This window comes from Papaver somniferum, chromosome 1, assembly GCF_003573695.1.
Source record: "Papaver somniferum cultivar HN1 chromosome 1, ASM357369v1, whole genome shotgun sequence".
Classification (NCBI taxonomy): Eukaryota; Viridiplantae; Streptophyta; class Magnoliopsida; order Ranunculales; family Papaveraceae; genus Papaver; species Papaver somniferum.
The window spans coordinates 196,448,824-196,516,941 of record NC_039358.1 but is presented as its reverse complement, the minus strand read 5'-3'; the positions used below and the strand labels follow the sequence as shown (position 1 = coordinate 196,516,941).

Genomic DNA, 68,118 nt, shown 5'->3' with positions numbered 1-68,118 from the left:
TCTTTCTGCTAAGGTACAATTATCGAGCTCACTAGTCCACCGTTGATTTAGATTTTGCATCTTCCCGGTGGTCTGTTTCTATACCAAGAAATGTTACAAAAAGGGCCATCATAATTGAGGAGAAAATGAGGACATGCACTGCGTGATTAAAATATACAACTCACTTTTTTCTTATTTTAATCAGACCAAAAAGACCGGAATGGAATCACCATAGCGTATGAATAATTTATGGGAGGATGTAATTACATTTATTGCTCATCGGATGAAGATTCCGCATAATGGTCTCACTAAAACCACCAATCTTTGGGGATCGTAAAAAAAAATTATTTAAAGCCAAAATAAGACAATTTACCTGTATTTTTATCAGAAACTATTATTTTAATCAGTTGGAAGTGTAACCAAATTTATAATTATTTGGATGAAAAATATCTAAGATACTCATAGCTACAAAATCTCATGAGTCAAATTAAATCTTATGATAGTGTGTAGTAGTAATTATTATGATCAAAAATTATCTCGGCTTAACGGCACGGGTTATTTCTAGTCTTCTAATAAAGGAAAATCCATAGAACCCAAAAACAAACACACACACACAAACTAGCTAGTGATAGATTTACAGCAAGAACAAAATCAAACCCCAAACTGGAAAAAAAGAAAAAAAAAGCATAAATCCAGTACTAAATTTCAAACATGAGATCTGGAAAAAAAAAAAGAAGTAAAATCTAGATATAAAAGAGTAAGAGAGTCAAAAACAGAAAATTAAATAGCATATCAGCTCAGAAAGGAGCAAATTTGAGTAGAAGGGTTCAAACAGCTATTAGGGTTTTCGTATTGTTTCATTTTTTCGTTTCTTTTTTTTTTCTTTTAGAAAAGAGAAAAGAGGTTTTGTTTCTTTATCTTCAAAGGAGAGAGGTTTCGTTTATTAACTCCTCCTCCTATAGCCTATTCTCATTATGCCTGGTGGGCCCCAAATTCAAATTCTTATAATGAATCAAATACATAAACATCGATAAAGAATTTGGTACTGACGAGTTTCAAACTCACATCACTAGTATCATCATCCAATGATTTATAATTTTTCTACGATGACATTGCAAAAAAAAAATACCCTTGAAATTGAATGCAAAAATTGGATGATAAAATGTTATTGATCCAAATCTCCTCTGATAAATGCAAAAGTGGTCATGTTTTTTTTCGAGGATCTACCTCATGTATTAGAACCGGTTATGACTCACCAAGTTATGTATATATAGGTATTACAATTTTTAAAGTTGAACAAATATAAGAGTTTTCCTCGTGTTTTTCCTTTCTTGGTACTCTTAATAGAGAATCTATTACAAACTATCAATATCTTTGCAACCAGATTATTTTTAGCTCATGTGGAACCATAGAAGGAATTCAATCACTACTAATTGGTCACTTTATTCATGCATCAATGACCATAAATGCATTCGTTATAGTTCCATCATTACGGCAAACCCGTGTCAAATATATAGCGGATTTGGGCGTTCTAGCCAAAACGAATCATATTTTGGCTATTACCTTTTCCATTACTATGTTCGCATACGCAGGAATACCCACTTTAGCAGGCTTTTTTAGCAACTTCTATTTGTTTTTCGCCGCTTTGGGTTGTGGGGCTTACTTCCTAGCCTAAGTGGGAATAGTAACCAGCGATATAGGTTGTTTTTATTATATACGCATAGTTAAAAGAATGTTTTTTGATGCACCTAGGACATGGATTCTAAATGAACCAATGGATTGTAAAAATTCCTTACTAGCAACAACTTCTTCTTTCGTTACTTCATCCTTTCTATACCCCTCTCTCTTGTTCTCAGTGACTCATCAAATGACACTGAGTTCATATCTTTAAGTTTGATCATTGAGACAAGGTTCAAAGAAAGGGTTTGATATTTGTTAGAGTGTAGTTAGTTCTAGTATCAAATTGACCTAAGGGACATTTATTCAATAATAAATAAAACACCAGGGGATACAGACTTATCCGGAGCCCAACAACTGGCCTCCCTGAACAAGATCTCTGAACAATATCAGTCCTTCTATACTATAGTGCGGGGTAATAGGGAAGTGCACTCCAGTAATTCATTCGCCAACCAATCCCAAGCTCTTTTCCTGCTATTGAAGAGTTTGTTAATTAAAGTGGGACTTCAAAGTTATTAAAAGTTTGAGTTGCATTTCCAAAATCATTGATAATGGTATATCATTGTTCTTTTGCTTTATTGTTATGATAGGGAAAACAAAACATTGAATTTTGTTGGAATCAATGCCCTTAGTAACGGCAAGGGCTTCCTCCTAAACCAAACTGTTTATCGTATTTATTGTGGAACCTTTGTTGAAAGCCTTTATCCCATGCAACAATAGAAGGAAAACCATGATGAGATGAAGAAAAAACAGATATCATAACAGTGACTCAAAACTGCAAACAGGTTTTTGTTCGACTAATTAATATGTTAGCAGAAACTTCGTCCTATTTAATATTACTAGTTCTTTTTTCTTCTTTTGATGACTGCATGAAACTATTGAAGTTTGATTTTTCTTACTGTTTTCTGGTAGCCAAGTTGCATTATGAGAGGTTAAGTAGACACTGTATCATTTGTGTATTTATTTAATTTTTACTACACATTGTTGTTTCTAGCATGTTTATTCTAACTTGAAGATCAAATAGATATTTGGTTCAGGAACTACATTAAAATGTGAAATAAGTGGATACAAGTAGTTAGATGTAAACTTGTGCATCAGTGAGATGGCAGAGTTTTGGGTAAAGTGTTGGCAATGTCAATGACAAGTCTGTACTTAACATCAGTCTTAAGAAGATGTTGGGGTATAGACATAGTCTGTTGAAATTAATAACAAATAACTAGTTGACACTCTCTTTACACTTCCGTGAACTGTCATTGTGAGTTGTATTTCTTATGTGCTGTCAGTATTCTATTGGCTATCATCTCCTCTTCATTCATTGGTCTTGTATAAATATCTGAGTCGGTTTCTTTATTGTGTAAGAATTGTTCTTCTCTTTTCAAGATAAACTGTAATAATATTTCTTGGTCCTGTATAAATATCTGAGTCGGTTTCTTTATTGTGTAAGAATTGTTCTTCTCTTTTCAAGACAAACTGTAATAATATTTCCACTATTAATGAGATTTCTCTGGCTCTACTATGGTATCAGAGCGAAAATCTGATACATTCTCAGGGTTTGATCCTATTTTCCGCTGCTTCTCTTTTTCATCTTCAATCAATTTTCAAAATCTTAAATTGTTTCTTTCAGATTTTTCCATTTCAGATCTACTTTCTTGCTAATTTTTCTTCGTTTCTTCTCTGATTAATGATTCAAGAATTTTCAGAATCTTCAACAAATATGGAAAATCCAACTTCGAATTCGATCACCAAAGTTCCTTTAAATCAACTAACATGATTTGTTCATCTGAAGTTGAAGGATGACAACTTCATTACATGGAAAAATCTGATGCTTTTTGTTATTCGCAAGTTCAAGATCATGAAATTTCTTGATGGCTCTCATCCTTGTCCACCTCAATACACAAATCAGCGAAATCAGGCGAACGGTGTTGAGAATCAACTATACACTGACTGTATTGATGAGGATGCTACAATCACAATGTGGATTTATTCAACAATTTCTGATTATGTCATTGCATACTTCTCAAATTCAGTTACCTCTCATCAACTTTGGACTAGTATCGATGAACGCTTCTTCAGAGCCTCTGCTACACATTCAATTCAACTCAGAACAAAGATATTGTCAATCAATCAAGGTACAAAATCAATTCCATCTTTAATCAGTGAAATAAAAACTTTAACTAATCAACTTGCTACTGCTGGAGAATATATCCCAGATAATGAACTTGTTGTGGTAACTTTAGCTGCTCTCAATTCTGATTATATTTCATTTTCTACCTCTATGCATCATCGATTTCCACCTATTACTTGTATTGAACTGCATAACAATCTTCTTAGTGAAGAGGTTGTTTTTAGTGAAAGAAATCAATCTTTAATTACTGAGTCCAACAACAAGGCCTTTGCTGCTCATATGAATGCCTTTCGATCTTTTGGAAGAGCTAATTATAATGGATATAATGATGGTTATACTGGTGGCAGATCTGGCTACTTTAATCCTTTAATTGGTCGTTCTAGTGGTAGATTTGGTTCTTCTGGTAGGGGTATACCTCAATTTTCTGGTCGTGGATCATCATTCATTGCATCAACATCTACTTCTCAACCTTTTGCTGCTCCACCACCATCAAATTTGTTGTCACCTGAGGATGAAATAATATGTCAAATCTGTGGAAAGTCTGGACATAGTGCTTTGGAATGCAGAAACAGATTAAACTTTTCATATCATAACATGCATACACCACATCATCTCACTACCATGCTTGCTTCAGCTAATATAATGGGTGAAAATCCTTGGTTTGCTGATACTGGATCTAACAATCACATAACTCCTGATCTTCATGAGCTGCAAGATTCATATGCTTATACAGGTTCTGAAGCTATTCAAGCTGCTAATGGAGAAGGTATGCACATCACTCATACTGGTTTCTCTTTAAAATCTACTCCAAATCATCAGTTCAATCTTACCAATGTACTATTAGTACCTCAAGCTTCTCAGAACTTACTCTCTGTACACAAACTCACCTCAGACAATCACTGCTCTATAACTTTGATGCTTATGGTTTTTCAGTGAAGGACTTATCCACTGTGAATATACTTTTACAAGGCCCTCACAATAATGGTCTCTATCCACTTCACTTCATTCACAACTCCCCCAATAAAGCTTTCTCTGGTGTTACAACTAACATATCTGCTGAAGTGTGGCACAAGAGACTGGCTCATCCATATTTTCAAACAATGAAGCATGTTTGCAGTTCTCTTAAACTTTTTCATGTAATCAGAAGTCCTTTATTTTGTACTGAATGTAAGTTAGGTCGACGTCACAAACTACCTTTCTCTCTGTCTTCACATTGTATTACTAAACCTCTAGAATTACTTCATCTTGATCTTTGGGGTCCTAGTCCTGTTATTTCCATTTCAGGATTTAGATACTATGTCGACATTGTGGATGACTATTCTAAATTATATTGGATATTCCCATTGTATGACAAGTCAGACTTCAAAAAGATCTTTTTTCAATTTAAACTTCAAGTTGAGAATGAGTTGACTCTAAAATTGTAGTTATTAGAACTGATGGTGGAGGTGAATTTGTCAACAAAGAAATTTCTTCCTTTCTTACTGGTTCATGTATTCTTTATGAATTTCTTATCCACATACACCTTAACATAATGGTGTTGCAGAATCCAAGCATAGACATCTTGTTGATGTTGTTAGAACATTTCTAATTCAGTCTGATATTTCTTCTTCTTTTTGGGTTGAAGCATTTATTACTGCTAATTACACTATAAATGGACTACCAATAAGATCCATTCAATTCAAATCTCCCTTTGAGATGCTTTATCACAGAAAACCTATCATGAACTCACAGAAACTATCATGAACTTCGAAGTATGCTCAAAAGAGTAACCAATATTTTTCGAACGACTTTCCTATTAAGCTCGTTACCCTATAGGTCTCGTTCTAGTCAAAATTTTAGGCTTAGGTTCGCGTTTGGTTTCGTTTTCCTAAGGTGAAAAAGAAGAGAACGGTGATGAAATCCTTATCTTGTATGGCCAGTCCTTGCCTTTTACTAGGAATTAAAGCAGCCGTTTTCAAGTCCTCAGCATATATGCAAACGAAGGAATACAGTAAACCCGCTGACAGGGGATTCGCGGGTGTTTCGAAAAACTTACCTCCCTTACCAGACGGGCGAAGAACCGCTGAAGTCGACTCGGGCCACGACTCCTATGTCATGTACGAACCCGAGGGGCCGAGGCGATATCGTAATCACCGTCCTTCTCTGCACACAGTTTATATTTAAACCAACCCTTTCTTAGGGTTTAAAAATAATAATGTCCAAAGTTTAATGTCCAAGTGTCCAAAAAGAAAAACAATTACAAAAATAACAAAGCCTAGTACAGTTCTCTCTTTTTTTTTTCTTTTTTTTTTAATAATAAAGAAAAATAAACAAAACGCTAAAAAAAATAACTAAAAAGAAATTGTCCTCTTTTCCGTTCTTTTCGCTTTAATCTTTCTCTCCAAGTCTTTATGATTTAAGAACCAATCTTTACGAAATCACCAAATTCCTTGGCTCAATTCTCTTTATGATCCAAAACCTGTAGACAAAAGATAAATACCCAAAAACGTAAAAAAGAACAAAAATAATAAAAACCTAAAAAAATAAAGAAAAATAAGTCTAAAACCCTAAATGCAAATCCGCGTCGGCGGCGCCAAAAATTAATGTGGTTTATAGATAGAGGTAAAAGTGGTTCGATTCTTAGACTTGCGAAGGATAAAATATAGACTTAAATTCTAAAACTAAAATAGAAAACTCACTAATAATTAAAGCAAACACTGACAAAGTTGATATCAATATTAAAAGACAACTGAGGCTAAGATTCCACTATTTTTTCACGTTCAAAGTGACTTAATCTAATATTCATATTTATGCAATTTCTCATTCAATTTGATTCTAAAACATTGCAACAAGTAGATTTTCAAAAGCAATAATTGTAAATATCAAGTATGAAGCATCAAAAGTCTATAAGCTAAGCATACTTCATCAAAATAAATCACAATCACTCAAGTAAAAATCATATTCAATTATAGCTCAAGGAAAATAGTCATAAGCATAATTGCAATAAATAGATGAAATAGAATATACCACTTCTTGTTGGAAAAATAGATTCCTCCATCGCCTCAGCAATGGGGTTTAGCTCCTCATGTTAATCACTTGCTCAAGATACATGTTTGTTGCTCAAAAGTTGATTAAATAGAATAGAAGGTATGAAGCAGCGTGTTTGTAACAGTTGTAATTGTTAAAAAACGCACTGTTACAGAAAGCAGTTTACAAAGAAATACTAACAGTAATAGTTGTTGGCAAATTGATACAGTTTGAAAGAAAAGGTGACGGTTCTCTGTTCTTCCTCTTCCTCTCGACTGAAACTCGACTATTCTTCTCTGTGAATTTTTCTTAGCTCTGTTCTATTTCTTAACTTCCCCAAAGTATGCGTAACCCTTCTATGACCTGCAACCAACCTATATATAGGCAACAAACCCAAAAATAACTCGATTTAATCCCTCTCTTTCCTTCACAGCAAGTCTCGGATATTTCCTTTTCTGAATCTTCTCTACGCGTCTTACAAATTATATATGACGTCCAAGAATCTCCCAATGATGGCATTAAATATATAAAGAAGATCTTCTACTCTTATCTGCACGTAATCCCCATGTATAGAACCAAGAAAATTCCCGATAATAAAGCTCCTCCTCTGTTTTGTTCAATCCAAGAATTCATCCCTATTCCTTCGTATTTGATAAACATACATCCCTTGTTATGCTCTAAGAAGTCCATCCCAACATGAATATGCAGTTGAATCACTCCAAATAAGATCCATAAAATCTCACAAGTCCCGTGAAACTCCAAGCCTTTGTTTTGTATAAACTCGATTTTTGACCCTGTTTTTTCGATTCTACAGCTCATACCTTCCCTGTTTGGCCAAAACAGGGTAATCCCAATCCACAACAAACACGAATTCAGCCTAAAACTCGATCAGAATCTCGCCAGAATGTTCCGCTGCAAAACTGAATTTGAATTCAGTTTTTCCCGCCAAAAATTTGGAGAAGAGAAAGGTTGCCCCCTATCCATAGTAGGGGTGCCGATAGCAGGTGCCTTTGGGGTGTCTTGAGGGTGCCCCTTAGTAATTAGGGTACCCCTTATCCATAGTGAGAGTCCGAATAGCAAGTGTCCTCTGGGTGCGCTTTTCGACAACTTTTCGAGCCGATTTTTCCAAAAATGTTTATTGGACAAAAATACTTACACACACATAAAACACCATAATAAGTACAAAAATGAGCACTATCAATATATAGAATCGAGACAAAATAGACACAAAAATGTGTCTATCAAATACCCCCAAACCTATTATTTGCTAGTCCTCGAGCAAAGATAAAATTGAAAAATAAAATCCTAACTCACTGACGCAGGCATCGTCGATTGCATTTAGCGTATGCAATAAGCCTTTAAACCCCTAGGTGGCCCTAGTGGCCGAGTTATAGTCTCGGGAGGGATTACCAGAGGTATACCCACAAAACCTTTTTACTCCATACCCTAGCTATCTACGCAGAACCTTGGAAAGCACTAAAGAATCTCCTTGGTTGTCATACTTATTGACTACAGGAAGAAATACCCTGATGCGAAATTCCAATTGCTGTACACGAGTTTGCACTCAAGCATATTAAAATTCATATAAAGTGACAGAGCTCTACTCAGATAGTTGCACTATGGACATCAATATTCGGAGTCAAACCAATCACATGGATAGATTAAGAGATGGATATAGAAAAACGTAGATGGTTTTGATGTTTACTAAGTGAACGGTGTTTCCCATATCTGTCTGAAGGCCTCCGCCAAAAATGAACCTATCCTTATGGACTGAGATACTAGTCTGACTAATATCAACACAACTGGCATATACAAGGGAACCAGTGATTGATAATCCTAACTCTAGGTCAACACAGCTGGCATATACAAGGGTACCAGTGGTCGACTTTATTGAATCACTTTTTTGGCATCTCTTTTTTTTGTCAAATGGTCCGGTCTCAATTTTTTTTTTGGCATCACTTTTTTTTCTTTTTCTTTTTCAACTTTTTTTTTTTTGGTATCTCAATCACTCTAATTCACCCTAGCATTGGTAACAACTTGAATCGTGAGCCACACCTAATCACTTAGAGTAACATAATTTAAAAACAAAATAAAAAAAAAGAAGTGAAAAGGACTCAACGAGATATGGTGAAACTATCATGTTATTTCTAACACCTGAGCTATGTGCTTTTATGAATAGACTCTTCTAGATGTTTCCATCTAATCATATTGGTTCCTCAACTCCTACAACCAAAATGCTTCCATCCACTTAGATTGGTTAGTGCTATCCTTAATATGCATAAATTTCTAGGCTCTGGAGTTTATTTATTAAAACAAAAAGTTTCTACCCCACCCCCAAACTTAAATCTAACATTGTCCTCAATGTTTCGAATGAAAGAACAATACCAAAAATATAAGTAACATGAGGAAATAGAGAGTTCGGAAAGATAGTACCTGGGGGAAGTGAAACCAAAAACTGACAAAAATAGTATACAACATACAAATCGCCTCGATGGTCAATCAAGGGTAAACAAGGTCCTCCAGAGGGAGCTCCTCAACATCACCTGTAGGAAAAGGCTCTAAAAAGGGCTTCAATCTCTGACCGTTAACCTTTGAAGAACTAGTACCATCTAATTCTCAATGTCAACAGCGCCATGAGGAAAAACAGTACGGACCACAAAAGGACCGGTCCACCGAGAGTGCAGTTTCCCGGGGAATAGATGCAAACGAGTGTCATACAGAAGAACTTTTTGACCTGGAGAAAATGACTTCCGTAAAATATTCTTATCATGCACAAGTTTCATTTTGTTCTTATACTCCTTAGCACTATCGTATGCATCTCTACGAATCTCGTCCAACTCATTGAGCTGGAGCTTTCTGTGAGCTCCTTCCTTGTCAAGTGAAAAGTTTAGCTGCTTAATAGCCCAATAGGCTCTATGCTCTAACTCAACAGGCAAGTGACATGCCTTGCCAAATACTAAACGGTAGGGTGACATTCCAATGGGTGTCTTAAACGCAGTACGGTAAGCCCATAAGGCATCAGTAAGCCTCGACGACCAGTCTTTCCTATTGGGATTAACTGTTTTCTCTAAAATACGCTTAATTTCCCTATTGGAAACCTCTACCTGACCACTAGTATGTGGGTGATACGGGGTAGCTAATTTGTGGGTAATACCATATTGTTTCATTAACAGAGAAAACGGTCTATTACAAAAGTGTGAACCCTCATTACTAATTATAGCTCGCGGTGTACCAAAACGTGTAAGTATATTCTCTTTCAAAAACTTAATTACGACCCTATGGTCATTTGTTTTACACGGAACCGCCTCAACCCATTTAGACACATAGTCTACAGCGACAAGTATGTAAAGATAACCCAAAGAATTAGGAAATGGACCCATAAAATCAATGCCCCACACATCAAAGACCTCAATCACTAAAATAGGGTTCAAAGGCATCATATTTCTACGGGAAATGGTCCCTAACCTCTAGCAACGATCACAAGACATACAGTGACTATGGGAGTCCTTAAACAACGAAGGCCAGTAAAAGCCACACTGCAATATCTTAGAAGAAGTCTTCTTAGCACTAAAATGACCCCCACAAGCATGTTCATGACAAAAGGAAAGAATACTGGAATGGTCACTCTCAGGTACACATCTCCTAATAATCTGGTCTGAACAATAGTTAAACAAATAAGGATCGTCCCAAAAGAAATGCTTAACCTCGGCTAAAAACCTAGAACGATCTTGTTTACCCCAATGTTGAGGGGTTCAACCAGTAACAAGAAAATTCACTATATTTGCATACCAAGGTGATCGGGAAACAGAGAACAATTGTTCATCAGGAAAGATATCTCTTATAGGAAGGGAATCACTAGGGGAACTAACAACTAGCCTAGATAAGTGGTCTGCTACTACATTTTCATCACCCTTTTTGTCTCTAATGTCTGGAGAAAATTCTTGTAACAATAGGATCCACCTAATCAATCTAGGTTTGGTATCCTTCTTTGACAAAAGGTATTTCAAAGCAGTATGATCAGTATAGATTACGATCTTAGAACCTAATAGGTAGGATATAAACTTATCCAAGGCAAACACGATGGCTAACAGTTCCTTCTCGGTAGTTGTATAGTTCAACTGGGCATCATTCAGAGTTTTCCTAGCATAGTAAATCACATGAAGTAATTTGTCAACACGTTGACCTAACACAATGCCTATAGCATAATCTGAAGCATCACACATAATCTCAAAGGGTAGGTTCCAGTTGGGTGCCTGGACTATGGGAGCGGTAGTGAGTAAATTTTTAAGCTTCTCAAAAGCCTCTAAACAAGCATCATCAAAGACAAACTTAACATCTTTTGCAAGCAAATTGCAAAGAGGCCTAGAAATCAAGCTAAAATCCTTAATGAATCGACGGTAAAAACCTGCATGCCTCAGGAATGACCTAATGTCTTTTACGGTTTTTGGGACCTGTATTAATAAGGTCAACTTTGGCTTTGTCTACCTCTATAACATTTGAAGAAATGATGTGCCCTAAAACAATTCATGATTTAACCATGAAATGGCATTTTTCCCAATTAAGCACTAAATTCTTTTCCTTACACCTAGTCAACACTAATGTCAAATGATGAAAGCACTCATCAAAAGATGAACCAGACACTGAAAAATCATCCATAAAGACCTCTAAAAGCCGTTCTACCATATCTGAAAATATGCTCATCATACAACGCTGAAAAGTCGCAGGGGTATTAACAGCCCGAAAGGCATGCGTCTATACGCGAAGTTACCAAAGGGACAGGTAAAAGTGGTTTTCTCTTGGTCTTCTGGGGCAATAACGATCTGATTATATCCGGAAAAGCCATCTAAAAAGCAATAGAAACTATATCCAGCTAATCTCTCTAGCATTTGGTCGATAAAAGGAAGGGGAAAGTGATCCTTCCTTGTTACCTTGTTCAATTTCTTATAGTCGATACAGACACGCCATCCCGTGGTCACTCGGGTTGGGATTAACTCATTATCCTTATTCTGGACTACAGTGATACCTGATTTCTTGGGAACAACCTGAATGGGGCTGACCCACTTACTGTCTGAAATTGGGTAGATAATACCCGCATCTAACAACTTAAGCACCTCTTTTCGAACTACTTCTTTCATGTTAGGGTTCAGTCGACGTTGCATCTCCCTAGAAGGTTTTGAGTCTTCCTCTAAATGAATCTGATGTATACAAACGGTAGGACTAATACCCTTAATGTCTGCTATAGACCACCCTAAAGCTTCCTTATTATCTTGAAGTACTTTTACTAGCCTACTTTCCTGATCACTATCCAAGTCGGCAGTAATAATCACAGGTAAAGTCTCAGATGGGCCTAAGAACACATACTTCAGGTTATCTGGTAGTGGTTTGAGGTCCAACTTAGGGGACTATTCTAAGGAAGGAACTGAGGTAGTCTCAGAAGCTGGTAATGGTTCGAACCTAGATTTCCATCTATCAGTGTCTAACACAGGGGTAGAATCTAATAGAGCATTCACTTGTTAAATGGTACTATCATCGTCAAAATCGAAACCAAAATGGGATAAAAAACTCTCTAATGGGTCTTCAGACAAAATGTTTGGTAATGACTCCTGAACTAAGGATTCTATCATATTCACCTCTTCAAAACATGTGTCATCTAGCTCATAAGGTAGCTTACTAACATTAAAAATGTTCATTTCGATAGTCATATTACCAAAGGATAAATTCATCACACCATTTCGACAGTTTATGATCGCATTAGACGTAGCTAAGAATGGGCGACCTAAAATCACAGGTATCTGGTTCTCTGGGTCAGGGACAAGTTGGGTATCTAGGACCACGAAATCCACTAGATAAATAAACTTGTCGACTTCAATAAGAACATCCTCGATAACACCTCGAGGAATTTTGACAGACCTATCAGCTAACTGCAGTGTTATCTGAGTAGGTTTCATTTCACCAAGTCCTAGCTGTAAGTACACATGGTACGGCAGTAAGTTCACACTGTCTCCTAAGTCAAGTAAAGATTTTTCTACCCGGTTTTTACCTATTGTACAAGCAATGGTAGGGGAACCTGGGTCTTTGTACTTTGGAGTTGTGGTGTTCTGAATGATTGAACTTACGTGACTAGCTAAAAAAGCTTTCTTATGGAAGCTAAGTTTTCGCTTTCGCGTACACATATCCTTGAGGAACTTCGCATAAGCAGGAATTTGCCTAATTGCATCTAATAAAGGAAGGTTTATGGTAACTTGCTTAAAAACCTCCAATATGTCATTAAAGTTAGATTCATTCTTTGTTGATGCTAATAGCTGGGGAAATGGGGCTCTAGGCACAAAATCATACCTCTCAGGAACCGAATTGGCATCATCGAAAATTTTATCAGTCCCCTCAGTTAGTGGTCCTGAGTGATGAGATCATGAGGGGTGAACTACAGTATGTTCACTATCGGGCATGGTTACCTGATTGTCTACTACTCTACCACTCCTAAGGGTTCTAATAGCATTCAATTGATTCGATGGTTTTGCACCTACTTCATGAACTCCTCTAGGGTTGGGGGTAGTCTGACTAGGGAGCCTTCCTTTATCTCTATCACTTAAGGTCTTAGCTATTTGGCCGACTTGAAGTTCTAGCTTAGCAAGGCTCTGAGCATTAGTTTGAAAGTTCTGCTTGGTTTCCTGTTGAAAACTAATTTGGCTCTGTGCTAACATATCCTGAGTTTTTGCTAACATCTTAATAGATTCCTCTAAGCTAGTCGTTTTGTTTTCTGGGCCTGATGAATTCTTGGTGTCACCAAAACCTGGGGGAGCATTAGAATTACTAAACTGACCTTGACTCTGGCCCTTAGACCATGAAAGGTTCGGATGGTTTCTCAAACCAGGATTATAGGTTTCTGAATATGGGTCAAACTTCTGACGGTTATCATATCTAGTGTTATTATAGAGAGCATTGGCTTGCTCTTCATTATTCTGGCCTTCCCAAAAAGGCTCCAATCTACCACTAGTGTGACCCACTTCGAAAGATTCTAACCTTTTCGCTATAACAACAATTTTGGCATCTGATTCAAAGCTTCCTTCTACCCTATTAACGTTTCCTCTGCCTAGAAGAATTGTTTTCTGGGGTACCCTATTGCTTTCCCATTGTTGGGTCTTTTCGGCGATTTCATGCAAATATGTCATCGCATCATCAACTGTTTGGTTTTCAAACCCACCTGTACACATCGACTCTACTGTAGTTGTAGTGGGATAATCTAAACCCTCATAAAGGATCTGAACTAACCTAGCCTTTTCTAAACCATGATGAGGACATTGGGCTAATAAATCATTGAACCTTTCCAAATACCTATACAAAGACTCTCCCTCTTGTTGCGAAAACGTGCAGATTTGCGTCCCAATAGACGATGTTTTGTGCCTAGGGAAAAACTTGTTCAAAAAGGAAGATGTAAGTTGGTCATATGTTTCAATTGATTCGGAAGCCAAACTATACATCCACGACTTGGCTTTATGTTTTAAGGAAAAGGGTAATAACCTGAGTTTCAAAGCATCATCATCAAGGTTTCTAATTTTCAGGGTACTACAAATTTCCTCAAAGTCCCTAACATGGAAATAGGGGTTTTCATTTTCTTTCCCTAAAAAGATTGGGAGCAACTGTAAGGTTCCAGGATTAAGTTCATAATTTGCTTCAGTTTCAGGGAACTTGACGCGAGGGACGATTAGTCCTAGTAGGGTTCAACAAAGCTTTCAAAGTTTCCATTTCTGGCGCTATTGGACTATCAAGGATTTTCTCCTCAAACGGACGTTCAAAAACGGAATTTTCAAGAATCGGACTTTCTAAATTGAGGTAATCGAGATGCTTAGAACTACTAGGTTTATCTTTAACAAATCTACCTAGGGCGTCTCTTTTACGTTCAGGCATGGAACAGAATAAGGTAGGGAATTCTACGCAATCACAAAACAAGGCTGACTCAACCAAATCAAACCTAAAATTCTAGCAAACAAAAAGCATGATGGCTCCACTTAGATTATTTCTATACCAGCTTCTATTATTTCGAAAAGGAACTCGTTACAATCTGAGCAAACCCCTCTGGAATCAATCCGAGACAAAGTAAGTTGAATCGAGGCGAGGGAAGCTCAGTGGAGCTTTGATACCCAAGGCCTCACCGGTTACAAGGCGGCACAGTAACGCATTAAACTCACAGAAACTATCATGAACTTCAAAGTATGCTCAAAAGAGTAACCAATATTTTTCGAACGACTTTCCAATTAAGCTCGTTACCCTATATGTCTCGTTCTAGTCAAAATTTTAGGCTCAGGTTCGCGTTTGATTTCGTTTTCCTAAGGCGGGCAAGAAGAGAACGGTGATGAAATCCGAACCCTTATCTTGTATGACAGTCCATTCCCTTTATTAGGAAATTAAAGCATCCGTTTTCAACTTCTCAACATATATGCAAACGAAGGAATACAGTAAACCCGCTGACAAGGGATTCGCGGGTGTTTCGAAAAACTTACCTCCCGTACCAGACGGGCGAAGAACCGCTGAAGTCGACTCGGGCCACGACTCCCATGTCATGTACGAACCCGAGGGGCCGAGGCGATATCGTAATCACCTTCCTTCTCTGCACACAGTTTATATTTAAACCAACCCTTCCTTAGGGTTTAAAAATAATAATGTCCAAAGTTTAATGTACAATTGTCCAAAAAGAAAAAAAATTACAAAAATAACAAAGCCTAATACAGTTCTCTCTTTTTTTTTCTTTTTCTTAATAATAAAGAAAAATAAACAAAACCCTAAAAAAAATAACTAAAAAGAAATTGTCTTCTTTTCCGTTCTTTTCATTTTAATCTTTCGCTCCAAGTCTTTATGCTTTAAGATCCAATCTTTACGAAATCACCAAACTCCTTGGCTCAATTCTCTTTATGATCCAAAACCTGTAGACAAAAGATAAATACCCAAAAACGTAAAAAAGAACAAAAATAATAAAAACCTAAAAAAATAAAAGAAAAATAAGTCTAAAACCCTAAAAGCAAATCCGCGTCGGCGGCGCCAAAAATTAATGTGGTTTATAGATAGTGGTAAAAGTGGTTCGATTCTCAGACTTGCGAAGGATAAAATATAGACTTAAATTCTAAAACTAAAATAGAAAACTCACTAATAATTAAAGCAAACATTGACAAAGTTGATATCAATATTAAAAGACAACTAAGGCTAAGATTCCACTATTTTTTCAAGTTCAAAGTGATTTAATCCAATCTTTATATTTATGCAATTTTCTCATTCAATTTGATTCTAAAACATTGCAACAAGTAGATTTTCAAAAGCAATAATTGTAAATATCAAGTATGAAGCATCAAAAGTCTATAAACTAAGCATACTTCATCAAAATGAATCACAATCACTCAAGTACAAATCATATTCAATTATAGCTCAAGGCAAATAATCATAATTATAATTGCAATAAATAGATGAAATAGAATATACCACTTCTTGTTGAAAAATAACTTCCTCTATCTCCTCAGCAATGGGGTTTAGCTCCTCATGATAATAACTTGCTCAAGATACATGTTTGTTGCTCAAAAGTTGATTAAATAGAAGAGAAGGTATGAAGCAGCGTGTTTGTAACAGTTGTAATTGTTACAAAACGCACTGTTACAGAAAGCAGTGTTACAAAGAAATACTAACAGTAATAGTTGTTGGCAAATTGTTACAGTTTGAAAATAAAGGTGACGGTTCTTTGTTCTTCTTCTTCCTCTCAACTGCAACTCGGATATTCTTCTCTGTGAATTTTTCTTAGCTCTGTTCTGTTTCTAAACTTCCCCAAAGTATGCGTAACCCTTCTATAACCTGCAACCAACCTATATATAGGCAACAGACCCAAAAATAACTCGATTTAATGCCTCTCTTTCCTTCACAGCAAGTCTAGGATATTTCCTTTTCTGAATCTTCTTTACGCGTCTTACAAATTAAATCTGACGTCCAAGAATCTCCTAATGATGGCATTAAATATACAGAAGATCTTCTACCCTTATCTGCACGTAATCCCCATGTATAGAACCAAGAAAATTCCCGATAATAATGCTCCTCCTCTGTTTTGTTCAATCCAAAAATTCATCCCTATTCCTTCTTATTTGATAAACATACATCCCCTGTTATGCTCTAAGAAGTCCGTCCCAACACGAATATGCAGTGGAATCACTCCAAATCAGATCCATAAAATCTCACAAGTCCCGTGAAACTCCAAGACTTTGTTTTGTATAAACTCGATTTCTGACCCTGTTTTTTCGATTCCACAGCTCATACCTTCCCTGTTTGACCAAAACAGGGTAATCCCAATCCACAACAAACACGAATTCAGCCTAAAACTCGATCAGAATCTCGCTAGAATGTTCCGCTGCAAAACTGAATTTGAATTCAGTTTTTCCCGCCAAAAATCTGGAGAAGAGAAGGGTTGCCTCTATCCAGAGTAGGGGTGCCGATAGCAGGTGCCTTTGGGGGTCCTGAGGGTGCCCCTTAGTAATTCGGGTACCCCTTATCCATATTGAGAGTCCGAATAACAAGTGTCCTCCGGGTGTGCTTTTCGACAACTTTTTGAGCCGATTTTTCCAAAAATCTTTATTGGAAAAAAATACCTACACACACATAAAACACCATAATAAGTACAAAAATGAGCACTATCAATATATAGAATCGAGACAAATTAGACACAAAAATGTGTCTATCACTACCACTATTAGTTACATCTTATCTTTAGCTGTCAATTTCAACTGGTCTCTCTCTCAACTTGATGTAAGTAATGCCTCTTACATGGAGATCTCACAGAGGAGGTTTATATGGTTCAACCACCTGGATTTGTAGACAAAGAACATCCTACTTATGTCTGCAAGCTTCACAAATCTTTATATGGATTAAAGCAAGCCCCAGGGCCTGGTATGATAAAGTACTCAAAGTTCTGCTTTCTTATAATTTCAAGCCTTTTGCTGCAGATTCAAGTTTTTTTGTTCAGAAACATCAACACAGAATCACCATAATTCTTATCTATGTTGATGACATCATTATTACTGGAAGCTCTAGTGTTTATTGTGGTGAACTCATTGCTCAACTGCAACAACATTTTCCTTTAAAAGATTTGGGCCCAATTCACTACTTCTTAGGTCTTGAGGTCAAAAGAAATGCTAATAGTTTATTTCTCTCTCAAACCAAGTATGCCTTGGATTTATTGGATAAATTTGATATGGCTGGTGCAGAGCCTTGTTCTTCTCCAGTTCCTGTCAACTTTAAACTTGTAGCAAACTCTGGTACTGCTCCACAAGATCCTACTTCTGATCACTTGTTGGAGCATTGCAGTATCTCACTTAGACAAGACCTGAAATTATCTTTGCAGTTAATCAGGTTTGCCAACATATGAAGTCACCAACCTCAGATCATCTAGTAGTTGCTAAGAGGATTTTAAGGTACATCAAACATACCATTGATTATGGAATATTGTTTACAAAGGGCCTCTCTGATGTTCATGGGTTTAGTGGTACAGATTGGGCTGGTGATCCTGATACCAGAAGAAGCACTGGAGGTTACTGTGTATTTTTTGGTTCTAATCCCATATCATGGTCCAGCAAGAAGCAACCTACTGTGGCTAGATCTTCTACTGAAGCTGAGTTTCGCAGTTTAGATAATTCTGCTGCAGGGGTAATTTGTGTGTGCAAACTTCTCACTGATTTTCATGTATTTCTCCATGTGGTTCCATCATTGTTATGTGACAACAAAAGTGCTATTCCTTTTCTTCTAATCTAGTATTTCACACCGGAATGAAACATCTAGCTATAGATTATAATTTTGTCAGGGAATTAGTTCAGTCACAGGACTCGAAGATTTCATATATTTCAACTATTGATCAAGCTGCATATGTTTTCACCAAAGGGTTAGCTGGACCGCGTTTTGAACTTCTCACAGATAAGTTGAAGGTGCTTCCACAGTCGGCCCACATCAGCTTGAGGGGGCTAATAACACATAACTCATTGACACTCTCTTTACACTCCTGTGAGATGTATTTCTTATGTGCTATCAGTATTCTATTGGCTATCATCTCCTCTTCATTCATTGGTCCTATATAAATATCTAAGTCGGTTTCTTTATTGTATAAGAATTGTTCCTCTCTTTTCAAAACAAACTGTAATACCATTTCCACCATTAATAATGAGATTTCTCTTGTTCTACTAGAAATAACCTCGATATCTACTGTGATATTGTGCTTCCCATCTCTCGAGTCTCTTCCCTGGACTCATCTTATTGAAAAATCTCTCACTGAGATTTAATCAGTGCCAATTTGGGTACTGATCATGGGGTTCCACTTCACGTGTGGGATGCATATGGTCTAACTATTTAACTGCTAACTATCTAGGTAAACCCATGTTAGCAGATGACTCCACCATAAGTAAAACTAGGCTGGCTTTTTGCTAGAATTTGTGTAGAGATAGATGTTGATTTCCCTTATCCTTCTAGCATTCCTTCGTTGATATATGAAGGAATAGCAGCAGACCTCCCTGTTGAATACCAATGAAAGACATCCAAGTGCGATAGTTGGTCTTTGGTCATTCAACAAAGAAGGACATAAATTATAATTCACCAAATTTTTTCCTAGAAAGCTAAAGTCTAGGTAGACTCCTAAGAAGGACAAAAATTATAATTTTCAATTTAGAATCATGGGAGGGGATAAGGGAACAAATGGAAGTAATTTGGAAGTAGCTTTGGAGTCTCCATGATTGATGTATTGAGAGAGATATAAATATGGGCTCTACTAGTATATGGATGTTTGTGCTAAGATTAGTGAATAAACCTGCAATCAATAGCAAAGAGGTAGAGGGTACAATTGTAAGGGAGCATTGGTGGTGAATGATGCTCAGGAAAACAACACAGGGTTATGCCGAGGGGATGGTGCTGCAAAAAATATTAATGGAGGAAGGGAAGAATTTTTTTTTGATTCCTACAACTGCAGAAAATAGTTTGGAAGGTGGCCTGCCATTAATTTGGCACACTACATATATAGAGTCAAGTTGTGGCTTTGAAAGGTAAATCTGCAAAGGATATGAATTTTTCAGCCAAAAAGGGTGATCCAGTCAAGCAGGGAACTTTATGTGCAATTCAAACTGGTGGGGTCGAGAAGGCAGGCAGTAGCAAGGGGATCTTATATGTATACCTCGCAGGGAGTATGGACTTTTGTTAAAGGAAAGTCTCTTCCTAGGCAAGGAATCTCTCCAAAAAAAGATTGTTAAGTCAATAATCTTCCGAAAAAGAATCCGTTTTTGATTCTATGTTATCTTGCAAGTGGAGTAGATTTCCAATCGATAGAAGACGGGAGTCCACAAGGAAGTAAGATGTCATTGCTTTTTCGGCAGTGGTTGATGGAGATAAAGTTATTATCGAACATGTAGAAGAAGACAGTGAAGACCTTGATGATTTTGAATATGAGAAAGATCTTAAATTCATGTCTAGTGAAAAACCAGATATCGAAAGGAAAAAAAAGAAAGACCCAACGAGAAGTGAAAGAGATTTTCACGGGCTCAATTGGAACGGAAGCAATTGAAACTTCAAGAAACATAATCAAGAGACTTTGGGGAGAGGTCACAGATCTCGAGCTAAGTATGGTCGTTCTTGTAAGATTATTTATACACATATAAATATCCTCTTGGTCCATGCAATAACTTGGTTAATTATGAATTATACTAAATATGTTGGTTACAATTTTGGGATCCTTTCATATTCCCTCTTCCTTGATGCACGGACGAGATTGAATGTTTCCGAATCCTATGAACTTTGGTCCTCCTTCTACCTATAAAAGGAACTCAATAACCATCAGTATTGGGTTCAAGAATTTTATTATTTCATTACACAAAAAGTTCAAGAAGGAGAAACGAAAAGTTCAACAAACTGTCCTGCTCTAGGGGTGTTCTTGGAGGACATCTTGGATTTCAATGTCATCCTCAGATACCCTTTCTAACACAACTATGCTTATAATGTGATTATCATGTTTGTTCAAAGATCCTTTATATATAAAATAAATCTTATATTTGGCATCAAGAACCAGGTTAGAACTCCATGATTATCCATGATGATTGTATGCAATTGTTGTGTTGATTTGAATCCATCAACATGTCTGTTTTGATTTTTTAAATAATCACGTTTATAAATCTTGATTGATATTTTAATTTTACTGGTATGCTAATTTTTATCACATATGATAACATGTATGATGATTCATGATGTTTGAACAGTAACATGACTTCTTGTGATTTCTAGTAGAACATGAACGTTCTTTGTATGTTAACTAATATGTATATATATATATATATTTTTATTTTTTTGTTTGTTTGCTGTATTATGGAAATCCATTTATAAGGCAAAGTTTATTAAAACAAAATAAAAGAGTATGTCATGTTTGATCTATTTGAGAATAACATGTTTTTTTGTGATTGTTTCTTAACATGATGATTGGTTGATAATCAATAACATTTTTCATGATCGAAACGTCTGTTTGCTGCTTATAACGTATGCTAGGTTTTATCAGGTGAATGGTCAAAATCCAATTTTGTTTTTTATTATTGTTTAACTGTATAATGGGCTCAGTATGATGTTTAGTTTCTGTTGGGCTTGGCTCAATGTTTAGTTTCTGTTGGGCTTGGCTCAATGTGTTTTGTTTATACGTTTTGGAAGAACGATTTTTTGGGACCATGTTTTTTTTGGGGGACCATGGTCCTATTAGGCCACCTATATTATAATTATAAGGGGTGTCCTAAATCATTGAAATGACTAACCTACCCTTAACCTAATTTAATTTAAAACCAACCCAATAATTACCTATATATATATAACCACCACCTCCTCCCACCACCGCCGATTACCACCACCACCACCTCCGATTATCACCTCCACCAACCACCGATTACCACCACCACCTCCGATCACCACCAACCACCAACCACCACCACCACTATATATATATATATATATATATATATATATATAGCTTAATTTAAAACATTAACAAAGATATTCTCACAATCCCATTACTTGTCATTCGTTTTTGGTTGAATAAATGAGAAGTAATCATTAAAATGAGTTGAAAATGGAAGTTGCAGAGAGGTTTAATGGAGGTTTTTTTTTCAGAGAAAAGTTCGATTATCAAGAATTAATTTTTTCTTAACCGAACTCAGAGTTTGGTTGATTCGCAAAAAAATACTTTTAACCGAACTCCTTGTATTAGAACAACACAAGTCCATAAGTTTGGGTCCTTCGCAAATAAGGATATCATCGAACTTTAGTTTACGAAAATAATGAGAAGTTCACAAGTTCGGTTCGTTCGCAAAAATGTTAAGTTTTCTTTGCAACCGAACTCTACCTTTGAAACTTCGTAACCGAACTCTACCTAATTCGCCAAAAAATAAATTTCGTAGTAACCGAACGTTTGCCTAATTGCATATATGCATATATAAGCCCAGTTCGGTTGATTCGCAAAATATGTTGAAGTTTGCGAACCAACCGAACTTCTAACACTAGGTTACTTTTAACCTGCAGTTCGGTTGGGAACTTGGTTGCGTTGAAGTTTGCGAACTAACCGAACACACAAGATGTACCCAAATAAATTGTTAAGTTCAAAGTTCGGTTACCTACAATTTTATCCTAGGTAACCGAACATTACACTGTATGACCAAAACCTCCATTAAAGACCGAGTTAGGTAACCTGCGTGTTTGGAAAACGTAACCGAACTACACTTTCAGGTGTGTTCGGTTACATGTTCTTGACATATGGTAACCGAACTGGCCCAAATCTACATAAAGAATTTCATTTTTTTTGAAAGTTTGGAGCAATTCAACCAACATTATCTAAGTTTGAAGCCTACCTGGGTACCCAAATACCCTTCCTCCGATTGTGGTTGGTAAAATCCATCGTTTTTCATGTTTTCCTTCTTCATCTTCTCTAACTTTACTCTCTCAATAATTCTACTTCTTTAAAAAAAAACCATCTGATTTTTTAATTTCACTAATTATCTTTAACTTAATCATCTCACTAATCATTACACTAACTATTATTAACACTAACTAATCATCACCCAAAATTAATCAGGAGCGTAATTTAAGTATTAATATAAATATCTAGATAAGGGGTGACCTAGATTTACTTCTAATGTCTTTACCCAAAATAAAACCATGGTCCCCCCCAAAAAACCATGGTCCCCAAAAAATCGTTCCTTTCGAAGGTCGGACATAAAGTATTAGTCTGACATGAAGTGAAAACTTGAACGCTTGAAATTTTATGTTGGTTGTTGACTTGACTGACCGCTTGACTTCTATCGTTGATTGTTGACTTGACTGACTGTTTGACTTCCGCTGTTGATTTTGACTGATTGATTTTGGGTTTGAACGTGATCGTAATTCATGAATCGTATATTATTGTGTGACAATGATTGTAACATTTGTAAGTTATTAAAATGTTTGAATTGTATGCCCTTTAGCTATCACCACAGTGAGACCAAAGTATTATGTTAAATTACATGTTATTGTAAGTCTACATCATTTTTTAATGCAATCACATGAGAATAATTATCACCCACATGAGATGTTTGTTCAAGTGTTTGTATATATAAACATTAAGAAATAAATAAAGTTATTTAACGTTTGGTACCCAGCAAATGACCAATACCTAGCTTTGGTACCCAATATTTAAAATATTAAAGGTTGGTACCTTGACTCATTATTGACCGTCAATGACTCGTTTTGACCTAACACTTTTTAAATTTTAAAAATTTTAATTTTAGTTTTATTAATTATTAAATTGAGTACAACCTTGATTGGCTTGAGATCGGGAGAGTTCTCCGATAGGCAAGATAAAGAAGTCACAAACATCTTCGTCTCACTATTTGTGATTCCTCGACAAACCGCATGTGTAGTCAGGAAGGATTGTAGAGAGGTGATTGATTAATCTAGGATGTTCTTCGGAAATATAAGATCGGATTATCAATTGGTTCCTGTTCACCTTGATTTTATATCTTAAGAAGGGACAAAACCTAGGGTTTGTCTGTGGGAGACATATTTATCCTTCGATAGACTTTTCTGTGTGAGACAGATCTGTTTATTATCAAGTCTGTGATTGTTGGTTACAACAACTCTTGGTTGTGGGTGAGATCAGCTAAGGGAATCAAGTTCGCAGTATCCTGCTGGGATCAGAGGCGTAGGAGTACAACTGTACCTTGTATCAGTGGGAGATTGATAGGGGTTTAACTATAGTCCAGTCCGAAGTTAGTTTGTAGTAGGCTAGTGTCTGTAGCGGCTTAATACAGTGTGTATTCAATCTGTACTAGGTCCTGGGGTTTTTCTGCATTTGCGGTTTCCTCGTTTACAAAATTTCTGGTGTCTGTGTTATGTCTTTTCCGCATTATATTTTATATAATTGAAATAATACAGGTTGTGCATTCGTGATCATCAATTGGAAATCCAGCCTTTGGTTGTTGATTGATATTGATTGATCCTTGGACATTGGTCTTTGGTACCGTCCAAGTTATCTCTTTTTGATAAAGACTCGTAGATTTCTATTTGCTTGAGTAAAGATCAAATAGAGAGATTTTGATATAATCTCTTTGATGTACCTTTTTATTGATTGAGTCTGACTGTCTAGTTGATTCTCATAAAAAGTATATTGGAGTTTGTCCATACAGATTGCTAAGCGAAATATTGGGTGGTGTTGTTAGACCCCCGCTTTTTCAGTAACCTTTGGCCCAACGCCAAAACCCTAGTTTTGGTCATTCCTAAACCGCGCCAAAGCATGCCGACCATGCCACATGTGCCAATGGAATGTCGTGCCAGCCACCTTGCCGCGCCTAAACCATGTCATGCCGGCCTTCCCTTTACGACTGCCAAAATGAAGGCCTGCAACAATCGACGGCCACCTTTCCATCTAAGATGCAGATCTTAGCCATCCAAGGTTACCAGCTAACGCATGGCAACCTTTGGCCCGACGCCAGGCTCTAGTTTTGGTCGCTCCCAAACAATGCCAAAACCCTAGCTTTTGGCCGCGCCTAAACTATGCCATATTAAAGCTATGTCGGCCATGCTTTCATACCACTTGCTACCAAACAAAGGGTTGCAATAATCAACGACTACCCTTCCTCTAAAGATGCAAAATCTCGACCGTCGAAGGTCACCACCGACCCGGCAAGTCTCCAAGCTCAACTTTCCAAACAACAGCAACATGCTACATGTTTTTCACGAAAACACTCGAGACATCAACACATGTCACAAATTGGGGGATGCTCATTGGGTATTGGTTTGGCGGTTTACATCGTGCGGCGTACACTACGCCCGTTACAAAACAGTGTCATAGGGATGAGGCGGTTAGTAAATATAGGGAGTAATGGTGAAACACTTTCTTTTATGGAACTTCAATTCCATGGGTTACCGGTTACGACCTCCTCCCATTTACTCATCCGTTTTCCATTTCTTACGAGACCATGGTACGTTTCACTTCGACTTGTATAAATAGGTCTTACCTATTTCCACCGAACAACAGGTTATGGTCAGGAGCACACAACACTCAGAAAACATTTTTCCAGCTTTCCCATCTGTTAGCTTCCCACTTTCTGATACAAGTCTTCAAACAACTACTCTTCCGGAATCAACTATTCTGGTCTCAACACTCTCTTTGCTTCCCTCCCCAAAACCAACCCTTCTTCTCCATTTTGTGACTGAAGCAAGTCTGGAACGGCCATTTCTTGGTTTAGGCCGGATTTGTACAGATTGATCTCTCGAATCTAAAGTACTCCCTTGCAGTACATTGTTTAGGGTTCAGACTTGTTTCTCACCCACACACCCGAAATTACCGAAATCAGCAGAAACCGTTTTCACCCTCAAGCAGAACCTTACTAATAAATTGAATCGTTGTAGTCGAAAACCAAGTCTTATATTGTTTATATGAACTTTAAACCCAAGAAAACCATTTTATTACGGGTAAAATAAGAAGGGTTATTCGGTATTTTTGTATTGTTTGGAATTGGGCAAGTGTATAGGTTTAAAATTAGTTTCAAAAGTACCATCTTATGCGGAAATTTCCTATAATTAAATTAAGTGGGGGCACAAGCGGGTTTTATACGAATTTTTCATACAAATTTTACATTTTGAGAAAATTTAGGGGGCCAGTGACCCCATTGGCTCCACTGTAGATTTGTCACTGCTTGATGTTACTTTCCCTCATTTTTACAAGTTATCTATAGAGAAACATACAATGCTAGCAAATATGGTCACTTCAGATGGAAGTTGGAAATTGGATTTCAAAAATACTCTCACTAGTTTTGAAACAAATTTGTTTGCTCATCTCTTGCTTCACATTGGTGACACTCCTCCTTCTCTAGACAGTCAACCTGACACAAGAAGATAGTCACTGCGTCACTCTGGTACTTTTTCTTTCAAAACATTGTACTCAAAACTGGTGTCAGACATGGTGTTCAGAACTTTCATATGGAAATCAACTATTCCACCAAAAATTAATTTTTCGGTCTAGTGTTAATTTTTTGGTTTGGTGTTTAGTACACGACAAGATCAACACAATTGATAATATGTACAAGAAAGGAGTCATGATCTACAACTCTTGCATTTCATACACTGTAAAGTCGCTCATAAAGTCATGATCTACAACTTTTACTGCACACCAGTTTAGAGTACAGTTTCGAAACAAATTTGTTTGTTGATCTCTTACTGCACATTAGTGACACTCCTCCAGCTCTAGACAATCTACTTGACACAAGAAGATGGTCACTGCATCACTCGGGTATTTTTCTGTCAAAACATTGTACTCTAAACTGGTATTCAGAACTTTCCTCATGCATTCATATGGAAATAAACTATTCCACCTAAATTAATTTTTTAGTCTGGTGTTTAGTACACGGTAAAATCAACACAATTGATAATATGCACAAGAAAGGAGTCATGATCTACAACTCTTGCATTTCTTACACTGTAAAGTCGCTCATAAAGTTTGGTCTTTAGTCTTGCCAAGTACATGTTGGTCTTGGGTCTTGCCATTGAATATGAGAATGTTAGCAGAGAATTGGCACCACAAAAAATTCGCAGACTCTGGTAACTTCATTTGGAATCACATCCCTGCAGTTATGGTCTTTACTTTATGGAAAGAAAGAAACTGTAGAACTTTTGAGAAGAACTACACTTTCAAGACTGATCTGGATTTAGGAACTGAAGTGAAATCTTCGATCTTATCTAGGCCTAGTGTTGCAGGAAAAAGGGTGTTCAGTCCATAACAACTGGGATGCCCTCTTTGAGAAATTTACTTTAATTTTATTTTCTTTTCTCTACCTCCGGTAGATTGTAATTCCTCTATTATTCTTCCATCTAATAAAATCTCTCTTCGAATAAAAATAAATAAATAAATATATATATCATACAATCGTTCTATACAAATCGTCCTAACAAGAAACAACACAAAAACAACCATTTCACGTAAAGGAGGGCCCTCCCTTTGTAGGCGGTAAGTTAAGCATATTTGTAGGTCGTATGGGATTTTAAGTGGTAGATTTGAACATTCTATATATCAAAGTCAGTAGCATCAACGGTGGTAGATTTGCGTTATGCCTGGTGGGCCTAGATTTAGAGTTTTATAGTAAATCAAATTAAGACACGTGGATTTGATTATAAAAGGTGGAAGCCATGTGATCTTGACATTAATTATAAATATTAGGGTTGGAGAAATATTTTAAAAAAATCAGATGTGTATTCTAGGTGGATTAAGACTTTTTTCTTTATACACATTCCATTGCAGAAATCGTAAATTTCCTCTGACAGGTGGAAAAGTGGTCCGATATAAATTCTTTTCCTTTTCCTTTTCCTAGAGAAAACATGGATCCACCTCATATGTTAAAACTGCTTATCACTCAACGATTACCATTATAAGAAGCTTAAGAGCGTCCACAGTGGTACGAGCATAACTAAAGACCAAAGACTAAAAAAAAAAGATCAAATTTGGGTTTAGTCCGTCCTGTGGCGTACCGGGTGACGAGTAAATTTGGTCGCGCGTTGATATAAAGTCCGCTTCATCGTCCAGCGTAGATAAAGATTACGCCTGGCATGGGGCGTTGATAAAGATAACGCCTGGTATGGGGCGTTGATAAAGATAACGCCTGTATGGGGCGTGAACTATAACAACGCCTGGTGTGTGGGACGGAGATTATACGTTCGCCCGGGTTCAAAAAAAAAAAAATGGGGCGTTGATAAAGACAACGCCCCAAGCAAAGTTTTCAAAACTTTGTGAACAACAGTATATGACTATATCAACGCCTGGGTGTCCGACGGACATTATACCAACGCCCCATCCAGGCGGACATTATACCAACGCCCCATCCAGGCGGACATTATACCAACGCCCTGCATCAGGCGTTAACTTTACGAACGCGCGGCTACAGGCGGACATTATATCAACGCCCGTCGGGTAGGCGGACATTATATAAACGCCCGACTATATTTGGATTTGGTCTTAATCGCCGACCAAATTTGGTCCGAGTTTTACTCTTTGATCAAATTTTGATCGATGGTCCGTCCCACTACGCCAGCCCACTCGACACCAAATTTGGGTTTAGTCGTCCACTGCAGTTGCTCTAACAGACCAAGTTACATAAGTATTATAACAATATTCAGAGTTGAACAAGTATGAAAGTTTTCATATATAATGTTTTTTCTTTTCGAAGTATTTTTAGTAAAGTATCTATTACAAATCACCTATACGTTTGCGATCAAAGTTATCTTTATTTTGCTAATTCTAAGTTACTAAAAATCGAGCTATTATCCAAAGTCATTGTTACTGGTGTATCTTTGTTCTTTTGCTTTAACATACATTCTTTTGGGCAATATGAGAGTAGAGGAGCCTATTCGCTTTAAAAGGATAAACATATCTTCCTACGTTATGTTGCCTAGTGGAAAGCAGCTTGCGGTTCCCATGGTTAATATGGTTTCAATTGTATAATCTGCGTGACCAATACCAGAACTTGTTATATGATTATACTAAGAAATACAAAGCATATTAATCCTATAACTTAAGTCGGGAACTTGGTTTTGTGTTTGACTTACGGTTATCTGCTTAGTATTATCAATCGTAAGTTATGGTAGACAAATTGAACAATATCAATCCAAGACAGTAGGCTTGTGCTGACTGTTGTGGGGTGAATATGATTTTGGTTTTATCCGTACTAATCGCACCTAATGACAACACTTTGTAGGAATGGTAAGAGAGAGAGCCTGGCTTTCTATTGTACCTTGTCCCTTCTTATATAGACTTTTCAAAAGACCCTCCTTTTATGACCTCATGTCACTAGGGCTGTCAATAGGTACCCATTACCCGGATCCGGAACCGGACCCGATATATTAGGGTCCGGTTCCGGGTCCTAAAGTTGGACCCATTAGCTACTTAGGACCCGGCGGGTAATTACCCGATTGGATCCGAATTTAAACGGGTCCAAACGGGTAATACCCATAGGGTACCCGCGGGTATCGGGTACCCGTTTATTCATTCTTTTATTCATGTTTTTAGCAAAACTATAAGTATTTTTTCTAGTTTTAGCTTTGATATTTTACTCATTTAAATTTTTTCTCTTACATTTAATCTTTATTTAGTACATTCATAAGAAATAATAATATTTTTTTATAAAAATTACTTAAATCCAAGCTAAAAAGAGAAATATATTAAGTTTTTGAGATTTTTTAAATAGTTTTCTTTAGACCAATGGGTACCCGGTACCGACGGGTACCCGGGTATTTAAACGAGTCCGGTTCTGGGTCCACAAATTTAGGAACCGGACCCGGAACCGTTAGGAACCGGACCCGACCTTTATAAGTAGGGTCCGGGTCCGGGTCTAGTGATACCCGGGAGGACCCGGACCCGTTGACACCCCTACATGCCACATGTCCTAAACCTCCTTAATTACCACTAATGTCAACCCTTCTTGAATATAACCTCCTATTTCTCCATTAATCCCTTCTTTGTCCCTTTTATATCATGGATACTTTCTTATTGGACTTGGGCCTCAGTTCCCATGTCTGGGTTGGATTTGCCTCCCATTTGGGGCACCCTAGTCCCACCATGGGGTTTAAAGAGATGATAGCCATGAGAGATTTCATGATTTGATTTAAAAGGAAACGAGATAAATTTTCTTCATATTTTCCGTTTGATATTCCCCATATTGAAACCAAGTCTCGAAGCACTCTGTCATAAAGACTCATACGAATTTTTTTTTAGGAAAAATCTTATAAGAGTTTTTATATACGGAAATCCTAGGTTAATCAAAATACGAAGATATTGAGATTTACCTGTGAATTGAACCCTCCAATGAAGAAATGAGATGAAAGCAGTACGGAGATACGAATTGGAGAAGAAGAAGAAAAAAGAGAAGAAGAAGAATAAAGACCGAAACATAATTTCAGAAATTATGGGTTTGGGAGATATTTTGTGGTAAAAAATGGGTGCGCGCCTGTGTTTTTTTGAGCGTGGTTTTCACAGTGTCCAAAATCTGGAAAATGGGTGTGGCCGTCCAAAATCTGGAAAATGGGTGTGGCTGTAGTTTTCACATTTGACATGCCCCTGATTAAATTTCTAACAAACTCCTGGAATTTACCGCTAATCATGCAACTGGACGTCTCTCTCACATTGTTGGTCGTGCATATTACAAATTTCTTTCGCCTCGTTAAGAATTTTTTTTTCTTTTTTATTTTATAGGCTAAAGCCGGATCCAGATCCCTACCCAAATCCAGCCAGTTGGACTAGTATCACTGCTAGACCCAACCCTGCCAAGCCCCTCTATACAACTAATTTAAATACAAAACTCTACCACGATGAGGATGGAACTCCTGACTTTTTCCATAATGGAGCCAAAGAATATATAGTATGCATGTTAGCAATAACACCATTTCTTTCGCCTCACTAACTTCAAAAAAAAAGGTCAATTTCTTTCGCCTCGTTACATGTTTAGCTGGGCCCTGTATTCCTCTTTAAGACCAATATGATGCCAATTGTCTCCGTAAATAACACTAGCATCCCTGCCCCAAATAATTTACTCGATATAACACGTATCTAAATTTACACCTCCTCGGTCACCCCCGTCCATGCTCCTCTCTCGTCTCTCACCCAAAACTCAAATTATTAGGGTTTTCATTAATGTTATTTACTTTGACAGTTAACACGCTCCTTCTCTTTTAGTTATTGTAAAGCCTTGCTAGAAACTTGAACTACATATCCTGATTTGAATTTAATATTATTTGGAGTTTCGGGTTTATTAATCGAAACCCACACGTTAACGAGCAAGATGAATACAAGGAGAGGTTGTATTGTAGATGTTGACGATGACGATGTTCGAACCCCGTTTAATCTACTTGATTCTCAAATTTTGTGTGAAATACTGGTCCGACTCCCGGTGAAGTCATTATTGCAGGTAAAGCGTGTCTCTAAACATTGGCGTTCTGTAGTTCGCGATCCATACTTTGTTGGTTTACACTATACTCAATCAAAAGCTTGGCCAAAACTACTTATCTTTGTTAGTAGGAGAATTGGGAATTTTTTGTTCTCGGTGGACTTGTTTGAAGGCGGATTGCTCCTAGATCAGATGAAACTAGAGTTATCGTCTGCAGGTGGTCGAGTTGAAATTCTAAATCCTGTCAAAGGCGTGGGGAACAAATAACACTACACCATTTTATGGATTTGGATTTGATTCCAAAACTAAGGAACACAAAGTGGTTTGCCTATGGCTATGTGATGATGCCAGATATGAAACTAATGATAGTGATGTTTGCGAGGTTTTGACTGTCGGGGAAAATACATGGAGAAAGATTGATGACGTTCCACCTTATAAGGCGTGTGGAGAATCTGTTTATGAGAACGGGGTCATATATTGACTGAGTACTTACAACCGTTTCGATTTGTCAATATCTTCTGATGCTAAATCCATACTAGCATTTGATATTGGCAGAGAGAAATTTAGAGTGATACCCATCCCTGATTTCATTGCTGATTGTCGCATGACTTCCGATAATTGTCATGATTTACTGGTAGTTGATGGATGCCTTAGTCTGCTGGATAGAAGACTCCTAGTTGATGGAGATAACAAAAATGTGATTAAGATGTGGATATTTCATGATGACCACCAAGAAAAGAGTTACAGTACCGCTTCTAACTGGACTGAAGAAACGATTTCAATCCCTTTGGAATTCAAACAAAAGTGGAGTCGTTATAAGCCAAAAATTCCGTGCTCAGAACTTCTGTTTCAAGCCATTACAGCTACAAACTTAATCATTATGATGCCTGAACTGTATCAACTACGAGGAGGTGTCTTCTCTCGTTATTGTTACGACAGGAAAAAGAAAACATTGGATTTTTTGAAAATCAGCACTGTTAATAATGGCAAGGGCTTCCTCATAAATGAATGAATATGTTAATCGTTTATATTGTGGAACGTTTGTCGAAAGCCTTTATCCGGTGCTGCAGTAGAAGCGAAAGGATTGAGTAGATGAAGAAGAAACAGATTGCAAAACAGGTGACCAGAAAATGCCAACAGGTTTTCAATTAACTAATACGTTTGCAGAAACTTCTTCCTTTTTTTTTTGTTTGACTGCGTGAAACAATTGAAATGTGATGTTTCTTACTGTTTTTTAATGGCCGGGCTGCATTATGATAGTGACGGCGGAGAAGATGTTTAGGATTATTAGTAGCAGTGAGATTGCTAAATTCCCATGCGATGTGCGTAAGAATTTAATTTTTACTACACATTGTTGTTTCTAGTATGTTTACTATGCCCTTGTCATTATTGCATCCATTTTCTTTGGGCTAATCTGCAGTTTTCAACCATTGAAAGAAGACTCCAATGATCTCACAAAGAATAGTAATGATGACATTAATCTAGCGAATGTTAGATTGTAATATTTTACAAGTACAATGTCTGAATTGGAAGCTGAAGAAGCATCTGCTTAGAGCCTATGTTTGTAAAAGGCGACCACGCGCCAAATTATATGCATTTTTGGGGTTTTCAAAGTTTTCTTCGGCACGCCTAGAGCTCCTAGGCTCGCCTCGCCGAGCCCCTAAAAAAATGAGAGACTTGGTTTTGAACACCGCGCAAAATTAGGCACACTATGAAACACCGTATGCTCTTGCTGTTCTTTCTTTTAATGTTGTCAAGCATCTCTATTTTTTGCCTTACTTGATTCATAAGAATCTAATCAACCAACCAAGAACAATTACAACCACATCCAAATCTTGTTAGAGTTTACTAGTGCCTGTGTCGTACGTGGTCATGGTTGGTTGGTTAGAGGCTAACAAAACATTGGATTGAGGATCGATATCTCTCGAATCTGCAGAAATTGGTATAAACCTAGAATTACTATCAGTGAACGCCGTTACAAGTCAAAGCAGACTTACTACTCATAAACTAACATATTTGTGGCTAGTTCATCTTTCCGATCCTACTCGATGTCTGAATCGCTCATAGTACCTGAATTAGAAAAATTTATAATAAGGGATATTTAGATGAATCAGTTGAATTTGAAAAATAAAGAAAGAATACCCAATACCATGTTTGTTTAGTACTGACTCATCTTAGTGAATTAGAAAAATTATAATAAGGGATATTTAGATGAATCAGTTGAATTTAAAAAATAAAGAAAGAATACCCAACACCATGTCTGTTTACTCCAGACTCATCTTAGTCGTCTGGATCTGACTGAAATCACTTAATTTTAGTCAGATCTGCCTTAATATATTTGTTTTGAGTCAGATCTGACTCAAAAATATGAGAGTCAGTAGTTCGGTCCCATAAGTCGGGATGTTTTGTTAATTGACCGAGTCAGGGGTTAAATCTGAATTCGAATCAGATCTCTGTCAAAATAGAAAACAAACAGTTTAACATCTGACTCGTGTCGAGTCAGAGGTTTGACTCAGATCCAGATCGTGTAAATCGAGTGCTCAGATGGAGAATCAATTGACATCCAAGACACTTGTAATAAACTATTTTTTGAAAAATAACAAACTATTTGTAAAGTAGGAACAGGTTTAGATTTCTTTTTTATTTGACGTTACCTTATTATATTCTTCAAATTAGCATATAACATATTTTTTTTTAATTATAACATATTATTTAGCAAAAATCGCCAAATCAAAACAAAATTAGGCCATTAAACGACCCAAATCAAAAAATCGGTTACAAGTTTGACTTAAACTGAACTCATCATAAATTTAGAGAAAAATGTTGGCGAAACTGGCCAGGTCAAATTGAATATAATGAGCAACACAACTATAACAACTGAATTTCCAGCAGTATTTGCAGTGACAGACACAGGAGGGTTAATAACATAAAAAAATGTTAGATTTTGTAAAGCACATATATCAAAATAGTTTCGTATCCCATTCATTCATTCAATCTGCCTCTTATACAAGATATACAACCCTAGAGTTCGACCTTACGATGGACTGTCCATAACAGTTGAATCATTGGACTGTCCATCACAGTGGAATCATTGGACTGTCCATAACAGTGGTGATAACTGTGAACTGAGACTGTGGTCTTGGGTCTCAAACTGAGACTGTGAAGATGGGTCTCGAGCCCATAAATCTAACTCTCCTAATACCCTCCCTCAAGACGGAGCATGGAGGTCACACATGCCCATCTTGGACATAAGAAACTGAAACTGAGCTTTCCCTAAAGATTTAGTAAAAATGTCCGCCAATTGCACTGTTGTAGGAGTGTAAGAAGGCGTAATAAGCTTCTGCACGATAGCATCTCTAACCAGATGACAATCAACTTCAATATGCTTTGTTCGTTCATGAAAAACTGGATTCTGAGCAATATACAAAGCCGATTGACTATCACAGAGAAGACGCATTCCATGTGGATGATGAACTCCCAAATCACCCAGTAATTTTTTCAACCATTTTAATTCACACGTCGCCGCTGCCATAGATCTATATTCCGCTTCAGCTGACGAACGAGAAACAGTATGTTGCTTCTTAGTTTTCCAGGATATTGGAGAATACCCAAGAAGAACAAACCAACCCGTCAACGAGCGTCTATTTAAGGGACAACCAGCCCAATCAGAGTCACACCATCCTTTCAAATTAAGACCACTATCAGAGCGCAACAGAATTCCTTGCCCAGGATTCTTCTTCAAATATCGAACCACACGAAGAGCTGCTTCCCAATGTGCTATTCTCGGCAGTTGCATGAATTGAGACAAAATATGAACAGAATATGCTAGGTCTGGCCGAGTCACTGACAAATAGATTAAACGCCCAATCAATCTTCGATATTTTTCCACATCCGTGAACAAATCTCCTTTGTCCAAAGAAAGACGGTGATTAGTTTCCATTGGAAATTCTGCAGGTTTTGCACCTAATAAACCTGCTTCCATGATGATATCCATCGCATATTTGCGTTGACACATATAAAAACCTTGTGCACTCCGTGCCACCTCCAAACCCAGAAAATACTTCAATTTTCCCAAATCTTTCATCTTGAAGCATTGTCCCAAGTAACGTTTGAATTGATCAAGCGCAACCAAATCATTACCCGCAACAATCAAATCATCCACATAGACCAAAACATTAAGTTGGGTTTTTCCCTTAGTCATGGTAAAAAAAGAATAATCAGAATATGATTGCCGAAACCCATAATTCTTCAAAGCTGCAGACAATTTTGCAAACCAACACCGAGGTGCCTGCTTTAAACCATATAAAGATTTTTTCATCCTACACACCATATTAGACTTACCTTGAGAAAATCCAGGTGGTATTTTCATATACACTTCTTCTTCCAAGTCTCCATGAAGAAATGCATTATGTACATCCATCTGATGTACTTCCCAATTCTTAATTGCTGCCACAGCTAGGAAAGTCCGCACTGTCGTCATTTTCGCCACTGGTGCAAATGTCTCATTGTAATCCAACCCTTCTACTTGATGATTCCCAAAGATCACCAGTCTAGCTTTGAGCCGCACCAACTGTCCATTCTCATCATACTTCTCTGTGTAAATCCATTTACTACCAAGAGCTTTCTTTCCCGGCGGTAATTCTTCTAATTCCCATGTTCCTTGTTCTTCCAAAGCTCGTATTTCTTCTGCCATTGCCTTACGCCATCCTGGATACTTCATGGCTTCTTTGAAATTTTTAGGCGCAGACCCAGCAGTAATTGCTGCAAGAAACTTTTTATGAACTGTAGAGAATTTATCACAACTAACATAATATGTCAAAGGATACGGCGTACCTGAGGATGACGATTGTGGAGAGTGAGCATGAGATGGACTATTTTGTCGTACAGTGTGCGTTACAAAACCTTTGAGCCTACTAGACGGAATCTTCTGTCTCCTTCCTTTACCCATACTAGCTCCGTCACTTCCTTCGAGACCATAGGGTTCTCAGTAATATATTCTGGGTTCTCAGTATTATCTTCAGGGTTCTCAGTAATGTCTTCCGGGTTCTCAGTAATGTTTTCTGGGTTCGCAGTAATACCTTCCTGGTTCCCAGTAATATATTCTGGGTTCGCAGTATTGTCTTCTGGGTTCTCAGTAATGTATATTGGGTTCTCAGTAATATCTTCTGGGTTCTCTTGCTGCACTATTTCTTCATCATCACTCCAACACACGTCATTATTAGCCTGAACTGTCTCAGTTGGCTGATCAGGTACCCTAGATATGTAAGGAAACTGATGTTCATGAAACTCTACATCCCTTGAAACTAAAAATTGTCTCTTGTCTAAGTCATATAATTGCCATGCCTTCTTCCCAAAAGGATAACCCAGAAAGACGCATCTTCTTCCTCGACTTGCAAACTTATCCCCTTTACTACTTTGATCATGTGCATAACACAAGCAACCAAATACTTTCAACTGACTATATGGTGCCGGTTTCCCAAATAGAACTTCATATGGAGTTTTGTTATTTAGAACCGGTGTAGGCGTACGATTAATCAAATACGCTGCTGTCAAAGCACATTCTCCCCAAAATCTGATCGGTAAATTTGCTTGAAACCTCAAAGCTCTTGCCACATTCATTATGTGCTGATGTTTTCTCTCAACTCTTCCATTTTGTTGAGGTGTTCCTACACAGGATGTCTCAAAAACTATTCCATTAGTCTTAAAGTAGCCACGCAATGCATTAAATTCGGTTCCATTATCACTTCTACAATTTTGATTTCTTTACCAAATTGACGTTTCACAAGCGCAATAAAGTTAAGAAATATTGTTGCAACCTCAGTTTTGCTTTGAATTAAATAAATCCACACACCTCTTGAAAAATCATCTACTATTGTCAAAAAATATTGTGCTCCAGAAGACGAGCACGTCTTATAAGGACCCCATAAATCTATATGAACCAAATCAAAACTACAACTGGATTTGCTCAAACTACTAGCAAAACTACTTCTACGATGTTTTGCACGTGGACAAATATCACACGCATCATTATTTTTCTTCAATAATCTACCCAGACCTGGTAACTGTTGTAACACTTTCTCTGATGGATGTCCCAATCGCTGATGCCACAGCTCATACGTATCTTCACTCACCGTAAGCACTTTAACTGGAGGCACACCACAGAACATATAGTCCACCTCGTCGCTCACCCACTCCAATCACCTTCCTCGTCAACCGGTCCTGTATAAGACATAAAGTGTTAGTACATTGAACATTACATACTACCTCATCAATGAGTTGTGTAACCGAAATCAAGTTACAAGTTATCTGTGGCACATAAAGCACATTGTCCAATCTCAAACCACCAGGAAGAATAACTGTTCCTATTTTCTCAGAGTGAGCATATTTTCCGTCCGGCAGTCCCACTGAACATGCTCTAATATCTTTACATTTATCATATCATCTCTTTTACACGTGACATGATTTGTAGCTCCTGTGTCTATAATCCAGGATGTTTGATTTGTCTTACCTTGGAGTTGGGAACTGATTTTTCTTGAATTTAAATATTCAAGAACCTGCTGAACTTGACTTGCAGTCACGCCTGTCAGTCCTGATGCATCTCCTGAAGATCCAGTGGCAGGATGAGATGATGTGTTGCTCCCGAGATGTTCAAATTATGCGCACGTATATTGTCTTGTCCTCTACCTCCTCTGCTGTTCACAAAACCGGCACCAGCACGTCCTCTACCACCAGCTCTACCACCAGTTCGGCCTCCTCGACCATATCCTCTTCCACCTCTTTGTCTGTCACCCCACCATTCCGGGTATCCAATCAGCTGAAAACACCCTTCCTGTGAGTGCCCTTCTCGGCTACAATGCTTGCAAAATTTGTTAGGATCATACATATTATTGTATGGACGCTGATCTGACTGAACCTTGAACGCCATAATATTTTCCTGTGTCTGAGACGACACAACTCCTTCCCCCAATTTTAGACGTTCCGAATTAACCACAGCTTGATAAGACACATCTATAGATGGCAGTGGTTCTCTTGCCAGTAATTGTTCACGCAGGGAGCTATACATGGTATCCAAACCAATCAAAAAATAGTGTAAGAAATCTTCTTCTCTCAACGTACTAACCTGTGTTGCAATGTTACACGTGCACTGGCCACAGCTACACTTTGGTATCTTCATGTACGTCACCATCTCATCCCATATCTTGTTCAATCTCCCATAGTACACTGCAACCTCCTCAGTTTTCTTCTGTTTGCATTCACTTAAGGCAGCTTTCAACTGGCAGATCCGAGTTCCACTTACAACACAAAATCTCCTCTTCAAGTGCATCCATAACATGCTCGCATCATCATAATCCCCCAACGTTGATCTAATATTTGTCTCCAATGTATTGCTGATCCAAGAGACCAGCATCGAATGCACTGCAATCCACTCCTCTAACTCCTCAGGTTCTGTTGGTTCTTTGATGGTTCCATCAACAAAACCAAATTTTCGTTTGGCTATCAATGATCTTCTCACTGCTCTAGCCCATTCATCATAGTTTGCTCCCTTTAATACAATAGGTGTGATGATAATCCCTGGTCCATCACTTGATCCCAGATGATATTCTGGTTTCTTCTTTTGCATGTTGTTTTCTACCTCTTTTCCTTTTTTAGATGATTCTGTATCATCCGCCATGGTTACTGTTCTAGGGTTTATTCGTGTTAATCAACTCTGGCTCTGATACCATGTTAGATTTTGTAAAGCACATATATCAAAATAGTTTCGTATCCCATTCATTCATTCAATCTGCCTCTTATACAAGATATACAACCCTAGAGTTCGACCTTACAATGGACTGTCCATAACAGTTGAATCATTGGACTGTCCATCACAGTGGAATCATTGGACTGTCCATAACAGTGGTGATAACTGTGAACTGAGACTGTGGTCTTGGGTCTCAAACTGAGACTGTGAAGATGGGTCTCGAGCCCATAAATCTAACTCTCCTAATAAAAAATGATCCGGGATAACACATATCCAAAAAGAAAATCCTAAGAGAACATTTAGGTGTTGGGCTTGAGGGGATGAAATTCTACTTGCGCTCGTGGTTGTCTTGCCAATAGTTACAGTACTTTGATCATTGTGTCAGCATTCGCAACTAGAACCGTAGCAAATGAAATATGTTATGGTTCCATGCTGTCAGAGTGACAAAAATACAATGGTTACACATAAAGAAAACGGGTGTTCTCTGAATGGAACATATGAGTAAGGAGATATAACTTGAAGATCAAATGTATAATATGTTTGAATAAGAAAGCCATCAATCCTCAAACAGTACTCTCATCTATAACGATGCTAATGAAAACATCAAGAATTACATTAAAATATGAAATATGAAGATTGAAGCAGATGTTAAACTTGTGATTCGGCAAGATGACCGAGTGCACTAGGCAGTTTTGGGTAAGGTGTTGGCAATGTCAAGGACGAAACGGTATCTAACATCAGCCTTAGCAAGACGTTCCATTGCAGTGTTGACATAGTCCATTGGAACAACTTCGATATCCGCTGTGATATTGTGTTTCCCAGCAAAATCAATCATCTCTTGAGTCTCTTTCATTCCTCCAATCATACTCCCTGCTACCATTTTCCTCCCTCCAAGCAATGGAAAAGCTGGAAGCTCCAGTGGCTTCTCTGGTAAACCCACCATACATAACTTCCCTTGAGTTTTCAGCAGTCCGAGCAATGGTAGGAGTGGATGATTAGCAGATACTGTGTCGATGATACCATCCATTGATCCCATGGCAGCCTACACAGAGCAGAATAACATGATTAAGAAAAAGGTACGAAAATTGTTCCAATCATGCGGCAGTGGGTGAATTTCAAAGCCATATACTACACTGAGAACGACTAATAGGAATGAATATTACCTTCATCTGTTCAGGGTTACGACTGACCAGAAAAGAATCTGCTCCGAGATGCTCGATTGCTTCCTTCTCTTTGGCTGGTGAGGTGCTGATAACAGTAACTTTCATGCCAAAGGCCTTTCCGAACTTGACAGCTACATGACCAAGACCACCGAGGCCAACTACACCAATGTGCATACCAGGTTCACAAAGTCCATAGTATTTCATTGGACTGTATACAGTAATACCAGCACAAAGTAGTGGCGCAGCAGCATCAAGCGGGAGGTTTTCAGGGATCCGGACCACATATCTCTCATTGGCGACCATGACATCCGAATAACCTCCTTTAGTTACAGATCCATCAACATCTTTAAAACCATAAGTAAAAATCACTCTAGGACAGTAATTCTCAAGGTCACTTTTGCAGTTATCACATGAATGGCATGCCCCAACCATGCACCCAACACCAACTTTGTCACCAACCTTGTACTTTGTTACCTTGTTACCTACCTCTGTCACTATACCAACAATTTCATGTCTGTGTAAGACAAACAAAAAGTTGATTAGAAGTGGACAACACAAAATAAAGGCGATGGAACTAAGTAGAGAGTACAATGATGTATAGGATGGTAAATTACCCTGGGACCATAGGGTAGACTGCATTGCCCCATTCATTCTTAATGCTGTGGAGGTCAGAGTGACATATGCCACAGTACAACACCTTAAAAGTCACATCTTCTTCTCCAGTTGCCCTATTTTAAACCACAGAAAACAACGAGATTCATTTTAGCTTCCAAAGAGGACAAGAAAATGACAGACAACAGGACAATAATGAACCATGTGGGTTCTAATGGTCCAACCAATTATGAAATTATGCATGTTCAACATAGTTTATTACCGATTAGGAAAAGAATAATCAAACACTAATCAGTATCAAAAGAGAGGGAAAGAACAATTAGTCCTTTTCCCTGCTAACTGAGCAAGAAGCCTCTTCTAAGGAATTTTTAGATTGAATCTTCTTATAGAACAAAAAATCTTCTGTTGTATTTCAATAATCACCCGCAAAAACAAGATAAACCAGTTTTGTTTGCTAATTAAGATTTCAGAACTTTGAAGGACTTAACCAAACAAAAAAAATCAACCTATAAAGTTTCATAAGAAAATCCGGTATTAAGAATTCTTGACCTATAATCTGGTGAATTATTCCGGATCTCCAAGTCTAAGCACATGTTCTTCTCTATAATATTTTTTTGTAGGATCACCTAATTACAATTATTCCCATATCAAACCCATATAATTAGGGATTTTCTCAGATTCAAATCTTGTACATGTGTAATTAAATAAACCAAAAAAAATCCGTCTAGATTTTCACTTTTAGGTAGAAGAAACATTATTTTAATCACCTAAATCCCCTAACAAAACAGCAACTCAAGAAAATAATTTGCATGGATTTGCCCAAATCTACTGTTCCTACCATGCACCAACAACAACAAAAACAAAAAACCCAGATCAAACAACAGATTCATCTTACAAAAACAGCAAAATTCCATTGATCTGGTAAAGATATTATACCTTCTGGAGAATTTAAAAGGAGAAAGTTGACCGGAAGTATCATTAGCTGCCCATCCGAATGCCTTCTGTGGGAATTGTTCTTCTGGTGAAGTCGACATTGTTTTGTTTGATATTTTCTATGTTTCTCTGAAACAAAAATCTGTGGGAATTTAAAGCAGTGAATGAAAGTTGTTGTTGGGGGTAGTTGTTGTTGTTAAGAATTTGTTTTTAAAGCATATCTTACAAGGTATATATAGACAATAGAGAGTGCGAGCGACTAGGACGAGTTTTAATGGTAACGTATTCAGTGAGGTAACTGTACCACCGTCCTGGGATCTTCTTTGGTCACTCCATCCATCATTGTGTTTATTGTGAAACAAATTTTTGTGACGTGTATCATGTGATCAATATCAGTTGACTCGCTGGAATCGTCCTACCCGCGTAAACCATTGTAGTGTATGGTCCATACTCCTTTCCAGTGATCCTTGGCATTGATGTGCCAGCATTCAAGATCTGGAAAGAATCACATGCCCAAAAAGTTCTACTTAATGTATATTCAAAATTTGCTTTTTCTTTTGAGTTAGAGCCATTGTTTTCGGTCTATAAGCTAATGTGAAGAGATCAATACTCATTTCACACAGTTTATTAGGAACATCAAAGTTCCTCAATGTGTGCTATTCTTTGTGCGAAAAGCCGCCAAGAATTTCGAACTGCTCGTGTGGTTTTAAAATCTTGATGGGATATCAGGAGCAAAAATCAAATCAGACACAAAAAAAAGTCAATTCTAAAGGTCAATTTTACTTCTAAAAATTAAATGTGTCCATACATTATTTAGATACCAGAAGCTAAAATCAATCGTAAAAAAATAACATAAAATTGGTTAAAAAGACCAAAATCAACAATTTCTGGGTGAAATGGACAGTTAGATTTTGATACAGTTTAAATGGACAATAATGTAAAAATAGGCAGGATGTAACCAGTTTCATCGTGCCCATTTTCAAATATTTTTAATTTACACCTGATGCATCCAGTTTCATCATTGCTATTTTCTAAATTTAAGCTAGGATGAAACTTACTATTTTCTTTTTTGGCCATTTCACCCAAACTATTTTTTACTCGTCCATTTGAACCGTCACTTAAAAATATTTGGACAAATAACTCATTTTCCGAAAAAATAAAGTAAATTTCATAACTTTTGACTTTCAAGAATTGTGTTCACAAAACAATTCCAGACATTTTATGCTTTTAGAGGTCGGAAAATAACATCTCAGGTCTCAAGTGTTATCCAAACATATTATTACTCTCATTTTCTTATTGCCAGCAAATTATTCCCTTGTTTATTAGAATATCAAAAATAAAATAAAAAATATATGTCAACTTCTATTAGAGCCTATGCAGTTGCTCATAAAACCGTTTTTGACTGGTTAAGATTTTTTTGTTACTTCTATTTCTGCCTAGTCTAGACACTAGGTGTATATTCACAGTGTGTGCCGGTGACAAGGAAGGACCCAGTGAGGAACGTTTTTTTTTTTTGGGGTATAATTTGTAAGCCGATTTTTAATTTTTTATGTGACGTATTACATGATGTAAGTGAACGGTTCTGGGATCTTCTTCGGTCACTCCATGGCTGTGCGAATCAAATTTTATGACGTGTGATGAAGGGAAACGTGTAATATTCTGCACCATTATAATGTATCATGTCCAACGTATGGACCGTACTCCTTTGAAAAATGGGGGCAGGCCGATACGGATTTTGAGATGAAATGTGAATGTGAATGTGAGTTCCTCTAGAGCAACCCGAGTTCATCTGAATATACCGCCGACTTCCAGAAAGATGGAAATCGTTGCTCTACATTTTTGGTTCATATGAGATGTGGAATGCAGAATTTATTTGTGACGTGATCCTCAATGCCGAGCTGAGTGCGATGTACCAACAGGCCCAGTCATGTCAACTTCTGTGGAGGAGGTTAGAGGGGCTTGAAGTGGTGGCAGGACCAGAGGCTTGGTGAAAGAATAGGAGCCGAAGACCTGACATTAATAGTTTGTCAATTTCTCACTCCACGTCAAAAATTCTTTATTAAGGGAGGAAATTAAATTCCGAATAGACTATTTAGTGGAAATTCCATCCCTGACTAGAAATCTACGAGTTTAAACAATCGTGATATTTACAGTCGAGATAAAATTATACAGTAAAAAAAATCACACACATTGTATTTTGTTTTTCTTTTTTTTTTTAATATGCACCGGATATATTTAATATTTGCCTTTTTTTTATTGGATTGAAAAAAAAGATAATATTAGATCAAAAGAAGGAAGTCAGGGGTTCAATCCGGCCGCCGTAAAGATTTGTAATAGATTAGTTGTATAGTGAGTTTAGCGGTGTTGGGTCTGGATTCGGATAAAAAAAAAGAATAATAAAATAATATACAGGAGCTATCAGGGATAGCCAAAAGAGAAAATTAAAAATACATCAAACAAAAATCGAATCCAAGTATTCCACAAACCCGGCAAAGTTTAAGTGAACTTTGTTGCGTGTAACAGCAGCCCATGCTAAGACCAATGACCTAGCTTCTAAACCCAAATCATTATCAGTCTTCAAGTAGTATTTCTCTTCGAAAATTTTGGCGTTTCTTTCATTCCACGATACCCAACAGACAACAGCTGGAATCAGGGCCAAATTTTCTTTCCGGCAGGTTTAGAACGACTGTTTTCATTGTGGGCTTCAATCGGTTCAGATCAATGTTCATTATACACTTGGTAGCTAGAGAGAAGTAATTTCAGAAAGAGGGGGATTTTCATTCTGTTGTCATTTTATCGGTAATAAATTTTCATAAAAGTTTTCAACGTGCCGAGCTCCTAATGTTGTTCACAATCAAATTAAAATCGTGTTTTAAAATAACTTTTAGATAAAGAAGATAAATATCTGGTGAGCATAATTGGCTGGAAATAAACTTACTGCTAAATGAACAATTTTTCAGAGACTTTTATTTTGGCTTTCCAAACTCATCAACCAATGAACCAAATATGGTCACCTACTCCCCATTGGAAAAACGTTCGCTCAATGAACAACAACTGTTAACAACTTTCTTTGAATAAATAGCAATATGTATTAATTGGCAAAAACAATAAATGAGTAATTAAAATCTCTGATCCAGTAGTCATGGAATCTAAGACACATTTCATATGTAATTTAATTTCTCGTTAGTTTTCTATCTATAAATTCCTTAATTCTTAACTTTGATTTACAAATAAGTCATTGCTACTTATTTTGTTCGAAAAAATACATAGAATAATGGAATTCATGAATGCTCTCTTTCTCATTTGTGCTTCACTTTCTTTCTTTACTGGTTTTGCTATTGCAGGTATATTTTATTTCCTTGGACATTGATGTTTATCTTTGTGACGGCCAGATTCTAAACACGTAGGACACCGATTTTATATTCTATAGTATATTTCAGGCAATTACCATATTGATTGCAATATCGGTGTGGCGTATGGAACACCTCCGAGCAAGGCATTAGACCCACTACAAACGAAATGATTCCTACTAATGTATCTAAGTATGTCCTTCAAGCCATCATAAACATGAACACTGCTGTGCACCAAAGTGGTTCGCCACAGTCTATTAAAGTGACCACGGTGGTGGCAATGGGAGTGCTCGGAACGTCGTATCCACCTTCTGCAGCAGTTTTTTCTAACGATTCCTTGCAAATAATGCGAGGCATCGTAAGTTTCTTGCAAAACCAGGGTTTCCCATTCTTTCTTAACGTTTATCCTTATTTCTCCTATGCTAGTAACCCTTCGAAGATTAGGTTGGTTTATGCATTATTCGACACTACTGATGTTGTTGTTCAAGATGGGAATCTTCAATACAAGAATCTGTTTTATGCTATGGTTGATTCAATGATTTGGGCAGTTGAAAAAGCAGGTGGCTCAAATGTTTAGATTGTGGTGAGTGAAACTGGTTGGCCTTCAGCTGGGAACACAGCTGTGGCCACAGTAGAACATGCTAAAATGTACGTTAACAATATGATCACTACATTGATGAAATCAGGGACACCAAAAAGACCAGAACACGCTATGAGGACGCATATTTTCGCAGTTTTTAATGAAAATAAAAAGGCCGAAGGAGTGGAAAGAAATTTCGGGATTCATCGCCCGGACTTAACAGAGGTATATCATGTTAACTGGCCTCCTACTGGATCTTGTGATATTGGGAACCACTGAGAGGTGAAAAACTGTTTATTCTGCAAAACTGCAGTGTAATCTTCTCCAGATTTACTGTTAAATAAAAGGCCCACGGGGTGAAGATGTTTCGATCCTAGTTAGTAAGTTCGCGAATGATTCGCGAATCATTCACGAATTTTTACGTATCACGAATTTTACCGTCTTATTTGTGAACGTTTGCAACTCCGAACCCAAATCGCGTATTATGTGGCATTCCCGGATTATTCGCGAATTGTTCACGAATTTTACGTATCCCGAATGATACGTCCGCTTAATTTGCCATAAATTCTTTAGCTTTTACGTTTTCAAAGACCCCACTTTTTGGGCTTTACTGCCTCCCGAGCATACACGACCCAACATTATACGTGTTGTAATTTTTATGAAACAAAAATGACTGAAGAGATTTGAAGGTGAAGGTGAGAGAGATCTCAAACTCACTAACCAAGCATCTAAATCACCATATGACGTCCTCTTGGATGACTAATGTTGTATATATAATTAATATCATCATATTAAGTTTATTTTTTCTTTAAATAACTCACACATATGCATAAAATTGGTCTATGACCTTATAAATACAAATTATTTGTTATATATAGATACCGAATTTTCAGAGTCGAACTCACATTTATAAATCGAATTATACACGTACGTATGCCGTTCCGAATTACTGACGAATCACGTCCCGTTGACCAAATTTTGGACCGAATCTGGATTTTACAAAACCGTATAATACTCGTACGTTTGCCGTTCCGTACGTTTGTCGAATCCCTAATTACTAACTAGGGTTTCGATGATTGTAACATCTTATGGTAAGGTTAAAAAATTTCCTCATCCGATGTCTTAATAGAACTTTTTCTTTGTGGACTATTCGTGCGTGTTTAACTGTCTACCAACTTGACTCTTTTAGTTAAAAACTACCTTAAGTGGGATTAAATTTGTACACAGATTTGATGATGCGCCATTATGATCAGGCAAGTGGAATCGTATTTACTACTCTGTCCGTACCACATATATAGGCGGTGAGAGAAAATTTTCTTAAATTAACAAAAGCACATTAGATTCATAATTTTTTATGTTTTTAATGTTTTACCTTTTGTCCTATTAATAACCCAATTATTTATGTACCATTAATAAGTGTATGTATCGAAATAGTAATCCCCATATCCGGTGGTACAAGAAAAATTTAAAATTCCACCTATATAATAGGTCGGTGGGAGTATTTAGTAATAAAGAGTATCCTTACACCGATGAAATTTTGCTTCAAAAATCCTTCAATCATAAGTGGCATATTTTTTAAAATGACTGGTGTTGGAGATGTTTTTAATAGTTTAAATATATTAATAAATCTCTCTTCGTCTCTAGGACGATTCTCTCTTCGTCATAAGGACGATTTCTTTTTCCTCTCTTTTCCTCTCCTCTTTTTTCTCAACTGTTAACGTGTTCCTCAAAGATTCAGATCAACAAATTTCAGTCTTTTAGTTTTTACCAACTCATCTTGTCTCTAATGGCCTCTTCCTCGAGCTGTAACACCGACAATGGATACGAGGATATGGTGCAGAGAATGTCCAGCCTTCTTGATGAAGATGAGGACGATACCCTCTCCATAGAAATACCAGAAGAGTTTGCTGCTGAAAACAACAAATCCAAATACAGTCTCGTCATCAAGGTAATCACAGGGCGACAATACGGACATGGCATCCTACACAACATCTTACAAAGAGCATGGACACCATCTGGGCAGATCTCTCTATCTCTGATTTCGGACCAGGTATGTACATGGTTAAATTCGAATTGAGATGTGACTATTACGCTGTTATAGAAGGAACACCTTGGTCTATAAATGATGACTTACTTCTTCATGAACCTGGTGATCCTGACAAACTACCATCGGAATACAAATTTCAAAGTGCAACATTCTCCATTCAAATTCATGGACTTCCCATAAGTTCCTTGAATGAGAAAACTGTGCAGTTCATTGCTTCAAAGCTTGGTACACCAATCCCTTTTAAACAAGGAGAATCGGATAAGTGGGGAAGATTTGCAAGAGTCAGAGTTACACTCGACATCACAAAACCAATCAGACAGCATCTAAAGGTAACTCTCAGCTCCAAAAAGGAATGCACTGTCCAATTGAAGTACGAAAAGCTTCCTAGACTATGTAATTACTGTGGTTTATTTGGACATTTGATGAAGCAATGCCCATCTCTGTCAAGGAAACTAGAAGGTCTAGAAATTGATATGGGACAAGGTTTCGAGCAGACAATCAAAGAACTCAATTTGGCTAGAATCACAGAAGAAATTCAAGCAAACTTCAGACCATCTCCCTTCTCTGTTTCAAAACAGCTGATTGGTCCTCAGAGCATGGCTGCCAGAATCCCACCGGAAAATCCAGTCCGTTCATCTCACCCTAACCCACCCATTCACCAAACCAAACATGCCCTACCATCTACCCAATCATCCGTTACTCTTCCTCCCACGGAATTAGTAACGCCATCAATCCCACCATCTCAACCCCCACAAATCATGTAATTAATTCCCATAATGAGGATTTCAGTAACGGCTCCCCCATCATCATTCTTCCAGAAAGTCAGATCATGCCAGAAAGTCAGCTGCAACCAATTACTGCACCACACCTCCAAAAAACACCCACTACCCAACCAAGCAAATAATACCCCCAACAATCCACCAAATTTTAATCATGCAACTGACCTTCCTGGAAATACCAGTCATGCAGTCTCTACAGATCCCACCCCTTGCAACTACGGAGGGAGTGCCACTTTAAGTTGGTCAAACCCCTTCAGCGACCTAAAACGGGCTGTTGCCACCAAAATCGAATGGTTGCTTAATCTAGTTTTTCTTATAATAGTTTCCTCAACCATCTTATTTTCTAGATTTTATAGTTGGATATATCATAATTTTATAAGTGGCAAAATGTTTTAAACTTGATCAATTACTCTATTGAGATTTCTGATCAAATCAATTATTCCCGCATATATATAAATATATATGAGCGCACATGTACATGTTAACCTTGCTTATATTCAAATTTCATATTATTTGCAATGGAGAATATTGAGCACAAAATAAGAATGACAATTTATTTCTTACAAATGTTTCCTAGGTTTTTTTTGTTTTTAATTGTTATTTATTTATAGCGTTGAGTCTAACTTCAGATACCTACGAATCATATGTATGAGCCATGTACTTGAGACACATACCAAAAAAAAATAACAAACTAAAAAATTAAGCATCTAACTCATACCGAGTGAGACGAAAACTTGAATTTAGATCCCGCATCAGATAGTATAAACTATGTATAAACCATCCTTTTGGGATCAGCAGCTGTAGGAAATTTAGGAAATTTTGTCAATTATTACAAGAGAATAAAGAATCTGAGTGAGCTCAAGAATTTAGATAATTCTTCTTACTCATTCGTATAACGAAAAATGGGTCATTTATCCAAATATTTTTAAAACATGGTTCAAATGGACGAGTAAAAATTATTATGGGTGAAATGCACACCAAAAAAATAGCAGGAATGAAACTGGATTCATCATGACTTAAACTTAAAAATAGCAAGGATGAAACTGGAAGCATCCTAATGTAAAATAAAAATAAGAAAAAGTATTTGAAAATGGGTAGGATGAAACCGTTTAAATCCAGACTATTTTTACATTTTTGTCAATTTAAACAATATCAAAATCTAAACGTCATTTTCATCCAGGAATTGTTGATTTTGGTCTTTTTAACCAATTTTGTGTTTATTTTATGCGTAAGTATTGGATCTCATTTTAAATTTGCATTTTTTCATTTTCGATCATGAAAAGCTAAAGTGAAAACATTTGCAACATCTATTTATGCGACTTATATATGTATCCGAATCAGGATTACTATTGAGTAACTGGTTTTATACAAATATCTTTAAACCGGATTTCAGACTTACCATTTCCAAAATTCATGTGCTTTGTCTCTCTTGGAACAGGAAAATACCGTGAAAGTTCATATATCTAAATCGCTAAATTTCCCAAACATTTTTGGTCAGATGAAACATCATTTCCCAATCTGTAAGGTATTCCAAATAGAAAATTAATGGTGTTATTCCTTTAAAGACATTAACATTTTTATTTCATATATATCTTCATATTAATTACATGTAAACTATAATCAAAATATGTGATATCGTGTGTATAATATAAAGCTTATTAGAGGGGCGGCATGGTTTATTAAAAGGGCGGCATTTTAATAGGACAAAAAGGGTCATTACATGATCATTCAAAGTGTCCCTTATCAAAAAGAATTGGAAATGACAAATTAACCCTCATAATTGATAACCTAGTTTAGTGATGATAATCAAGTTTCATGTTAATGATTAAATTCACTTATATTAACTCAAAATCAAAACAAAATCAGATTTTAGAGTTTAAAAAAAAAGTTTGAAGATGGTAGAGAAATTTTAACCCTAAGTGAAGGTCAATCTCAATCACTTGAAGAAATTAACCAACAAAGTGAAAACCCAATGCCTGAAAATGACCAGATATACTTCTAAATTAGTCCCAACTAGCCTTTTGTTGCTCAAATACGTAAAAAAATTCAATTTCTTACATTCTCAGAACTAATTACGGTTGGCATTTCGCTCGTAACCAACCGTAATTCATAGTTACTGTTCGTAAAAGATGAACTACCAACCGTAACTGGTAAAATTTGTGGAAAACCCCAATTGTAAAACCAGTTACGGTTGGTAACTAAATGCTCGATACCAACAGTAACTGAGTTACGGTTGGTAAATAAAAATGGTTACCAACCGTAACTGAAGAAAATTTTCAGATATAAGAACATAAGGTTGGTAATTGAACTATTACCAACCGTAACAACATCAAATTCTCCAGTTACGGTTCGTAATAGAGTTAAAATCAACCGTAGCTCATATAAACCCAGAAATTTGAATTTCAATTTTCACCTAATACCCTAATTTCTGATAGAAATTAAACTTAAATCAAACAAAATAAACTAAACCCTAACTGGGTTTTCATAATATACCTCATATAAGTTATTACACTTGATTAATTTTCGAATCGCTGATTAATCGAAGACGACGAAATTTCCAGTTTTAATGGAGGTTACAGTTGATGGAGGAGAAGAGAAGATGAAGAAGAAGATGAAAAAAAAACTGATTTGATTTTTTCTGATTCATTAGGTTTAAAAAAAAATTGATTTGATTTTGGTTGATTTAAGGTGAAAAGGGTAATGTAGTTAATTTACATCCCCTTTTGGACATCCCCTAACCAACTAAAGGACATTACTATCACAATGCCGCCCCTCTAATAAAACATGTCACCCCTATAATAAGCTTGTATAATATACCACCAATATTCCAGCGATATAAATAAAAATTGTTATGATGTTTCTTCGCATCAATATGGGTAATTTATTGACAATAATTGATTGTGTCGTCAGTATAGGTAGACTAGGTTTCTTTCTAAGTGGTTTTGTATTTCTTTTTTCGCCGAATATCTTGAGATTTAGACATTTCTATTGATAAATTTAGCGAGGTTGAATAACAATTATAAGGATCTTAAGTGGAGAAAAATTGTACAAAAAGTTGAATTCGGTGTGAATTGAGCGGATGAAGGAGTGTGTTACTTATAAGGATTGAGAAACTAGCAACTTTTTTGTTGCTGTAAAATAATTGTTATCATTGGAACTTGACTCAACTGAACGAATTCGAGACTCAAACGTGTATTAGAGATTCTTTTTATATTATGAGAAATTAGTTTTCCTTTCCTTTTTTTTTTTTTTTTGAAAAAGAGGCTAGCCTCAAACTTTAATATTGATAATAATCCCATTTAGAAGGAGACGAGTTACAGAAGTTACATGATCGACCCAAATATTTTCATCAAACTCAGTAAGATCAAACAAACAATAATCATCAACCTGAAAACATACAATTTCGGACCACACATCAACATAGATACAGTTTCTAATCTGAAGAAGACATCTAACCATTTAATGCATATTCAGGACAAGTTTTAATGGCATGGTTTGGGCTAAAGTTAAGCCATCCAAACCTTTAAACAAATTTGCATACAACAGAGATGTTAGGATCAATTGACCCAACCATTTCTCAAGGTTTTTTTCATAAATATAATAACATGGATGACAGTGGTATAAAGGAACCCATAGATTCCACCAACAATCACGGTTTTCATCAAACATAAGGTGATATAAGTAGCAGAGATACCCAAAATCGGCTCTTTAGGGAAGAAAATGGGCTGAATCGGTCTGAAACTTCGTAAGAGTCGGTCTTGTATATCCATTTGTTGTTGGAGTCTTTGTTGTTGCTAGTGTCTTTGGTAATTTTGTTGTTGCTATTGACTTTAGTGATGATCTTTCTACTGATTTCGGAGGTCCATTGATGTTGTTGTTCTTAATTAACTTCATAAGAAACCGACCTAAAAATACCTAATAAAAAAACCCAAAATAAAAACAGAAACCGGTATCTAAAGAAATCTACATCAAAGAAATGAGAACAAATATATAAGATTTGATCTGAAAACAGAAGCAAATCCTAATTAATACCTAATATCTAAGTACTTAAACCAGTTAAAAGGAAATATCAAAGCAAAAAGGTAAAGATTGAAAGGATTATGTGGGGTAACCTTCTAACATCCGCTCCAAAGAAGCAAATCATAGCAGAAGAAAATCATCAGGCGGAAAAAGTTTCTCCGATAGCTTGGTTTTGGAAAGAGAAAGCGATTTAAAATCGAGTTTGCCCATCCACGTGAACACCTTTTTGCCAAGTCCTACTGGACTTACTCTTATAGCCTATTTCTGCAAATTCGATCTCCAGACAACAACGAGTTAATGCAATATGCCCTCCGCACACATATTATTTAAAAAAATAAGTCGATTAAAACCCTAAGGTTATATTAAAATTTAAACCTCAAAAGGATCTACTTCCTAGAAGCGCATGTAGCTAGGAATAGACAGAAAAATCCTCCCATCCTAATGGTGATGAGTTTCGAACTTAGGTCCCTGATATCATCACCCAACAACTTTATTTACTATCGTTTCACAACGATATCTGTCCTTCGCAATCACAGTCTTATACATTAAATAATGATTAACTCAACCTATAAAAATAATTAATTTGACCATTTAACGCGCCAAAAACCTCCAGTTTCATTTTAAGAGTCAGCAAAATGCAAATTAAAATTACTGAAACTCATATTTCAAAAGTATTTTCACGTATATAGAAACAACAATGCTCATAAAAATTTATTGAACGATGGACCTAGGAAGCCATCTAAGCAAGTCTTACATGGGCTGAAAACAAAATTGAAGCCCACAACTCAAGAACGCCTACATGGTGGTGGACAGGATAGGGGACTAATCAGATAACGGCACCGTAGCTTGACCCCTCCAATGTCCTTTAGTCCTCCAAGAATCCAAGTTAAGGAGTTTGGGTTAAATAAATGGACTAATTGGATTCAAAATTTGATTCCCTAGGAAGTGTTCATGCATGAATATATACGCAGTAATGATTCAATAGGTTGCGCTAATCATTATTCAATAGGATTACATGCATACTGCACAAGCAGAGAACTAGAGAGAGCTTACTCATCCGATGATACCTTCTTCATCCGGTGTCAGAATGACGCGACTAAGTAGTCGATGTCACATAACTTCTCGAGTTCTATCTAACAACACTAATTTCGTATCCGGATCGTTGTTAGGTTAATTCCTATTAATTAATGTTCGTATTAAATCTAATCGAATTATTATCGACTAATACGTCTCTTAATAATCTAATAGTGTTGACGAGTTTGAGGATCCTTACATCTCCCTCCTCATGGTATGATAAAGGACCGTTCTAAAAGCCCGGTTCTGTACTGGTTTGTATCTTGAAGATCGTGTTTGCTTTTAACTCCTTTGCCCGCTTCTAATCTCTTACTCTTCGGGACAGAGAACCTCAAGCTGCATTGGGTCCTGCTGCGAATACAAGGAAGCGCAACCGTTCAAAAGTCTCCTCCTCTTCTTCCCAGGTTCGTATCTATTTCGTGGCTTGCCTTTTTCTTGTACTTCACCTGCTAACCTTTTTGTTTTCAGAATGATTCTTCCACCTCTCCTCGCACCCGGGAGCCTCGCCGTCCCCGTACACTGAATAAAGGTGGGTTATCTCACGTGCCTTTGTCTGAGCCAGTTCATCATCTCCCTGGCTCTTCGCGTCCCCAAGCTTCCCAAGTTACCGAGTCCTCTCAACCTTCTTCATCCGCACAGGTCCAACGGAACGATTCCGAGGAACCCTCGTATCTTCCTGATATGAAGTGTTTTCGAGATATCTTCGTGGTGCTTCGCTCCAATCCATCTAGGAGGTCTCCTGTAACAGAATCCCTGGCTTCCTTTAGCTCTAAGACTTTCCTAGGCGCTGATCAGGATTTTATCTTGAATGCTTCTTTGAATCTCTCCATACAACAACACTTTGCTTTAACGAATCTGGTGAGCTTGACAATTAATTCAATTCTCTTTTCTTTCTTTAATTATTGCTTCCTTGTTTATCTTGCAGTTGTTTTTGCTTCTCAGGGTTATAATCCTAACATGGCCCATCTCATGGAGCTCCTTAGGGGTTGGGACCTTATTTCCCAAAAGGACGCTCGAATCCGGCAATTGGAGTCGCAGCTTGCCGAGGAGAAGAATGCTTCTTCCCCACTTCGCCGTGCGTTTCCTTGACGCTCGAGGTTTTCTCCGACGACGAACCTGAACCCATACCTAACGAACCGCATTCTCCATCTTACGAGGAGGATACCGAATCTGATGAAATCATCGCCAGATTCTGAACGAATTCTTCGCAAAAGTTGCATCAATGACAAGCTTCTACCGTAGTATTTATTTTCCATAACCCAGTTTGAATCTGAAGTTAACTCTGGAAGTAAGGTCACCACATCATCTTGCGACCCCTCAAGAGACAACCATCTATTTCGTTGGTTACTAATGTTGATGTCATTATACTGCACCCATTAAAATATGCAGAATCACGACACTTGAGATTGAAACGAAGGTAGAGATGCAAGGTTTAAACAAAATATGATTTTAAGCGCATACCTCAGACATATACTTGTGCCAATACATCCCAAGCATTTGTAGTTCCCTTAAAAAAGCAGGGAATGACCTCCTGTCATCATACATTGTGTGACATCCGTCCACTGATCTGTAAAAAAACTTGTTGCTTAGTGGAGAAACATCTGAAGTGACACCTTTAAATCAATTGCTTGTTTCTGGATTTGAGATGTTGGGCATACAGGTTTTCTGGTGGAGCCTGCATATGTTCCTCCACGACTGAGGTTTTTATATCGTTTTATCCATTCATCTATCCACTCATCCGTCGGTTGTTTCTGGGTAAGAGATCTAGAAGATATCATAAGTTGTTTAGCGTAATTCAGGGAAGCTGCAGATGTATCTTCAAGATTGTCGTGTTCATATTGCTGTATCCATTGAACCAATTTATCCATCTACGACACTTGTGTCGGAGTTTTGTATCTAAGTGGATCCTTTCCCCCGCTACTTCTTTGATTATCCAATAACCTGCACAAAACCGAGTTCAGGTTTTTTGTACAAAGATAATCGTGAACTTTTTTTTTTTTTTTTTTTTTTTTTTTTTTTTTTTTTTTTTTTTTTTTTTTTTTTGTGTGTGTAAACTCCACTTATTCAGAATTTTGACAATGACGCCTTCTTTTTCTTCTTCGTCTGCTGAGGGGAAAAATCTATAATTAAGATTCCCCGTTCCTCTCTATTTGTATCACCGCGGAGTTCTGTTTTGACGCCAAGCAACCTTTCTGCAGCAAAAATGGAAGAAGTGTTTCCGATTATGAATGGGCCTATAAGGCTATAACAATGAGGTCCAGTAAACAAAATTATGAACCGGTCTAAATACGAACCATATTTTATGGTACATGGGGAAATTTCCGGGCATACTAAATAAAGACAAAAACGGATGATAATAATAATTAACGATAATAATAATAATTAGTGATTAAAATAATTAGGTTATGAAAATCTGGGAAAAAGAAGCAGTTAGTTTTATTTATTTTTTCTGGAAAAGGAGAAAGGAGAGTGAGGAAAAACTTGTATTTTTATTCAAGTAATCTCATGGATGAGGAGGGACAATTTTCATCAAAATAACCTAGGAAAATAGACATCAACTACAACAATGATCTGGAGATGGTTGATTTTCTAGATTTTGAGTATGGTTTTACCCAAACTCAAACTCATAATGATGATTTTTATGAGTCAAATCCAGGAGATGAATACATCGATGAGGAACCTAATACTAACAATACACAAATATACTTCTAGACTATGTTTATTTTCACTTTTGTAAGTTGAAATCATCGAAAGGTTGGTTTTTTCACCCAAGTTCGGCGAACCAGAGATAGGTTCGACTTGAAATTATCATCCTAACCTAACTGGTATGCTACATAAGACGAACAGTTCGGCTTATTCGAAATACAATAATTATTGGTCGAACATATATTTTGTAATTTCGACCAACTTAATAGTCAAACGTTCCGCTAATAAGAAATTTTCATTATAAGCCGAACCTATTTTTTGAGAGTTTAAAAAAAAAATAAAGTTAAAGGTTCGGATTTTACTCTAAATATCGTATCAGTCGAACCATATATCTTTCCAAGTTCAGCTCATATTCAAAAAAAATTGTATTGGCCGAACATGTTACTGATTTTACAGAAAACAGTCAAGTTCATACATATTTAGGGTTCAACTTTTTATTATGTATGTTTTCTATTGTGCAGCCTTTCTTAGGATTAACCGACCAAAATAATTGAAAATGACTATAAAAGTGTTAAGAAAGTGAAGTCTACTAACGGAGAACACTAATGTCCAAAATCAACTAATTGATATTAAGGAGATTTTATCTTCATCTTCAAGAGAATAAAAATAAAAGACAACGCAAAAAGAATGAGGTCATTCCGACATGGACGGACGAAGAAGTTATCGCAAAAAAAAATGAAATATACGTGTCTAAGGAGAGAAGTTCAACGGATAAATGATGAACACGGATCATCCAAACTTGGATTCTACAAATCAAGATTTTTGAAGTGTTTATAGAGATATGTTCGGCTTGAAAGTGATCTATTCGAGTCAGACGAACCTGACAACCACCTGGGGTAAACTTCACTTCTCATGTTCAACCGCTAATGGTTGGAAAGGTATTAGTCGAACCTGATACTGTATTAACCACATGGGAAGTTGGGATATCGTTTGGAAATGAATACCAACCGAACTGTTCATAAGCACTTTCAAATTTAAGAACAATGAACAATTCGGCTAATAATTTGTCTCGCTAATCAGCCATTTTGTAACCCCAAAAAGCTTTCGTTTATTCTGAATTAATCATATTTTATCAATGAAAAACAATAAAATAAGAGAGGGTTTATATAAAATATATTATAATCTTCATTTCAAGAGTAGATTCTTTTTTCCACAGCATTTCTGCTTCCAATCCTTCAACTTCTTCTTGTTCTTCAATTCGTGAATTTAAAGAAGATTTAGAATGATTACATATTGCAGGTTTTTTGTGCGAGTTATTTATGTAGTTGTATTTAATTGACGATCAGATTTTCACGAATCAACAATCAAATTTTCAAGATCAAAATTTTTTGTCGACGATTTCACAAGCGGGAATCGGGTAGAGAAGAAAAGAAGATGTTTACATTAACACTATTTTTGATTTTTGGTTTTTAAACATAGTATTAGGAAAATTTAGTAATATAAACTATTTAAGGGTATATAGGTCATTAATACCTATTAGACACCCCTTATAAACACATTCTGGTTAGGAAAATAAATTTGAATGCGTCAAAAAAATTTATGTATGCCCTAAAACGCGTCGAAACATGTGATTGCATTAACTTTCCTCCTACGCGGTTTGTTTGCATGGGAAAAGGGTCAAGATGAGGGGAGGAATCCCACACAAATTTTGCATCCAGGATCTTCTATGTTGAGAAATACAAAAAACATAGATATAACCAAGTGTTTGGATACATATTAAGAAGCCATTTCTCGACTTAATTAACCGAGCATATTTTTAGGGCGACCCTGAAAGAATTAGGGCGACTAATAAGATGCAAACTGGTCACCCAAACCTAAAACCAAGCCACCTCTTATCTTCAATTTTTAAAAATGACAAATATATCCTCCATAATCGATAGATAATAATACAATGTGTAGTTAATTTTGATGTATTTTAGTTTGTGTTATTAGAAATTATAATCGGTAGCTAATACTGAAATGGGTAGTTAGAATGTATCTATAATCGGTAGAAAATGACATTTGATTGGTATCCGATTGCAATGTAGCCCCAAAATTAGATCATACCAAAATCCTTGAATTTTCGAATTTTCTACACAAACATAATCGTTAGTAAATGGAGTTTATTTAACTTCCGACTACAGTCGGTAGAAAATGAACTAGCATATAATCGGGAGTTTAGTGATGTTCATTGTCTACAGATTGTGGTAGTTTACCCAAATTTAAAATTTTTCTAATCCCATGGAATTTTGAATTTCTTTATTTTCACAATCGGTAATTTCGTGATGTCTATTATCTACCGGTTGTGCGATCAGTAGTTTCATGATGTTCATTATCTGCAGATTGTGGTAGTTGCCCCAAATTCAAAATTTTCAAAAACTAGTATAATTCTGAATTTTTCTCATTTCACAATCGGTAGTTTCATGATGTTCACAATCTACCGATTTTTCAATCAATTGTTTCATGATGTTCATTAGTTATCTACTGATTGTGGTAGTTTCTCCAAATTCAAAATTTTCAAAAACTAATAGAATTTCGCATTTCTTTATTTTCACAACCGATAGTTTCATGATGTTTATTATCTACTGATCGTAGAATCGGTAGTTTCATGATTTCATTAGTGGTAGCTGCTTAAAATTCAAAATTTTCAAAAACTAGTGGAATTTAGTATATCTTTATTTTCACAATTGGTAGTTCCGTGATGTTCACTATCTACCGATTGTACAATCGGTAGTTCCATGATGTTTATTATCTACCAATTGTGGTAGTTGTCGCAAATCCAAAATTTACAAAACTAGTGGAATTTTGCATTTCTATCTTTTTATAATCGGTAGTTTCATGAAAATAATTATCTGCTGGTTATGATGGTAGACCCTAACTTAAAATTTTAAACAATTAATAAAATCTTGAAATTCTTTACTTCCTTAATAGTAGACACGGGTGGATTTTATCCATCGATTGTGCTTGAATTTCAGCACTGAAAATTAAAGTTTTTGACGTAGAACCAACCTGTAGATAACAATTTAGTTTTGTGATTTTATTATCTACCTATTGTGGTAGTCATAATCGGCTACTAAAACAAAAATTTAACTTCTGAACGTAGAAGGGTGTTTAGAAATTCTCCTAATCACTAGGACATTCCATAACCACATTTATGGGCTGGAAATAAAATCGTCATTACTGTGCTTTTTTGTGATGTTTTTTTTTTTTTTTCTTATTTTATTTTGAACAAAATGTGTACTATAGGGCAGTACTGACCTAGTTCACAAAATGTGGACAAGACTATATATACTTTTTCTTTTTCTTCTTCTTTATTTTTATGTCCAAATAGTTAAAATCCTCAAAATCTAAGTATATCCCTTCCTCATAAGATATTTAAGTTAGTTATTCCCCAATCTTTGTGTGTTTGTATTTTTAAGAGTTATGCGTGACTGTGTAGTTAGGTGGTAAACGAAAAAAAGGATGAATAGCAACTATATACCACCAGATTGCCATTCATATGTGAACATAATTTTGTATATGGCTGCTACTAGTATTATCACGAATTTAATCTCGGCTTTCAATTAAAGATGTAATAATGTAGTTTCCATAATATCATCATGATAGTCTTTCAGTGCACCATCTAGGTAATTATGTTCTTGGGGATCGTAATGCAGGCTTAGAGAGCGGAGTATCTGCTTGGGAAAGTATTCAGTGGAGCTTCATATCATATCAATATATTCCAAACCACTGTTTGCATTTCTTCACAATAGAAAAACAAATTGAACACTAATATCATCATCTGGCATCTGCGGATCGGCATTGTATTTGCATGATCTTGCTATCTTTGTAAAAAAAAGATGATATACCATAAGTGGAGCAGCGGAGCACATATGAAGGCCAAAATAGAGACATAAAAACAAGGGGACGTACAATCCAAACATTGTACTTCAACTCTTCGTAAATGTCTATGGCGAAAGATAGCCAGAAAAACAAAAATTCAATCCACTGACATATTTAAACTAGCTAATTTAAACTAACAAGAGAAACTTAACATATAATGGAGGCATATAGAGGAAATGACCGACGACCTGTACTTGTCAGAAATCAAGAGGACAGCAAGGGATTAAGAATGTATCCGCTGAACAACAAAACTCCTGTGATGTCGTCTCTGATGATAAACATGAAAGGATGGTCAGCAACAAAATCCACTACTGGTGGTGGTGGACGAGGAGGACCACCCATTGAACACTCAAGGAACTCGATAAGAGTAGCTGCAGCACCTTCAGTTCCTTCCTCGTCAACTTCAACAAAGCACTTGTGGATAACTTTATCAATTGAACCATTACCACTCAACATCTCAGTAAAGTCTGCTTCGGAACTAAAAGGCACGACTAAACCCAATTCACTGAGAATTCTTTTTGCGTCAAAATCAAATGTTATCTTAAACTTGGGGACCTTGAATTCGCCCGTTCGTTTCACCGATGCATATTTCGGAATGTATTTATCCAAAAAGCTAGCTGAATCAGTACTTGCAAAGTCTATCAACTCTTCAAGGCCATCACGTCTATCAGGTAAAATTATATGCATAGAAAACCGTCGAGCTCTAAAATCAAATGGGTTATCAGACATCCGGCCATACCTCGACTTTTTTTCTGTTTTTATTTTGTATGGGAGTGTGAGTACTTTGAAGCCGTTTTGATACGATATGTATTGGTACTCTGTGCTGGTCATAAATGGGACTTCAACAGATGAATGCCCATCAAGTAAATAGAACTTTGAGTTCTTTGTTAACGATTTTTCAAACTGACCGTTGTGCCATAATCCTTTGAAATAGAGTGCATTCACCAACAAAACACTTGCGGTATCGCTAACAGATCCTTCTGGCATTAGATCTTTGATTAATGCATTGGTTTTCGTTTCGACCCATTGGTTCACCATCAGTCTCGCTGCATTAGCCTTTAAGGGAAAAACAAACAGTAGTTAGTTGGCAATTTTTGTTTGTACAAGTTTGTAATGTTAATAATTAAAAAACTAGCACAGGTTACTTGTAGGTGCTGGGGAACCCAAAAGAAATAATACACCACAAAACAAAAAGACTTGACATATATATTTTCTCATTAATTGCACATGAAATCTTGTTCTATTCCTCAAACTTAAAGTAACTCTTGTTAATTTTTCTTTTGTTGTTTATAGGTATGAGAGTCAGAAATAAGTTTAGGATTTGGACTTTGTATCGGGTGCAAGAATCACCTAGTTTTAAATTTTGGCTTGCGAAACTGAAAACCTTGGCATCCAAAGGTAAGCAATTGGCCACCCATGCCTTTCGTTGCGTTGCAAACGCCATGGTTTAAGGGCTGAGCTAATTTAGGGCAAGTAGATGCAACTACTAACCCTAACCCCTTACAAACAAACTCTTTTAAGGGTTATATACATATTTCTACATAAACGAGAGCGACTTTGATAATATAGCACATGAGGGTTTTTGTCTTTCAATTCTAGAACTAACGACTGAACCTAGATGTAATTCCTTTTGCTATCCGTAGCATGATGATGTAATAAACGAATAAAAACTTATAAATTGCTTACCTCATGCCTGAAATCCACAGATTGAACATGTGCACCAAAGATTGAATCGGCAACCTCTCGAAATTTGGGGTTTAGGTCACAAGATTTCTCGACCCAAACACTATTAACAAGAGATAGTTGGGTTTCATTCAATGATTTCATAAGTTGAGAACAAAACACATTAAGAGAATCGAGATTTCGAGATTTTAAGAACCCTAACAATTCATCTAGAGTTTCGCCTTTTGATCCTGAAGCTAATAATCCCAGAGCAGTGTAAATTGATAACGGAGAATACACTAAATTCTTGCCGTTGCTTGCTTCTTCCGTAAAGAGATTTTTCATAGCTTGGATCCATAACGGAGAATCTAGTGAGCAAGAATTCCTCATAATTGAGAAGAGGTTTATGAACTGGATTGATCGTAATGGAGACTATTGTTGAGCCACCGCTGTGGGGTTTATATAGGTTTTCTAAATTTATCTCTTATAGATTTCGTTTCAAAATAAGGTAAGTTTGTATGGGCCTGGACCATGGGTTTACCCAATATTAAAGAACGATTTTTTGCGAGCATGGTTTTTTCTGGGAAATGGTTTTTTTTGGTAAAGACATTAAAAGTAATTCTAGGTCATCCCATATCTAGCTATTTATTTAATACCTAACCTATCCTCTTAATTAATTTAGGTTATGATTAGTGAAATGATTTAGTTAATAACAATTAGTGAGATTAAATTAAAAGATGAGTTTATTATTAGTTGAGTAGAATTATTGTGAGAGTAGAGTTAGAGAAGATGAAGGAGAAAAGCATGGAAAATAAAAAAAAATTCCAATTCACCCCCTTTGAGTATTCAAGTGATGAAAACTCATTTGATTCTTCATCTCCATCCTCTCCTAGAATATTTGTTAATCTTCAAAATGATCCGGATTTGGCATATTTCTTAGATGTTGATTGTATTCTTCAACAAAAATGAAACTCAAGATGAAAATGATGGATTTTATGAACCACAACCGGAGGAAGAGTATTTGGGTGAACAAGTATGCTCCAAACTAAGATAATGTATGTTGAATTGGTAAAAACTTCCCCAAAAATGTAAATCTTTGAACTGGATTTTGCACAGTTCGGTTACATTATATGAAGAACATGTAACCGAACTGTTCCGAAGGTGTAGTTCGGTTTCCTTGTGAGATGAATAAGTAACCGAACTTATTTGAAGATGTAGTTCGGTTACTTTATCCAAACACGCAGGTTACCGAACTCCACATTAATGGAAGTTCTGAGATGCAGTGTTATGTTCGGTTGGTTCGCAACTAATCGAACTTTACGTAAAAATAAAGTTTAACTAAGTGTATACAGTTCGGTTGGTTCGCAAACGGCATGCACCAACTATCTAACCGAACTATGTTTAATAACTTCGGCTGTTTCGCAAACTTGAACCTAACAGCAAAACCAATCGAACTTAACAAACAAAAAAAATCGGAAGTTCCAGTGTCTAGTTCGGTTATCTACATAAAATACAAAGTAACCGAACTCTGTTCCTTTTATTAGTTCGGTTGTTGCGATAAAATTCACATGTTACCGAACTCGGTTCCTTTTATTTGTTCGGTTGCTTTGCAACTTGCTTAACCAACCGAACAATGAGTTCGGTTTCCCCGATAAAATTATTATGTGACCGAACTTATTTGTGATTGCATTTATGTTGTTACATTTCTTGTAAATGGAATCACAACCTATACCAATGCATGATCAACCTTCTCTGATTGGTATGTTGTTCGAAGATACATCTACTCACTATGCGAATGAGTTGGTATTTGACTTACCTATTGATGCGAAGAATTAGGCTAGACAACATGCCAAGAGAGTCAATTGCGTCTTGGTTTTGAATGGAAAAGAAAACAACACTCGTTTTGAAATGGTTTGTGAGAGAAGTGGAGATCCCGATGTTAGTCACAAGAGGAAGGGTTATGAGTATAAAGGAAAGACGACGAGGAAGAACACAACGTGCTCAAAGAAAATCAAATGTCTGTTCAAGCTAGTATTTAGCAAGAGAAAATTAACGACGAAATGGTTTCTAGCTATGGATAAGGTGGTAGGTCTTCATAACCACCCTCGTCTGTATGATCTTGAAGGGCATGCAATGGCCGCAAGGCTCACTCATCGAGAAATGGAAAAAATAGCCGAGTATAGGAAATTGTGTATTCCACCTTCCACAATGCTTCGCTTATTAAAGCAAGATAACCCGAGTAACATATCATCTTTGTACACCATTTACAATGCAATTGAGACGATTAAAAGGAATGAATGGAAGGGTAGAAAAGTAATGCAACAATTATTTTATTTTTTGGCTCAAGAGAAGGGCTACGCGGTTCAAAAGAAGGTAGGTCCGGAAGAAGAAATAACTCATCTCTTCATTGCCCATCCGAATAGTGTTCAATTGGATCAATCATTCCATGAAGTTCTTATAATGGATTGCACATACAAGACAAACAAATACGAGATGCCATTGTTGAACATTGTTGGTCGTACGTCGACGAAGTCACCGTTTACCGTTGCTTTTTGTTTTCTAAAGGACGAGCAAGAACCAAGTTACACTTGGGCGCTACAACAAGTGAAGGAGATCTACCGAGATGATGAGATCCCCGGGGTTATCGTGACGGACAATGACGAAGCATTGTTCTTGACTGCTCATCTCTTCCACGATCTCTTCATTAACTTGTTGGATTACGTTGTCAACATTATCTCTATTGACACCATCTTGGATGACAACACCCGGTAATGACCCACCTCCATACTTAGCATTTTTGGTTCCACGCTTATCGGCACCTAAGTGTTTTAGGCCTCTAGGCGTGGGAGTTCTCAAATCTTCTGGTAATGGTTGGTTAGATTTCTTACCTTTGCCACTAAACAAAAAAACAAAAGAAATAAGGAATAATTCACGAAAAAAAATTAACTCAAGAAAAAAAAATCGTGTTCCAGGGTAGAGTTCGGTTATTCAATTATTTTTTCGAGAAAACCGAACTCCACATATATATGTAAATAGCCAAGAGTTCGGTTTGTCAATTTTTTTTTGCGAACAAACCGAACATATTGGAACAAGTTCGGTTATATGGGTACTAAACATATAGGGAAAAAAAGAACAGTTTGGTTACATGCCAATTTTTTTTTTGTAATAAGGGTACAGTTCGGTTACATGGCAGTTTTAAACATTTATGCGAAACAACCGAACAAAGGTGCTAGAGTTCAGTAGTGTGGGTACTAGAAATTTTGGGAAAAATCAAACAGTTCGGTTACATGGATTTTTTTTCCTATTTTTGGTAATATGGCTATAGTTCGGTTACATGGCAGTTCAACAATTTTTTTGCGAAACAACCGAACTCACGAGTTCGGTAACCTAGTTTTCAATCCTATAAAATCGAACTGTTCTTCGTGTTCTTCGTTTTATGGAGTTCGGTTAAGAAACTAGTGCAACAATAAAAGGCGCTCTAACCGAACTAAACACTGTAACTTCAATTTGAACCCTATTTTGATGATTTCTAATCAATTGAATCGATGAAAATCAAATTAAAAGAAATGGGTTTCTCGGGAAATACCTGCGAATCGGTCCCATGGAAGAATCAGGCTTCTTACTGCGTCTATTATACTGGATTATGGATTCACTTGGCTCTTTCACTTCTTTATGAATCTCAAAATCACTTGGCTTATTTGCTAGATGTCCTAATGGGGGACCTGTTCCTGGGAGTCGTTTGGTGTTCTTTCGAAGAACCATTCTCATAGTCGTTTGATTAATCGACGATGAAAATTTTATGAATCGACGATTAATCGATGAAGATGACGTTGAAATGGGGAAGAAGAGAAGAACAAGAGGGAGAATAGTTTTCTCCTCAAAACTGTTTTCTTTTTTTCCTTTTTTTGGGTTTAGTTTAGGTTTTGAATTAGGTTTAGTTTAGGTTTTGTTTTAGATTAAATTAAAGGCAGTTATTAAGTTAGGGTTAATTTTAATTAGGATAAGGACCAAATTAGTAATCTCATGATTTTAGGATATCCCTTAAAATTGTAGGATAGGTGGCTTAATAAAACCAGGGTCCCCAAAAAAAAAGCATGGTCCCTAAAAAATCGTTCATATTAAAGAACACCGATAACTAAACATAGCAAAATACGGCCCAAAGAAAGCAAAACTAAGAACTTCGAAACGCTAGACAGACCGCAGTTTCTCCCGCAAAAATCCCGATATAGAACTAACGGTGCATCGGGAATACTCCTAGCAGTGGGATGGTATGTATGTGCAGTGGGTCCTACCATATATATCTCATTCGGTAGATTTTTCGGAAAAATTACTCGGTGAACCTGGCTTTTCCGTGGTGAAAACTTAGTGTACTAGCATACTGAAATATTAAACCATATCTTAACCTTACATGTCAAAACCTTGATTGCTCATGATCCGCGGACATCGTATCTCTGTAAGCAGACTTTCGTTGATAAATCACGAAAACTAATAGCAGCTGCATAGGTATTTTATAGGTGGCTCAGTCGCAAGCCCCGCAATAGCATTTTGAAATTGAATCCTACAAGAAATTTAGATGCATAATAAGATATGATTAAAGACAAAAACGGAGAGAGAAAGAGAGACTGAGAACGGACCTGTTGGTGTTATATAATTAACCAGGCTCGATTCCCTAGAAAATTGGTGCAGATATCGTTGCCACGACTACTGCCTTCATCAAGTTGAATAAACAAATGAACTTTAAGTGGATAATATTGGGTGATTTGTCCAAATATTTTTAAATCACGGTTCAATTGGACGAGTAAAAAATAGTTTGGGTGAAATGGTCAAAAAAAAATAGTAAGGTTTCATCCTAGCTTAAACTTAAAAAATAGCAAGGATGAAACTGGATACATCCTGTGTAAATTAAAAATAAGAAAAAATATCACAAAATTGGTTAAAAAGACCAAAATCAACAATTTCTGGGTGAAAAAGACATTTAGATTTTGATATTGTTTAAATGGACAAAAATTTAAAAATAGCCACGATGTAAACAGTTTCATCATACCCATTTTCAAATATTTTTTTTATTTTTAATTTACATCAGGATGTATCCAGTTTCATCCTTGCTATTTTTTAAGTTTAAGTTAGGATGAATCCAGTTTCATCCTTACTTGTCAATTTCACCCATACTAATTTTTACTCGTCCATTTAAACCATGTTTTAAAAATATTTGGACAAATGACCCATTTTCCGAAAAAATATTTGAAAATTGGCACGATGAAACTGGTTACATCCTGCCTATTTTTACATTTTTGTCCATTTAAACAGTATCAAAATCTAACTATCCATATCATCCAGGAATTATTGATTTTGGTCTTTTTAACCAATTTTGTGAATATTATAATGATGACCTCAGACAAAGGAACTTAAACAAACTCTACTTGCACAAATTTACAATCTTGGCACGATGACGCGACAACTCAATCAGACAATTAAAATAATGACGGAATCAAACCTCCAATTAAGAGCTCATTTGTACAGCTAGCTGTATACTTGACTTTTGTACATGCATATGTTCTTCCAGTTCCAAAATTTGTTTAATTTCTATCTTCTGAATTCTAATATCCTGTAACTCAAACAACCTACTCGATCTGAATCATCGACACAAACTTAAGATCATATACTCTACTTGCTTTGTTCTTCCATCACTTCTGTTCATCTTTTTTGTTTCGTCGACTATGGAGGAGATATTTGTTACAAAGCTAGTGAAAAATTTGGTTTCTATTGCTGCCCGAAAATTTAGTATGGTTGGAGTATTGGATGCAGATCTCCAAAAGCTTAAGAGTACTCTGGAGATGATCTCCGATGTAACATCCGAGGCAGACTTGGGAAAACGACCCTCGCTCAATTGGTATACGAAGACTACTCCATTGCGAGTAGCTTTGATCTAAGAGTATGGGTTTGTATATCTCAGGATTTTGATATCTTTCGAATTTTAAAAAATATTCTCGAGTCCATTACTCGAACTAAATGTGACGCCAAAATTCTACCTCATCATTCTATTGTTAGGCTGACGAATTTGCAGACTCTAGATATCAGTGGCTGTAGGGGCATTAGTGTGTTGCCCACAGATATTGTGTCTCTCCAAAATCTATCTTCCCTTAACATTTCAACATCAAGAATCACAGAATTACCCGATTCAATCTCTCTCCTCTATACTTTAAAGAAGGTAACTTTTGAGTGGGCAACGAAATGGAAATGGAGTGAACATTCTATTACTTTTAAGAGCGACTCAGAACCTACATTTTTGTTGCTGATAAGAAAATACGCTGCTGCAAAGGAGCAAAGATACAAGAATAGTACAGCACAAGGCAATATAAAATAGAAAGA

General features: G+C 36.6%; 3 protein-coding genes across 3 annotated transcripts; 1 reads left to right on the top strand and 2 right to left on the bottom strand.

Moving 5' to 3' along the window:
• Positions 1-39,458: 39,458 nt before the first annotated feature.
• On the bottom strand, positions 39,459-41,907 carry LOC113310981 (probable mannitol dehydrogenase). The gene is made up of 4 exons (XM_026559812.1): positions 41,674-41,907; positions 40,740-40,853; positions 40,126-40,639; positions 39,459-40,004 (listed from the first exon to the last, which is right to left on the bottom strand). The coding sequence occupies exons 1-4, from the start codon at positions 41,769-41,771 to the stop codon at positions 39,645-39,647; spliced, it is 1,086 nt and encodes a 361-aa protein (XP_026415597.1). The 5' UTR covers positions 41,772-41,907; the 3' UTR covers positions 39,459-39,644.
• A 3,282-nt stretch (positions 41,908-45,189) lies between these two features.
• On the top strand, positions 45,190-45,597 carry LOC113356921 (glucan endo-1,3-beta-glucosidase-like). Its single transcript, XM_026600160.1, has one exon. The coding sequence runs from the start codon at positions 45,190-45,192 to the stop codon at positions 45,595-45,597; it is 408 nt and encodes a 135-aa protein (XP_026455945.1).
• Positions 45,598-60,255: 14,658 nt separating this feature from the next.
• Positions 60,256-62,139, bottom strand: LOC113356912 (serpin-Z1C-like). The gene is made up of 2 exons (XM_026600150.1): positions 61,774-62,139; positions 60,256-61,143 (listed from the first exon to the last, which is right to left on the bottom strand). Exons 1-2 carry the CDS (start codon positions 62,137-62,139, stop codon positions 60,292-60,294), a joined length of 1,218 nt encoding a protein of 405 aa, XP_026455935.1. The 3' UTR covers positions 60,256-60,291.
• Between the last annotated feature and the right edge of the window lie 5,979 nt (positions 62,140-68,118).

Coding starts and splice junctions, on each gene's coding strand:
- LOC113356912 (XM_026600150.1), bottom strand. CDS start 62,139: ATGAGGAATTCTTGCTCACTAGATTCTCCGTTATGGATCCAAGCTATG. Junction 61,144..61,773: donor CTGTGGATTTCAGGCATGAG/GTAAGCAATTTA, acceptor TTTCCCTTAAAG/GCTAATGCAGCGAGACTGAT.
- LOC113310981 (XM_026559812.1), bottom strand. CDS start 41,771: ATGTCGACTTCACCAGAAGAACAATTCCCACAGAAGGCATTCGGATGG. Junction 40,640..40,739: donor GTCTACCCTATGGTCCCAGG/GTAATTTACCAT, acceptor TGTCTTACACAG/ACATGAAATTGTTGGTATAG. Junction 40,005..40,125: donor GTAACCCTGAACAGATGAAG/GTAATATTCATT, acceptor TGCTCTGTGTAG/GCTGCCATGGGATCAATGGA.
- LOC113356921 (XM_026600160.1), top strand. CDS start 45,190: ATGATTCCTACTAATGTATCTAAGTATGTCCTTCAAGCCATCATAAAC.